The 72,089-nt window shown below is 35.3% G+C and overlaps 4 protein-coding genes across 6 annotated transcripts; 3 read left to right on the forward strand and 1 right to left on the reverse strand.

Annotated features, from left to right (window-relative positions):
• The first annotated feature begins 2,801 nt into the window (after positions 1-2,801).
• LOC111373635 lies at positions 2,802-6,232 on the forward strand. Its single transcript, XM_022996193.1, has 2 exons — positions 2,802-3,098; positions 4,649-6,232. The coding sequence occupies exons 1-2, from the start codon at positions 3,006-3,008 to the stop codon at positions 5,981-5,983; spliced, it is 1,428 nt and encodes a 475-aa protein (XP_022851961.1). The 5' UTR covers positions 2,802-3,005; the 3' UTR covers positions 5,984-6,232.
• Positions 6,233-37,959: 31,727 nt separating this feature from the next.
• Positions 37,960-42,012, forward strand: LOC111373636 (silicon efflux transporter LSI2-like). Of its 3 annotated transcripts, XR_002698971.1 has the most exons (5): positions 37,960-38,106; positions 38,965-40,265; positions 40,501-40,690; positions 41,357-41,529; positions 41,621-42,012. XR_002698971.1 is itself a non-coding variant. In XM_022996194.1 (4 exons), exons 2-4 carry the CDS (start codon positions 39,036-39,038, stop codon positions 41,881-41,883), a joined length of 1,683 nt encoding a protein of 560 aa, XP_022851962.1. In that variant the 5' UTR covers positions 37,960-38,106; positions 38,965-39,035; the 3' UTR covers positions 41,884-42,012. The 3 variants fall into 3 exon arrangements, 2 of the variants coding, with proteins under 2 accessions (XP_022851962.1, XP_022851963.1); XM_022996194.1 differs by lacking the exon at positions 41,357-41,529; XM_022996195.1 differs by lacking the exons at positions 37,960-38,106; positions 41,357-41,529 and adding an exon at positions 38,117-38,785.
• A 1,935-nt stretch (positions 42,013-43,947) lies between these two features.
• LOC111373621 (silicon efflux transporter LSI2-like) lies at positions 43,948-45,436 on the forward strand. The gene is made up of 2 exons (XM_022996174.1): positions 43,948-44,261; positions 45,192-45,436. Exons 1-2 carry the CDS (start codon positions 44,105-44,107, stop codon positions 45,434-45,436), a joined length of 402 nt encoding a protein of 133 aa, XP_022851942.1. The 5' UTR covers positions 43,948-44,104.
• A 162-nt stretch (positions 45,437-45,598) lies between these two features.
• Positions 45,599-48,829, reverse strand: LOC111373638 (protein DETOXIFICATION 35-like). Its single transcript, XM_022996198.1, has 3 exons — positions 48,359-48,829; positions 46,052-46,677; positions 45,599-45,681 (listed from the first exon to the last, which is right to left on the reverse strand). The coding sequence occupies exons 1-3, from the start codon at positions 48,638-48,640 to the stop codon at positions 45,621-45,623; spliced, it is 969 nt and encodes a 322-aa protein (XP_022851966.1). The 5' UTR covers positions 48,641-48,829; the 3' UTR covers positions 45,599-45,620.
• Positions 48,830-72,089: the final 23,260 nt, after the last annotated feature.

Below are 72,089 nucleotides of genomic sequence, written 5' to 3' on the forward strand. Positions count from 1 at the left end.
TGATGGCTCTCCATAACACATGCAAGATAAAATCAAACACAAAAGTCTTTGTGATTGACAGCCACCCTCACTTCACACACTATAATATACTTACAAAATGCACACATATGGAAAGAGGAATATACCCATGCGAATTAGAAACTTTTTACGCCAGGTTTGACAAAGTTATAAATCAATTTACGAAGAGAAATAGTAGAGACTAGAGAATTTCACAAAATGTATGGATAATATAATAAGTGATTATGAATGTATAGTTGATATTAATATTCATCTTTCACTGAATTTATCCAAACAAAGTTTAAATATTTTTTCAAGTTGGTTAAGCACGCCTTTTTTCTCTGTATATCTTAATATTGACAACTTATTAACAGCACATTATGTAGAGCCTATTTGGGAGTGATTTTGAGAATTGATTTTTTGATCGTTAGGAGAAAAGTGGAGTCCACTTGTGAGAGAAGAAGTCAAATATGACGGCTTGAATAATGAAATAACGGTTAAAAAATCAAAATTTTAAGCCAAAAAATACTCTCAAATAGGTTGGTAATATCTATTGGGTGACATGATGTGCATACGGTTCTATATTATATGAAATGACATGTGCTTATGGTGTTGTCTTGATGCGTCTACATTGATGCCATAAAAAATCTCAAGACGTATTAAGTTGCTAACATTATGTAAAAGCATTCAAAAGCAACAAAAAAACCACTGCCATTGCTTATAATTGGTATTGAGCTCGATTTTCGACTGAACAACGTAGCCAACAAATTATGACTTCACTCCCGTACTCTGTGCTTGTACAAAAATTAGGTGGATGGTACCTTCTCCCATTGTTAGAAAGACGGCCGAGAGCACTTCGATGATCAATCAATCAACTTATATTTTTTGGTATGGAATTGAGAATGATCAAGATGCACAAGAAATGTGTGCGATGATCAAGTTTGAAGAGAGAATATCATACAAAGTTACTATTGAGCCCTTGTTTGAGCCACATTATTTTCATAAGAATGAATTTTTGAATAGTGTATTGATAGAAAATGAATGAGTGGTTAAAAAATAAGAAATATTTTGGATTTACTGTAGTATTATTTTATTGAAGAATGTGTGGTTAAAATAATATCAAATCACTGTTTAAGGATGTATTTTTTTTAAAGAATGTGAGTCAAACATGGGCTAAATGTATAAACTTGTATTGTTTGTGATTGATACAAAGTGTGAGATTTTATAGTAGAAGAGAATATGTGGCACTGTCAGATGGATAACACGTAGCCTTATTCAAGGGCTCACTAGTCAACTATCAACCTCATAGGCGCCACCCATGTTTTCTTAGGTTGAGGTGGCCTTTAATGATTCTGAAAAATGGTCATCCTATATTTTAGCCCTTGTTTGAGTCACATCATTGAAATGAAAATATATTTTTGAATAGTGTATTGATGAGAAATGTATGGTTAAGAAATTAGGAAAAGTTTTGGATTTATGTATAATATTATTTTATTGAAGAATGTGTGGTTGAGATGATGTCAAATCACTATTGAAGAATGTATTTTTTTTTAAATGTGGTTCAAACGGGACTTTAAGCATGTGTTTTGAAAAGTAGCTAGAAAAGTTGATTGAAAAGCATTTGTTGTAGAGATATCAAATCAATCAAAGATACAAAAGATGTCTTAGCGAAGCGATGCTATGAAAGATGCTTTATAAAATGAAGGCTCATTGCTTTGAAAATGTGCTACAGCAGTTCGTGGAGCATCTACTCGACCGTGGAGGTTCAACCTCATATATCGCTTTTGTTGTGGTGCTTGTTCACTTCGGCTTCCTTTGTTGATGGTCTCAATTGGACCAAGTAATCAAGGAGATATGGACCATTGATTAGGTGAAGTTTCATCATTTCTTAATTTGACTGTCACGTGAGTAGTCTCGTAGGATGAAACGTAAATAGTGATTTTCTCGAAAAGATTATGCTACACGTACACTAAGATGTCCATAAAGACATTATGAGTACCGCATCATGTATAAGTAACATATTCCTTCTTAAATGGTGTATAAAGATATACTTCTCAAAAAATTACTTTTTTATAATTTCTTAAACTTTGTCAAAATAAACTATAATTTGAGCCACATTCTCTTAAACTCATTTTTCTTCAAATTCATTTCAATTACACATTCTTCCAAATAAATAATTTTGCATATAAATTCAAAAAAATTCTTATTTTTTAACTACATATTCTCTAAAAAATTATTATTACAAAACTTATTTTTCATAACAAAATGGAGCTCAAATAGGGCTCAGTAACTTATCGGGAATCCTTAAATTAGCCACCAAGCAGTAGCACGAATGTCGCGTGAGAGAAGTAAATTTCTGCGGCAGTTCAGATAACCGTAAAAGTACTCTACTTTAATGCGCACCTTCAACAACCTGGCGACAGTTTTGCCATTATTAGTAGCTAATTCTATCCTGCGCCGTATCCTAACAAAATAATAATAATAATAATAATAAAGAAACAGCGGATGTCACCTTAGTAAATCTGGACCAAGTGGAGGGTAATGTTGTCAATTCAATCAAGATTAAGTCACACACTGATGCACAACACGAAACTAACCCCTCAACTCCTTAGCCCTGTCGTCTTCTCTTAAAACAAATTTTTTTAGCTTTTTTAGAAAATAAAATATTTTACACTTAGACTCAAAATTTTCTCACTTTTTAATCATATAATATCCAAAAAAAATTGCTAATTAAAATATTATTTTTTTCTCTATAATGACCATGAGACTTATTTTCTAGCGAATAGAGGGGTACCAAATAAATATTACAATACAAGTTTCATTTATAAAGGCTCCATTTCTTGGTTTCTTTGTGTGTAATTGCCAGCCTCTTGAAAATCTCAAGTGATTCCTTCATAGACTTGAGACGGACGCAACCGGAAAGTATATCACTCGTGAAACGGACAGCCGGCGGTTCGCCAGAGAAAGATAAAAATTTGTACTTTTTTTTGCACAGTAAAGATTCCACCATGAGCAGTGTACATAACAGCGTGGAGACTGTAAATGCTGCAGCAACTGCCATAGTCACTGCTGAGACCAGAGTCCAACCATCTACAGTACAGGTATATACATACATAAAATCTTGTTTCCCTTGAATATGAAAAGGGCTCGACTTGATACAGTACCAGAGTCCAAAAAGTTTTTCTCATGTTGAAAAGAATTTTATGTGTTGTGTTTCTGGGTACCTGGTTGCTTTGTTTATTGCAATTCATTGAATAAAAATACTGGGTATTGTAAATTTTCTTGATTTATGGACATTAAATGCGTTTGAATTAGAAGAAAAAGTGAAAAGAAAAAGGGGAAAAAGAACAAAGCTTTATTTTTTTATGAATTATTTTAGTATTACGCTACAGCTAAAAGATTGAGTTGTTGACATGTTTAGTCTGGACAAATAGCTTATTAGGCAATAATTGAAAGGTACTTTTATGAGAAAGTGATGAGATTATTTTGAGCAAAATTATTTTAATTTGAAAATCAAGTTAATCAAAGCGAGTGTTAAAAGAATGGCTTTTGAACTCCAATGGTTTTTCCATGTTTTTGATTCCAATGATTGGGTTCATCTGTCTAGTTTCATTAGAAAAATCAGAATGCAGATTTTGCTTCCACACTCTACAGTTGGGGGAAACCCTGTTTTTGTGATAGAAAAACACAATAAAATCTGGTTTATTATAGTGTCCATTTGTGTCTAATATGAGGACCAACATAGACTTGGTACTTTAGAGTCGTTTTGTCAACAACGGGCATTAATGAAATTATCCTTGTTCACGAACTTTTTGGAGCAATGGGAGACTTAAGGGCAACACCTTTTTGTTGATTTATTGGAGTAGAAGATATGAAGTTTATATAAGTTTTTCTTCCACGGACAAGAGAGGAAAGTGAGCACCATAGCGTTTATTTGAAGTTTGTCTTCCACGGAAGAGAGAAAAGTAGCCACCATAGCGAAGTAACCTTTCTTCATTTGATATGGAACTGAGCATTAGGGATCCCAAAAGACTTATTTATGCCTACTGTATGCAAAATCTTGCCCACATATATAGACTGATGTATTTTAGATTTTAAAACAAATAGGGTGCTCTGCTCTTAAACAGCAAGGTCTCTTCACATTCCAGATGATCTCAATTGTTCATTGCCTAAATAAGCATCATCTAACGGTGAGGCAGGAAACGCAAATTGTCAAATGGTAAAGCTGTTCAAGTGCGATTCCTAGCACATCATGTTATGATGAGTTTAAGCTTTTTGCAAATATCAGTCTCTTTTAGAAACTAACCTAAAAAGCAAATAAACACGCTGTATATTTCTAATGTATTGCGAGAAAAGAGGGAGCTGGGCTTGTGTATAATCTTGAATGAGTAGGGGTGAGTTAGAATGTGTACTCTTGTTTGCAGGTGAAAGTTTTAAACTTGGATTATAATGTTGAGATATGCAGCATGAATTTTGGTTTTGCATCCTATGATTTAACATCTTAAATCAATTCAATGAGTTGAGATATTCCTATACTTGTTATCATGATTTTCCTTTTAGAGACATTTAAAACTATGGACAATGCTTGCCGTGGCCATCCTTTTAATGGAACTAATTTATTATTTTTTTGTTTTTTCTTCATTTGCTACAGAAGAGAAGATGGGGAAGCTTCTGGAGTCTATACTGGTGTTTTGGCTCTCACAAACACAGCAAACGAATTGGTCATGCTGTCCTTGTTCCTGAACCGTCTGCACCTGCATCCATTGCCGATAATCTTAACCATTCCGCCACCATATTGTTTCCCTTCATAGCCCCTCCCTCGTCTCCTACGTATTTTCTGCAATCGGATCCTCCCTCTGCAACGCAATCACCTTCCGGTTTACTTTCCCTTACATCACTTTCCATTAATGCACTCTCTCCGGGTGGGACTGCATCCATTTTTACAGTTGGACCCTATGCTCACGAGACTCAATTAGTTTCGCCTCCAGTATTTTCTACTTTCACCACTGAACCATCAACTGCTTCTTTCACTCCCCCTCCGGAACCAGTTCAAATGACAACACCTTCTTCACCAGAAGTGCCATTTGCTCAACTTTTGACATCATCATTGGCACGGGATCGGAGAAACAGTTGGACAAACTTGAAATTCTCATTATCACAGTACGAGTTCAAGCCTTATCAATACCCTGGAAGCCCTGGTGGTCATAGTAAAACACCGGGCTCTGCCTTTTCTACTTCGGGAACTTCTTCACCATTTCCTGATAAATATCCTGTTATTGAGTTCCGCATTGGGGAAGTTCCTAAATTTCTTGGCTACGAACACATCTCCAATCGTAAATGGGGTTCAAGAGTGGGTTCTGGATCGTTGACACCAATTGGTTGGGGTTCAAGGCTAGGCTCTGGAACTTTGACGCCAAATGGTGGGATTTCGAGATTAGGTTCCGGAACTTTGACGCCTAATGGCGGAGAACCACCCTCTAGGGACAGTTACCTTCTCGAGAGCCAAATTTCTGAAGTCGCATCTCTTTCCAATTCAGATAGTGGATCTCAAAATGAGGAAGTCGTAGTTGATCATAGAGTTTCATTTGAACTGACTGGTGAAGATATTCCAACTTGCGTGGTAAAGGAGTCGCTTGCATCATTCGAAAGTGCATCAGAAACTCTATGGGATAAAGTAGCTGAAGGCAACACTCGGAGAGATTTGACATTAGAGGAAGGAGACATTTCCAGTGAACTTTATGCAAGGAAAATTGTAAACGAATATTCTGGGAAGGCTTTACATGGGAAGAGAGATAAATTTGATCAAAAGCATCGTACAATCTCACTAGGTTCGAGCAAAGATTTCAATTTCGACAATACAAAAGGAGAGATCTTAGACAAGTCGACTATCAACTGTGAGTGGTGGACGAACGACAAAGATGCCAGGAAGGAATTAAGTAAAAACAGCTGGACTTTTTTCCCAGTGCTTCAGCCCAGGGTTAGCTGATGCTAACAATAGACGAGCTCTGTTTTGTCATCACCATATAAAGATTAAGGATTCAATTTGCAGAACTTGGTACTCTTACAGGTGCAAACTTAGAATGCAGTTCCAAGATTAAAGATTTTACAAGCCTGTGTCAATTGTATCGAAATGGATCCACACTTCAACTCAAAAAATTGAACAGGTACTTCTGACTTCCGCGATGTGGGGAAATATTTCTCGGTTATTCTAATTTAAGAATGTCTTTTGAGATTTTCCCTTAAATATTTTTTTTTTCTCTAGACAGTTGGGTTAAGTATATTTGTGTAAAAATGTTTTGAGTACATTAGTGTCTACTGTTGGATATTGGTTAAATAAATCAAGAATTGAAAAATCAATTAAAGTGACTTCGTATCGACTTCGGCCAAATACTCAAAAGCTCGACTCAATCCGTTTAAGCAAAATTGTTTGCCACTTCGCCGTTTCGGGGCGCACAAACGGGGATCGATCTTTTCATAAATGAGAAATAAAGAAAAAGGACGAAAATCAGTGAATAGACACCTTTTCATAAAGGTGCATTGTTTGGAAAGGGTGCATGGTTTGGCCTCAACCATTTCGTCCATACCCTTTCATGGTCTATAAATAGGACCATTTGGGTGTCCTATTCCACACAATTTGATATGCAAAACGTCTCTCATCCTCTTTTCTGTCCAAAATCAAAATCATTTCATTTATTTTGATTTTCTTTCATTTCATCCTTGGAGTACATAAGCCTAAATTTGGTTCGTTGTACTTGTGTTTTGAAGTGCTACAAACACAAGTGTAGTCGTTGTATCTTGGGAGTCGATTGCCGAAATCCGTAGGCACCGTTGCGGGGCAAATTCGACTTAAGGACAAAGAGTCCAACTCTTGCCTCGACTTTGTCACCATCATTATACTTATTTCAGCGTCACTATTCACAAAAATCATCCAACATCCACTTGTATTGACAAAATAAGTTTTTTGTTCTTTCTTAATCTCTCTGCTAGGATGATGATCATCTGTTCAATATAATGCTATCTAGGGCGGAGCCCGGGAATGAATGTTGCTGGGGGTCAAATTTTTCATTTAAATTTGTGTTCAACGAGATCTTATAGATAAAATACATCTAAAACAATCTATAGAGTAAAATCTACATCTAATGTGATAGTAAAATCTCGTTTGATGTAGAATATCATACAATTACCAAGAAAATCATCATTCATTTTGTTATGAATTGCCATCTGCAAATGATTCATTTTCTTCCATTTTGAAAAATGCATAAAAAACCAGTATGCTTAAATATCCCTACAATCAAAAAATAAAACTTTCTTATTGTTCCCCATTTTTACTTGTCTTCTTTAATGAGGGTTACATCCTCATATTCTTTATTAAATTTGAAGATAAATGCAGATGAATTAGTGAGATGAATTCTAAAAGACAAATATTATAAAGAAAAGAAATACAATTAAAAGAATTAATTGGAAAAAGGATAATCATTATTAAAATTGTAAAATGATTGAATTTTGGGGGTTAGTTTTTAGAATGGCTGGAAAATTGATCCTATTTTCCACAATGGCATTTTCTGTTGGAAGTACTATTTTACCCTTACTAAAATTATTTGTAAGATATATCTTATATCTTTAAGGATTTATCAATCAGAACCTATATCTATATTTTTCAATCTTTCAAACACCTTTAAATATTCTTTGTATTTTAGTAGTTCTTCAAAGATCCTAGGCTGACATTTCTTGGTTATATATCCTCGAACTAATCCGTCTGAAATTTCTTCTTGTATATCTCTATATTTAGTTATAACATTTTCTACCTTTCTTATCTCTTTACTAGTTCCTACAGAATCAAACCTTATATTATTCTTACAATTATAATCTATTTCTCTATATATTTTTTCGATTTTTTCTTTACCAACAGGAAATATATCTTCAAATTTTTCAGCTAATTTAAATAAAAACGAAACATCTTTTTTATCTAAAAATAATATGAGATTATTATCATTATTAGAAATAGATGTGGATGCATGTGAATTGTTCATCAGAATTATCAAATCATAAGCATGTAAAAACAATTAAATAACTTACAGTAATCAAATGGAAGTAAACAGACTTTCCTTCCAGTATGCTCTTATAGATGCTTTGTATGTACTTAATCAATCTTCTGAATCAAGTAAATGTTTAAAATGTTTTTGAAATCATTTGGGTTCACAACTGTTTCCGCAAAAGGCTTTTCAATTAAGGTTGCATTTCTCACTCTAGAGAACTAGTCTTGTTTCCACAGACGTTATCTTACAGTATCTAGAGTCTCTGTTTTCACCTCTATCCAAACTCTTTTCAGAATCAAGTTCCTACTTGGAACGAAACTTTAAAAGATAACTCACACACAAGGTGCTACAATTTTGTTAGAAAACTGCCTTTTTCCCCTAAACAATTCATCAAAGACGGGTACTTTGGCATAGCTAACATCCATTCAAAATCAATGTTTTGAAAATCTTTTAAAATCTCTATCTGTACTGCCGAGGAATCATGAGAAATTTAACGAAATCCTTTTATGAAAGCTTTGTTGAACATAACAAACTTTACTTTGATATTTATAAACTGAAATTGTGCATGCTTACAATCTATATTTACATACATTTGGTACTCACCTTATGAAGTTTAGAACTCTATAAGTGATTACCTTATTACACGCTTTTCTATTTTCAAGCTATCTAATATTTTTCTGAATACAAGTGGTGTATACAGATTACAAAAGATATATCTCTAAGATGTGTTTTTTCAGAGTGTTTAAGAGATAGGTTGTTTCGAGATATATTCCTTCTTCCTCTTTGTCTCCTTTTATAGAAGCCTTTGAGAATTAAAAATATTAATTTGTATAGTTTTCTTTATCGTTTTGAACTTACTAATGGACATATTTGTTCTGCTCGATCGCGCTTGTTTGAATTCGATTATAATCATATTATAATTTGAAGTTTAAAATCAGACTTTGATTTTAACCACACACTTCGCGAGACTCAAAATTACTATTCACTTATCTACTATATATTTCTATCACATTATAATTTCAATAACCTATAAACATATCTAAACAAACACAAATAAATATCATGCTTTAATCACTTTTTCAAGTCTTGTCCAATTCAAAATATCAAGACGTGTGTACAGTATTTTTTATCAACGTTCGCAATTTAATCAAAATATATAAAATACTACGACTGAAAATATTTTGACTATAGTTTCATCGATGATCAATATTGGTCAGTCGCACAAAGTTAAAATTTTTCCTTGGGCTGTAAAATCTACCTTTCGTGCATGTACATGCGTATACACACGTGCAGACATTTATAACTATTGTTAAACACATTTAAGTACACCAGCTTATCTATAGATGAAATTTAGTGCTTGTTTAGTATCATTTAAAATTTTAAATTATTTGCTATAGTATGATTCTCCACCACACATTCACACAATAAAATATTCTACACACGAATCAATGAAGTTTTCTTATTTTTTAACTACACATTCTCCAAATAATACTATTCTAAACTCTTTAATTTCCCAAATAATGAGTAATAAACAGGGACTTGAAACAATATCAAGGTAGACAACGATCTTTAATTTTATAATACTTGTGTACATAAAAGGCATTCTCTTTCATTATATGTATAGGATGCTACACAGAGATGGTTGTGATATCGTTGTCAAAGTGGGAAAGGATAATGTTTAGGGGGAACCAATCGTGCAAAAGTAGCTCAAATTAAAGGGAAGAATTCAGAAGAATGTCAATGTCTATCACACGAGGGCTACCAGCCTACGTATAACCCATCAAACACAAGTGGCTGATGGCTCTCCATGATACATGCAAGATAAAATCAAACACAAAAGTCTTTGTGATTGACAGCCACCCCACTTCACACACTATAATATACTTACAAAATGCACACATATGGAATATGGAAAGAGGAATATACCCATGCTAATTAGAAACTTTTAACGCCAGGTTTGACAAAGTTATAAATCAATTTATGAAGAAAAATAGTAGAGACTAGAGAATTTCACAAAATGTATGGATAATATAATAAGTGATTATGAATGTATAGTTGATATTAATATTCATCTTTCACTGAATTTATCCAAACAAAGTTTAAATATTTTTTCAAGTTGGTTAAGCAGGCCTTTTTTCTCCGTGTATCTTAATATTGACAACTTATTACCAACACATTATGTAGAGCCTGTTTGGGAGTGATTTTGAGAATTGATTTTTTGACCGTTAGGAGAAAAGTGGGATCCACTTGGAAGAAGTCAAATATGACGACTTAAATAATGAAATAACAGTTAATAAATCAATTTTGAGCCAAGAAATCACTCTCAAACAGGCTGGTAATATCTATTGGGTGACATGATGTGCATACGGTGCTATATTATATGAAATGACATGTGCTTATGGTGTTGTCTTGATGCGTCTACATTGATGCCATAAAAAATCTCCAGACGTATTAAGTTGCTAACATTATGTAAAAGCATTCAAAAGCAACAAAAAAACCACTACCATTGCTTATAATTGGTATTGAGCTCGATTTTCGACTGAACAACGTAGCCAACAAATTATGACTTCACTCTCGTACTCCATGCTTGTACAAAAATTAGGTGCATGGTACCTTCTCCAATTGTGAGAAAGACGGTCGAGAGCACTTCAATGATCAAATCAATCAACTTATATTTTTTGGTATGGAATTGAGAATGATCAAGATGCACCAGAAATGTGTATGATAATCAAGTTTGAAGAGAGAATATCAGACAAAGTTACTATTGAGCCCTTGTTTGAGCCACATTATTTTCATAAGAAATAATTTTTGAATAGTGTATTGATGAAGAATGAGTGGTTAAAAAATTATAGTATTATTTTATTGAAAAATGTGTGATTAAAATGATATTAAATCACTGTTTAAAAATGTATTTTTTTGAAAGAATGTGGGTCAAACATGGGCTAAATGTATAAACTTGTATTGTTTGTGATTGATACAAAGTGTGAGATTTTATACTAGAAGAGAATAGGTGGCACTGTCAGATGGATAACACGTAGCCTTATTCAACGGCTCACTAGTCAACTGTCAACCTCATAGGCGTCACCCATGTTTTCTTAGGTTGAGGTGGCTTTGAATGATTCTGAAAAATGGTCATCCTATATTTTAGCCCTTGTTTGAGTCATATCATTGGAATGAAAATGTATTTTTGAATAGTGTATTGATGGGAAATGTATGGTTAAGAAATTAGAAAAAGTTTTGGATTTGTGTATAATATTATTTCATTAAAAGATGTGTGGTTGAGATGATATCAAATCACTGTTGAAAAATATATATTTTTTAAAAATGTGGTTCAAACAGGGCTTTAAGCATGCGTTTTGAAAAGTAGCTAGAAAAGTTGATTGAAAGCATTTGTTGTAGAGATATCAAATCAATCAGAGATATAGAAGATCTCTTAAGCGAAGGGATGCTATGAAAGATGCCTTATAAAATGAAGGCTCATTGCTTTGAAAATGTGCTACAGCAGTTCATGGAGCATCTACTCGACCGTGGAGGTTCAACCTCATATATCGCTTTTGTTGTGGTGCTTGTTCACTTCGGCTTCCTTTGTTGATGGTCTCAATTGGACCAAGTAATCAAGGAGATATGGACCATTGATTAGGTGAAGTTTTATCATTTCTTAATTTGACCGTCACATGACTAGTCTCGTAGGATGAAACGTAAATAGTGATTTTCTCGAAAGGATTATGCTACACGTATATTAAGATGTCCATAAAGATGTTATGAATACCGCATCATGTACAAGTAGCATATTCCTTCTTGAAGGGTGTATAAAGATATACTTCTCAAAAAATTACTTTTTTATAATTTCTTAAACTTCGTCAAAATAAACTATAATTTGAGCCTCATTCTCTTAAACTCATTTTTCTTCAAATTCATTTCAATTACACATTCTTCCAAATAAATAATTTTACATATAAATTCAAAAAAAATCTTATTTTTTAACTACATATTCTCTAAAAAAAATATTATTACAAAACTTATTTTTCATAACAAAATGGAGCTCAAATAGGGCTAAGTAACTTATCGGGAATCCCTTAAATTAGCCACCAAGCAATAGCACGAATGTCGCGTGAGAGAAGTAAATTTCTGCGGCAGTTCAGATAACCGTAAAAGTACTCTACTTTAATGCGCACCTTCAACAACCTGGCGACAGTTTTGCCATTATTAGTAGCTAATTCTAACCTGCGCCGTATCCTAACAAAAAAAAGTAATAATAATAATAAAGAAACAGCGGATGTCACATTAGTAAATCTGGGCCAAGTGGAGGGTAATGTTGTCAATTCAATCAAGATTAAGTCACACACTGATGCACAACACGAAACTAACTAAAACAAATTTTTTTAGCTTTTTTACAAAATAAAAATATTTTACGCTTAGACTCAAAATTTTCTCACTTTTTAATCATATAATATCCAAAAAAATTGCTAATTAAAATATTATTTTTTCTCTATAATGACCATAAGACTTTATTTTCTAGCGAATAGAGGGGTACCAAATAAATATTCCAATACAAGTTTCATTTATAAAGGCTCCATTTCTTGGTTTCTTTGTGTGTAATTGCCAGCCTCTTGAAAATCTCAAGTGATTCCTTCATAGACTTGAGACGGACGCAACCGGAAAGTATATCACTCGTGAAACGGACAGCCGGCGGTTCGCCAGAGAAAGATAAAAATTTGTACTTTTTTTTGCACAGTAAAGATTCCACCATGAGCAGTGTACATAACAGCGTGGAGACTGTAAATGCTGCAGCAACTGCCATAGTCACTGCTGAGACCAGAGTCCAACCTTCTACAGTACAGGTATATACATACATAAAATCTTGTTTCCCTTGAATATGAAAAGGGCTCGACTTGATACAGTACCAGAGTCCAAAAAGTTTTTCTCATGTTGAAAAGAATTTATGTGTTGTGTTTCTGGGTACCTGGTTGCTTTGTTTATTGCAATTCATTGAATAAAAATACTGGGTATTGTAAATTTTCTTGATTTATGGACATTAAATGCGTTTGAATTAGAAGAAAAAGTGAAAAGAAAAAGGGGAAAAAGAACAAAGCTTTATTTTTTTTATGAATTATTTTAGTATTACGCTACAGCTAAAAGATTGAGTTGTTGACATGTTTAGTCTGGACAAATAGCTTATTAGGCAATAATTGAAAGGTACTTTTATGAGAAAGTGATGAGATTATTTTGAGCAAAATTATTTTAATTTGAAAATCAAGTTAATCAAAGCGAGTGTTAAAAGAATGGCTTTTGAACTCCAATGGTTTTTCCATGTTTTTGATTCCAATGATTGGGTTCATCTGTCTAGTTTCATTAGAAAAATCAGAATGCAGATTTTGCTTCCACACTCTACAGTTGGGGGAAACCCTGTTTTTGTGATAGAAATACACAATAAAATCTGGTTTATTATAGTGTCCATTTGTGTCTAATATGAGGACCAACATAGACTTAGTACTTTAGAGTCGTTTTGTCAACAACGGGCATTAATGAAATTATTCTTGTTCACGAACTTTTTGGAGCAATGGGAGACTTAAGGGCAGCACCTTTTTGTTGATTTATTGGAGTAGAAGATATGAAGTTTATATAAGTTTTTCTTCCACGGACAAGAGAGGAAAGTGAGCACCATAGCGTTTATTTGAAGTTTGTCTTCCACGGAAGAGAGAAAAGTAGCCACCATAGCGAAGTAACCTTTCTTCATTTGATATGGAACTGAGCATTAGGGATCCCAAAAGACTTATTTATGCCTACTGTATGCAAAATCTTGCCCACATAAATAGACTGATGTATTTTAGATTTTAAAACAAATAGGGTGCTCTGCTCTTAAACAGCAAGGTCTCTTCACATTCCAGATGATCTCAATTGTTCATTGCCTAAATAAGCATCATCTAACGGTGAGGCAGGAAATGCAAATTGTCAAATGGTAAAGCTGTTCAAGTGCGATTCCTAGCACATCATGTTATGATGAGTTTAAGCTTTTTGCAAATATCAGTCTCTTTTAGAAACTAACCTAAAAAGCAAATAAACACGCTGTATATTTCTAATGTATTGCGAGAAAAGAGGGAGCTGGGCTTGTGTATAATCTTGAATGAGTAGGGGTGAGTTAGAATGTGTACTCTTGTTTGCAGGTGAAAGTTTTAAACTTGGATTATAATGTTGAGATATGCAGCATGAATTTTGGTTTTGCATCCTATGATTTAACATCTTAAATCAATTCAATGAGTTGACATATTCCTATACTTGTTATCATGATTTTCCTTTTAGAGACATTTAAAACTATGGACAATGCTTGCCGTGGCCATCCTTTTAATGGAACTAATTTATTAATTTTTTGTTTTTTCTTCATTTGCTACAGAAGAGAAGATGGGGAAGCTTCTGGAGTCTATCGTGTTTTGGCTCTCACAAACACAGCAAACGAATTGGTCATGCTGTCCTTGTTCCTGAACCGTCTGCACCTGCATCCATTGCCGNTGCATGTTCAAATATCTCTTTGTACCCTTTTGCTCTTCTGTAGGGCATCATATTTAGAATATCTTGATATCCATTTTTAACAATCTTTTGATTGGTTGGTAAAAAATGTTGATTTGTAAGTCCCATTTTTATTACATGGAACGATGGATGCATATATTCAAGAACGAGATCCCATTCCATGGTTGCTGAATGGAATCTGATATATATATTTGTCGTCTTGACGACTTCAGTATATCTTTTAACAGCTTTCCTGATATTGGTTGGAAGTTGAGTTATCTCTTTGAGATCTTTGCTAGGATATATCCAAAGTATATTTCCTATCTCAAAACAATTTCGAACCCAATTGGTTGGTGCTCCTGGATAAAAATTTATCTTGTTGTATTTTGAATAGTGGAGAGTCTTAATCTACTTTCCAATCTCCAGATACCAATCTGATAAAATATTGAAAATAACAATAAAGAGTGTTACTTCTTCATGGTTATCCTTTCTGGGAATTTTTGCTTCATGGCATATCTTGACAATATCTTTTGGATCTATCCTTTCAATAGAAAGTTTAGATTGAGTTTGACTCTGTGAAGAGCTACCTTCTCTTTTGATATCTTGAATATCTTTATTACCAATAATAGGTTCAAGTTTTCCCTGTGAAGGGGTTCCTATTACCTTCTTTTCTTTCCCTTTATTCTCGGGAAGAGCGCTAGTATTCACAAATCCCTGCGAAGGGATACTAGACTTGGTATAAGTAACTTCTGCCTCAAGGGCTATATTTTTGCCTCGAAGGCTATCTTGGATATTTTGAATTTGTGTTTCCAAATAGGAAACTTTTATCTCAAGTATTTGGACTTTCGTCCTTAATTATTCTAGCTCCATCACTGCTAAGATAATCAGGAAGAAAGTTAGTTTCTCCTTTTATGTATTCAATATCAAATTTGAAATATGAGAACCAAATTTGTATCCTAATAATATATCTATTGGTAATAGATGGATCAACATTATTTTTCAAAAAGGCTTTAACTTGAGTATTATCAGTTCTGATCAAGAACTTCTTTGGTAGTAAATAATCTTCATATTTTTGAACTCCTCTTTTTACAGCAATGAGTTCTTTCCTGTTTGTTTCATATCTTATTTCAATTTCTTTGAATGTTCCTGATGTATAACCTGCAAGTATCTCAAGACAAGAACAATCTTTTTCACATTTATATTTTTTATTATTCTTTTTCACCTTTAACACTGCTTCCCAGTAATAATCTGAAGTATCAATTTTAAGGACAAAGAAATCTTCTTCTTGTGGTATTACAAGTTTGGGCAATACCTTTAACTCTTCTTTTACTTTCCTTATATTTTCGCAATCTTGTTTTTCTCAAGACCACATAATATTTTTTCTTAATTTTGAAAGAAAATAATTTTTCAATTTAGCACAATTTTCAATGAATCTTTCAGCATAATTCAATATAATAAGGAAGTTTTGTAATTGTTTTTTATCTTTGATTTCTTCAGAAAATTCTTGAAGTTTTTCTCCAATATGAGATTTCAATTGCAATTATCCTTTTTTTATAAATAATCCTAAAAATTCAATTTCTGTTTTAGCTATCTCAGCTTTCTTTTGAGAAAGTGTAATATCATGTTTTTTCATAATATAACAAAATTTCTCAAGATGTTCAATATGTTCATCAATATCATTTGAATGAATAAATAAATCATCCACATATGCAATACAGAAATGAGTAATTGGTTTGATTACCTCATTCATTCTTCTTTGAAATATTTATGGTGCATTTTTCAACCAAAATGGCATTACATTCCATTCGTATTGTCCTAAAGGATTGTGGGTACTAAATGCAGTTAGTGGTTTACTTTTTTCTGTAAGCATGATTTGTCAAAACCCTGACTTACAATCAAATTTTGAAAATATCCTTTTGTTCTGTACTTGTTTAATAAGAATATCCTTATTTGGCAAGTAATATCTATCAAATTTAGTAACTTCATTTAATTTTTTGTAATTTATCACCATTCTGGTTTTTCCTCTTTTTATCTCACTATGTTTTCTTACTATAAAGGCTGGGCTGCTATGTGGGCTTTTACTAGGCCTAATTAATTTGGCTTCTAGCAATTCTTTTATCTGGTCTTTAAATTCCTTTTGATCATCAACACTATATTTCATCGATTTGACTCTAACAATAGTGTCTGGATTGGTTAATTCTATTTTGCTTTTACTTTGTCTGTATTCCATTTTTCTAATGGATTTTCAGAATATGTTTCAAAAATTTCTTTTTTCAGTTTTTCAATCCTATTTTCTGTTGTCATTTTTAAGACTGTAACTGGTTTAAATTTTTCTGTACTCCAACATCCACCACGCTGGGTTGAGGAACTCTGATGGTTTATATTGGTATATGCTATTGTAACAGCTTTATTTATTTTTGGTGTAAATATTTTATGTGCACAAGGTGTTGTGAACATATATTTATCAATATATTGTGTGCATGGTGCATATTTTAATAGAAAATTTTGTCCTAATAAAATATCACATCCAATTGTAGTTGACATATATATTGTATCAACAAATACTTCTCTAAAGGAAATTAGAAAAGGTACTTGCTTAGAATATTTGTTGTATATTACCTTATTTCCACCTGCTGTTGTAGCGGTGACTATCTTCTTTGAATTGTATATCCAGTATTCAGATGGTAGTACATTTGGTAAGTATAAGCTTATTGTATTTTCTGCATCTAAGTAAGCATGAAATTTAATTTTACAATAACTTTTTATATTAAGTGTAATTTCAATATATGGACTCATGGGGTTAATACTTATTACTCTTTCCATGATAACAATAATTTCATATTTTCATCTATTCTTGATATGATGATTGGATTATCATCAACTGTTATCTTTAAATATCATTGGCAGATTTTATAAGGACTATATTTCTCAAGAAAGTTCATTCCTAGTAGAATATGTGAACGATCTACTCCATATAATTCATCTTTATATAGAATTATTTCTTTATTATATTCTTTCTGATCCTCTCCTATAAGTATAATAGGGAACTTAACATATTTTTTTATTTTAAGATTATTTCCTAAATAATTCTTAAATATATATGGTTTTGGTATTTCAAAGTCTATTAAATGATTAACAAATTTAGCATTTACATGACTTTTATATGCTCCAGTATCTATGAGGACAAGAAGATTCTTCTTAAATCCTTCTTGATTTATATATCTTGTCTTAATGAATATTGCGAATTTGATGGTTCAGCAATACTTAAATTCTTAAGTCTGCTTATCCTAGAGTCTTGTCTAGAAGGAAATCTTGCAATAAGATTATCTCCTTCTAAGCTAGCACTATTTCTTCTTATTAATTTTCCTTCGGAATTAATTTCTTTAGCTTGTTTATGGAAATCAAGTATTATTTGTTCTGGTATAGTGACTTTATGTTCTTGATATTTTCTAGGAGGTATATATTGTGCTAATTCCTCAAAATCTTTATGTATGATAATATTATCAGTTATTTTTCTTAAATTGTTATGATGGCTAGTACTAAAAGCAAAAATTGATTTTATGCTTATATTAATAGCCTTACTTCTTCGTAACATTTTCAAGTTTCCAATTCTATAATATAGATTGAAACTTTGGTCAATATTTTCATCATTTAATGATATTGCATAATTTGGTTTTACTGTAAATATTATCTTCTAATAGACTAAGTTTTCTACAGCTGTTCCTAATAGAGCATCTATAGGATCTTGTAAGATTCTGTTGTCCATACAATAAGTTTCAATTGGTATGTTCATGCCTTCTCTAAAGAATCATTTTACCATTATCTGGACTCCTCCTAATTCAATACATTTCAATTTATTTCTTACATTCTCTGAAATTTTGGATAATTTTTGTTTTACCCATTCTTTTGTAATTATAGGAATTCTTGCTTTCCCAATAATATCTTCTATATTGATAGACATTTCTTTATAATTCATACTTATAATTGTTTTATTTACTCTTGGTAATATTTTTAAGAATTCTTGATGGAATACATCTTTTTCTTGTAGATCTAATATTTTCTTAGTGATTCCTGCGTATTTTTTAATATCAAAGGTAATTTCTTGATTTATACCTGCAATAGAGTCTTCAACTTCTTCAGTTGTTTCTATTTCTATTTCTGATTGTTGTATCTCTTAATTATATATACTATCTCCTCATATTCTTCTTCTGATGAGGATGTATTTAATTCATAAATGCTACTGCATTCACTATTTAGATCTTCAAAATATTCAATTGGTTCTATGTCACTATCTTCTTGGAATTTTTCATAAATTTTAAGAGTTTTTATATTCTGTCTATCTTTCTTTTTAGGATATTGAGAGGCAGTGTGTCATTCTTCATTACAAATAAAATATCTATATTTTTTAATATTTCTTGATTTAAATTTCTTATTCCAATTTCTTTTCTTAAAATATTTTTTGTGTGGTTTAAAATTTCTTTTCCTGAATTTTTTATAGTTTTTGAATTTTCTTTTATATTTCTTATACGGTTTATATTTCTTCTTATGGCATCCAAATTGTTCAACTTGGCCATTATCTTTATAACAACATAATGAATTTTTTCTTATTTTATATGCTTTTTTATTTTCTAAAGCTTCTCTACACCATATACCTATCATTCTTTTTTGTAAATTCAATTATATTTCCAAGACTATCTATTTTTACTTCTTCATCTTCTCCTAGAGGTAATAATTTCTCATATTCTTTTAATAACTTAATTCCTCATGGGAATGGTAACTTAATAAAATAAGATCTTAATATGAGTTTATTTTCTTGATAATCTCCTTGATTTAATATATAGTATATTTCTTCAAATTTACAAGTATATCTTTCTAATTCACACATATCACATATCTTTAAATTTTTCATTGCTATTATTCATTGATTATATTTATCTTGTTTTTTTTCTTCATCATTAGAAGTATACCTATCACCTAAAAATTCCGTTCTTAAGATTTTTTCAAATCTTTTTAATATTTCTTGTATATTTTGTTCATTTAAAGTATTCCTATTATCAATACCTCAGTTCTACCTACTACATACTTTATCCTTCCTTTAATAATTTCTAGTAATTTTCTCCACCATTCAGAAACAATTCCTCTGAATGTATGTTCGATAAATCCAAAAACTGTATATGTTTCCCATTTATTAAATTGTATTGCTAAATCTGTATTTTTCATCCATGTTTCAATAGCTTTATTTTTATCTACACAGTCTAGATCTAACCATATTCCTGATGTATGGATTGGTTCATTATAAGATTTCATTGAGTTTATTTCTTTTATGGACTGTTTTCTTACATTTTCAGTGTATTTTTTCTGTGTTTTTCTATATTGGTAAATACCATCCTTATTAGGTATTGGGGTACCATAAGGATAATTTTGTTTTTCATCACTACTGAATTCTACTTTTATATTCTGACTTGAAGATGGATTAGTATTCATCTTTGTATTTTCCATTTTTTCATTAATTCTTCTAACTGTTTTTAATATTCTTCATACTCTTCACCTGTTGATTCTAAGAATTTTTGTTCTATTTCTTTTACATCTGTAATCATATATTATTTTTCTTCATGTTTTTTCCCTTTACTATTTTCTTTTTGTGTTATTCTAAAATCTTGAGGTGGATTAATTATAATCCTATCTTTTCTTTTAAGATTTTTATCTAATAGAGCATTTCCTACTTGTGGATTATGTTCTAGATTTTCTAATCTTTTATGTATATCCTCAAAACTTTCATTTGTGGTGTTTTTAAGTAAATAGGGATAACTAGGTTTTTTATGTTTTTCAATTTTTTTCAAAAATCCTTCAATTATATTTTCTTCATCTACTATATTCATCATAATTTTTGGTTCGTAACATGGCTCTGATACCATTTCGTCGGAGTGTGCAGCGGAGGGGTTAAGATTTTTGAGCCAATTAAAATCTTCATAAGTATTTAAAATATCACAATAGAATTTATAAAATTCACCATTTTTTATTAATACTTTTTCTTCAATAATTATATTTAGTTCTTTAATTCTTCTTCTCAAATTAATAATTAGTTTATATATATCATTTTCTATTTTGATTGTACTATTATCTATAGAAACATTTTTATTTTTTAATTTTGGATCTAAATATTCTATAAAGAATCCTTTCAAATCTTCTTGTAAATAATTTAATTCATTTTCTGTTGCGTTTTTTAGATCAATAAAATTTTGTATAATATTTGGGGTTAAATTTATTAAAGATTTTTATCTATATTTCTTTGAGAACCTAATTGAAAGTTTTTATACATTGTAGTGGCTTTGGTTGCAGTTTCACAATAAGGGGTATTATTGGAAAATTTATAGTTCAAAGGCTATTTTTCAAATGTTTATATTTTTTGGTCTAATCTTACAAAGCTCCCTTTTATTTAGGCTATCTAGAGGTATTTCCTCGAATTTTGGGCCAATTTAACTACCAAAAATCAAAATTGGAATGATTTGGATTGGACATTAAAATAAAGTTTAAATTACATCACACGACCCTTTTAAATAAAAATTTTAAATATAAAGATTACTAATTTTATTCCTAGTAATACTGGAAAATAATAGTATGTGTGATAATTTAAAAATCACATAATTCTTTAATATAATTTAATGTATCATCCTTGATTACTCCATATTAATAAATTTCCACCATCCTGGCACAAATTTATCTACATTCAATGCAGAGGAAATTTTTTATTTTTATCTAGTCATTTGCAAAAATGTCCAATTTGAAAAAATTTAGACCAAAATACCCTTATTAACAATTTTTAATTCACACTAAGACAAAAAAATGGACATTTTTGCAAAATTATTATTGGCGAATAAAATTTTGACACATAACCTGCCATATTTATTTCAAAAGTAGACATGTCAAATCACAATAAATGTTATATTTTTCGTTGACTCAAAAATGTCGAGAACGACATTTTCAAATGTAAAAAAATGTCATGTTCAAAATAAAATGTTATTCTAAACAAATGAAGCGATGTTCAAATGTCGAGAATGTCTCCGTGACACGGAGGCACTTGCCTACGTGTCACGGAGACGTGATTTTTTCATTTTTTTTTAATGAAACGGTATTCAAATGTCGAGAATGACATAAGTAATGTCAAGAATGTCTCCGTGACATGGAGGCAAATGTCGAGAATGTCTCCGTAACACGGAAACGTGATTTCTTCTTTTTTTTTTTAATGAAACAGTGTTCAAATGTCGAGAATGTCTTCGTGACATGGAGGCAAATGTCGAGAATGTCTTCGTACGGAGACGTGATTTTTTTTTTTTTAAAGTATCATATTTTTTGTTTTCACGTTATTTTTTTAAAGTATTATATATATATATATATATATATATATTTATTATTATTATTATTATTATTTTTTGTCGTCCGAATTTATTTTAATGTCACTTCTAATGGAAGCCACTTCTCAAAATTCGTGACAAATTGATAAAAAAAAATTAAATGTCCAGAACGACATTTAAAATGTCGAGAATACCATTTCAAAATGTAGCTTTTCATTAAGGACATAATAGATAAATTGACACTAAATTCAAATGAGTGGACATTTTTCAACTCATATCCTTAAAATTAGATATTCTTGAAAATGTCTCTTTAATCCACAATAATATCGCCCTGAGTTCAATTTATCCCCAATCTTTTAACCCAAATTTCGATTCCAAAAAACTTGGCTTCTATGCTGCTTCAATTTCTTCATTATTGTGCGAATCAAACACAGATTGTTGAGTAAAGGTCCTTTTTATCCATCAACATCATGGCTATATTATTGTGCGTGAAATGATTTTGGCCCCAACAATAAGCACTACCGCCATGACAAGAACCACTCTCCATCATCAACAACAAATAATGGGAAAACGCTCAAAATTCATCTCATACCTTGAAGTCCCCTCTTTGACTCCAAGGTGAAAATCCTTGGTGAAATCATATCTAATCTCGTATGCGAGTGTCGAGAAGTTGCTTGAAGATACTGGCATCCGGGTATAACAAGAAGACATAGAGGAGGTACTCAACTTTCATATGGGATCCCGGGCCTGACAGTGAAGTTTTCTGATGATTCGGGTTCCAGATGAATGATGAGCATAGTCCGTATGCTGGGAATTTGGTTGTGGATTTGTTGGACAAGAAGGGCCTGTTTGATGTAAGGTGGGATGCTATTAAGTGGAAATTACAAATTCTAATAGATTAAAAATCTCCATTTCATAAATGTTTAATATTTCACAAATCAGAATTTTTTTAATTAATTAATATATTTAAAAATTAATCTAATAAATAAAAATTTCATACTCTATTTATTTTTCCACTTTCATTTCCCCCTACCCCCAATTTTCTCTCTCACGTCTCTCTCTCTCTCAACACTGCCCGACGACCAGCGATGGCGAAGATGGTGGTTGTGAGGCTCACCGCCAGTCACTGTTGTCGCCCAATCCTATCACTCACCCCTCAATCCATTTCACCCTATAATGAGTGCAAATCGTCGACCAAAAGAAGCACAAATCACAGCGAACAGATCTACCCTTGCTGCGTCGACGATGCACCAGAGATTTTGGTTTTTTTTTTTTTTTTTTCTTTTTTTGTGGTGGTGGTGGTGGTGGTGGTGGTGATAGTGTTGTGTGGTAGCGGTTTTGTAGTAGTAGATGTGGTGGCGCAACTTTGTGAAACGTGATGATGGTGGATCAGGCAATGCAGTGATGTGAAGCGATAGTTGGTTCAGGTGGTGGTGGATCTGGCGACGGCGGTGTACGGTGATTAGTTGCGATGAAGATGGTGGATCTAGTGGTGGCAGATTTGGATGTTGTGGTGATGGTTGTGGATATGGCAGTTGTAGTGTGGTGGTGGTATAGATGGTTTGATGGCTGTGAGACATTGGTTTTGGCTGTTGGAGTGGCGGTTGTGATGACGATGGTGGTAACGGTGGCGATGCCGGTGGTATGGTGCTTGCGGGTTGCGATTGTGGTGGCAGTATAGTAAGAAAGTGTTTGTGACCTATTATTTAGGGGATCGTGACCAACTGTCCAACTGTCGAGAGTTGGTGGTGGTGGTTAGATGGTGGTCACAAGTGTTGGTGGTAGTTACAAATTATTTGATTGACTGTGACCATTAAATTGGTTAAACCAATAAACAATATGTGACCAATTAAAAATAAAAATTGTGACCAAGAAATAATGTGTGACATAAGAAATTGTTAATCTGTGATCGATAAATTGATAATTTGTGATCGCATAATAAGTCGTGACTTCAAAAGTCTGTGATTTGTGACCAATAAATAAATCGTGACTTATAATTTTTTTGATTTGTGACTGATGAACAAATTGTGACCTATAAAATTTTCGAATTGTTATCGTAAAATAATTTGTGACATAAAATTTTTGATTTGTGACCAAAAAAATAATAAATAAATAACTAAATCATTAATTGTGACCAAATTGTATTGATCAGTGACCTAAATATATTTAATCAATAAAATAATTAATTAATTAAATCATAAATAAAAATTAATAAAAATCTGTTTTTTAAAGTTTGAAACTTGTTTTCATAATTTTGAAATGCATGATAATTAAACTTTTACTTATAAAATTTTCCCTGCTATTAATCCCATGAGAAAAGGACTGGACTAGTTAAAATTGGGTTGTTGCCTGTTGGTGGGTTATGGATTTGGGCTGTTTCTTGTTGGTGGGTTTGAGTTATTTTCTTCACATTTTTGTCAATTTTTTATGAATATGGGCTTGGACAGCACTATCACTAAAGCCTGGCGCTGTCTTCCCCCACATCCGTTCCTGATGCTATCTAATTTATAAATATGACTCCCAATATCGTGCCTTGTAAAGTCTCGAAAATTTTATAGAATATAATTATATTATTCCAGATGCCATATTCTATATGTTGGAAAATTGGGGGATTAAAGTGATATATGTATTAATTCAAATTTATCTGGGCAAAATATTTAGATTTTGATATGGTGATGATAAATATATCAATATTGGGCTCGTTAGATAACTCGTATTTAATCATTTATTTTAGGCTCGAGAAAAAGTTAATTTGAATAAACGAAGCTTAAGTTATTGAAGTTTAAAGAATTTATCATTAATAGTATTTTATTTTTAAATTGACTATGGATTTTAAATGGTTTGGTACCCGCATGAGTATCTAAATGAATGCAAAGCATCCTTTCATTTGATTAGGATAAGGTCTTTTTGTAATTCAAATAAAGTTTTATACTCTTTTGTTTCATTAGATGACCACTTTCAATAAGATTTGTCATATGACATGGCGAAGTCATGAAATTTTTACCACAAAATCATTATACATACATGGCAGAGAACCAAATTTTGGCCACACATATATTCAAAGTAGAATTTGCACCCATTAATCATTATTTTAAGCGTACATATACGAGTGATTTGAGAAAAACGTTTTGACTTTCTTTCAAATTTGATTGATCAAGCGAGGTAGGATAACATGTGCCGTTGATTTTTATCCCGTTTAAATTATTTATTTCATGTTAAATTTTAAATTTTAAAATTTGGATTGTTCCACTTCCATCTCCTGTAGTGGAATATGAAAGTATGGTTTTATTTCATTAGTTGCTCTTGAACCGCGTGAAACCTAATCATACTACACGTTTGTCCCATTGACTTTGCATGGGTGGACATTTGGGTAGCCCACAGCCCCAATTTTACGAGCGACGGGTGAGATCACCTTCAGAGGGCGAATCACAATGAATTGGCACGGACTTTTGCTTGTTTTATGGTCTTAAAGAAGAAATAATTCTGTATTTTTTTATGGTTTGAATGAATTATTTTCTCATATCAATCTTGAGGTCATAAAACTGCCGAGTGAATGGTCGAATTCTCAATAAAAAGATTTCTCTCTCAGTGCCTAAACGCACTACGCTCCAAGAGTTCTCGGTGGAAATGCTAATGTCCCCATAACTAAAATGCATTGCGTTGTCTGGTTATACATGATGCAGAATGTATCTCTGAGGAAGCATTCTCTTGGAAGAATAAATTAAACCGAGTGACTATGGAGATGCCAGTTTGGCCCCATTCAACATTAGAGGCGTTGCCTTTGAGAGGGAACTTGTGCCTTAGAATATAATGCTTACCAGTTAATTAATTCGGAGTATTCTTGAAATTCTACCCTCTTCTCGAGTCTTTGAACTTTCTATTTAGAGTTAAACATGTACATCAATAATCTTTAACACCAATTAGAATAGCTTTTCAATGTTTGCCCAGTTTGATTTTGTTAAATATCAGGGTTTTAGTAGGATTTGATAAAACTTAATGAAATGTATGGTTAAAAATCTATAAAAATTGAAGATGAAATGAAGAAGTATGTGATTAAAATTAATTATTAACTTTAATTTTTATTTTATTTACTTCATATTTTCTTGTGTGGATCTACTTAGCAACTTTGTTAACTAGTGTAATCTCACGAAGAGACAGGGGCCAGCTCCATATTAGTATTTATTAATGTAAAATACATAAGCAAACGTTAATTAAGGACCCCCACTCCCATCCCCACGGACCATCTAACACTCTCCACTACCAAGCTCCAAAGCACACACTCATTGTTGGGAAAACACCTCCCAAAGATAGCCCAATGATCAAACAAAGTTGACAAAGTGAAAATTTCCAAAACACTTGAAGAACAAAAAAATGAGGAAGAAATGAATTTCAATGGAATATATGATAATCAATGTGTTTAGATTACTTGAACAAGCCTCAAGTTAATCCCCAAGAAAGAAAATAACTTAGAATTTGTACCCAAGATGAACAACCTTCAACTTGTAGAATTCTCACCAAGTTTTCTCTCTTCTTTCTCTCTAAAATTCGAACCTAGGTCTTGTGTTGAATGAAGGAAAGAAAGAATGGATATATATATATATATAGCCAATCGGGGCGCCTAGGCGCCATGATCCTGTATTGGTTCTGCATTCGGGGCGCCTAGGCGCCTGGACATGGCGCCTAGGCGCCCAGTTTCTGTTTGGAAACGTCCTTCGGGGCGCCTGGGCGCCCATAGATGGCGCCTAGGCGCCCATTCACTTTCTCCCTTTCTCTTCCTTTTCTTCCCAGCTTCTCTTCTTGCTTCTCTTCTTCTCACAATTCTCCACCTCGTATATCATTTGATAGACCTCAAATTTTGGACAAACACAAGAAGAAGAAGAAACAAGCACCAACTCGACTGCATCATTCAAACCATGATTGCCTACGTACCCATAACTCGGGATCAAACCTCCGTAGTTCACCTCCACCTTCATATAAACTCCACCTCATTTCATCCTCGCCCCGAAGGGCCATGCCCTCTCAGGCATATCAACACGGACTAATGTGAAGCAAGTCCAAGCAATGGTGAAACTTGCTACCCGTCACCACTTTGGTTAACATGTCAGCTGTGTTCTCATTTGTGTGTACCTTCGAGAGTGAAATATCACCTTCCTCTATAACATCACGCACAAAATGATACCTGACGTCAATATGCTTGGTTCGAGCATGATGAACCTGATTCTTAGCCAAGTGAATCGCACTCTGACTATCACACCACAAGTCCACACAATCCTGCTCAATCCTCAAATCATCTAGAAGACCCCATAACCACAATGCTTCCTTCACTCCCTCTGCCATGGCCATATACTCGGCCTCTGTGGTAGAAAGAGCAACTGTAGCCTGTAACATCGATCGCCAACTAACTGGGGCACCATGTATGCAAAACACATATCCAGTAGTAGATCGTCGTCTATCTAGATCACCTGCATAATCCGAGTCCACAAACCTACTTATATGACATGCATCTCCACCAAAACATAGACCCATATCCGCAGTACCTTTTAAGTATCTCAGGATCCACTTCACAGCTTCCCAGTGTGCCTTCCCCGGATTCGCCATGAATCTACTGACCACACTCACCGCCTGTGAAATATCTGGGCGTGTACACACCATGGCATACATCAAATTGCCAACTGCACTAGCATAAGGCACACGATCCATGCGTACCTTTTCTTCCGATGTAGTAGGAGACTGTTTACTAGAGAGCCTAAAATGTGGAGCCAATGGAGTCACCACCGACTTTGCACCTTGCAACCCGAACCTAGCAATAACCCGCTCAATGTAGCCTTTCTGACTCAAGAACATTCGCCGGTTCATCCTCTCTCTTCTGATCTCCATATCCAGTATTTTCCTGGCAGCCCCCATATCCTTCATCTCAAACTCTTTACCAAATTGAGATTTCAACTTATCTATCTCCACCTTGCTTTTCGAAGCGATAAGCATGTCATCCACATATAAAAGAAGATAGATATAGTTACCTCCCTGAAGTTTCCGAATATAAACACAACAGTCATACTCACTTCTGGAGAAACCATGCTTTAGCATGAAGGAGTCAAATCGCTTGTACCACTGCCGAGGAGATTGCTTCAATCCATATAATGATTTTCTCAAGTGACATACCTGACGTTCCTTATCCTCAACCTTGTAGCCCTCAGGTTGATACATATAGATCTCCTCATCCAAGTCCCCGTGCAAGAAGACGATTTTGACATCGAGTTGTTCCAGCTCAAGATCATGATGAGCAACAATACTCAATAGCACCCGAATGGAAGTGTGCTTGACCACAGGAGAAAAGATCTCATTGTAGTCAACTCCCTCTCTTTGTGCAAACCCCTTAGCCACTAACCTCGCTTTGAATCTTGTACCACCGAGCTTGGTAGGATCCTCCTTCTTTTTATACAACCACTTGCAACCAATAGCTTTCTTACCTATGGGCAATGGGACAACCTCCCATGTTTGGTTCTTGTGAAGTGATTCCATCTCTTCTTCCATTGCCGCCAACCAACTCTCGCTATTATTGTTTAAAATAGCTTCCTTGAAAGTGGTAGGCTCATCATCCTCCACCGAGAGTGCATACTCAACCAAATTTGTCTGCCCATAGTGCCTCAAAGGCTCGTCTGACCCCAACTTTAGAACTTGCTTGTAAGTACGGCGTGGCCTAGAGGAAGCCAAGTTATTTGCGAGCTGCTGCTGCTGCTGTGCCTGTACATTCTCTTGCTGAATCGCCTCTTGTTCAAGTGCATCATCACTCTCATCTTGAGTGTCTGTTTGATGCTCCTCTTGAACATGCCTAGAATCAGGTTGATCTCTAGGTTCTATGTCAACAACTTGAGACATTGTAGCCTCAACATCATCACCACCGGGCACTGTAGCTTTCAACGAAGCTACCATGGAGTTCTCATCAAAGGTAACATCTCTGCTGATTATGAACTTAGAATCCTCTAAACACCAAAGGCGATAGCCTTTAACACCTGCAGCATACCCCAAGAATATAGCCTTCTTGGCACTCGCATCAAGTTTTCCCTCGTTGACATGATAGTAGGCTGTGCATCCGAATGTTCTGAGTTTCTCATAATCTGCATGTTCTCCTGTCAATAGCCTATAAGGTACATCTCCATCTAACCTTGAATGTGGAGATCGGTTCACAATGTAGCAATCATTTGCAACCGATTCTGCCCACCATTCTCTGCCCAAACCAGCATAGGATCGCATACACATCGATTTCTTTCAAAATGTGCGATTCAGTCTTTCCGCGACCCCATTCTGTTGCGGTGTATTTCTTACCGTCCAGTGTCCCACAATGCCTTCCTTACCACAGAACTCCTTGAAAGCACCATCTGTATACTCAGTACCGTTATCAGATCTCAGTGTCTTCAATTTCTTTCCTGTTCTGTTTTCAACCATTGCTTTCCACTTCTTGAAGGTGTCGAATACCTCATTTTTATGCTTCAAAAAATAAATCCAAGCATATCTAGAATAATCATCAACAAATGTAACAAAATACCTGGAACCGCCTTTGAAAGTGACAGAAGTCGGACCCCATACATCCGTGTGCACATAATCAAGAATGCCTCTACTTCTATGTTTGCTTGGCTGGAACTGACTCGGTGTGCTTTACCGTACACGCAATGCTCGCAAAAGTTCATGCAAGGCTTCTTCAAGTTCTTTAGCAAGCCTTTCTTGACTAGCAAATCTAGCCTCTTTTCAGACATATGCCCAAGCCTCCTATGCCATAGCCGAGTGCACTCATATGGGTTTCCACCACTTCCACTTGTTCCAACTGCTACATCTTCAGTAACTGTAGTACCCTGAAGTGCATAGAGATTGCCTTCACGAATACCCTTCATTACAATCAAAGAACCACGAACAACCTTCTTTACTCCATTCCATGTTACAATCTTGCAACCACCGGAGTCTAAGGCGCCAACAGAGATAAGGTTCTTTCGCAAATCAGGAACATGTCTAACATCCATCAATGTTCTAACCACTCCATCATGCATCTTGATTCTAATTGAACCAAACCCCACCGTTTTACATGAATGGTTATTACCCATCAACACGGTTCCACCATCAGTGCTTCTATAGGTAGTAAACAACTTCCTATTTAGATACATATGTTAAGAGCATCCGGAGTCAAGAATCCCCTTACCGGAGGTCTCTTCATCACAAGAGATGGTGTAGCACTCATCGCTTTCCCCTCCTTCCGAGGCATAGCTTACCTCTTGCTTGACTTGCACCTTCCCACTGTTATTATTCTTATTATTCTTCTTCCAACCCTTTTTGTTTGGACAATTCGCCTTGAAATACCCAAGCTCGCCACATTTGAAACAAGACCTTTCCGCAAGAGGTCTAGAACTCGATCTAGATTTTTCTCCCTTGCCTTTTGGTCGCACATTACTTCTACCCCTTACAAACAATCCTTGAGCCTGCTCCTTGTTACCAATGGTAGACATGCCATTAGTTGCAATCTTTCGAAGATCATTCGCTAGAAGTGACGTTCTAGTGTCCTCCATCACAAGTTTATCACCCACAAGCATCAATGTTTGTACTAGGTTCTCGTAAGACTTTGGTAATGAAAGAAGTAGTAGAAGTGCTTGAGCCTCATCATCTACATCCACATCGATGTCCTTCAAGTCCGATATGATCCTATCAAACTTGTTGACGTACTCCCGGATTGGTGTACCTTCATCCATCTTGCAAGTATACAATTTGGACTTCAAGTAGATCCGATTTGTTAGAGTCTTCGTCATGAAGTTCGCCTCCAACTTTGTCCACACCTCCGCCACCGTTACCTCACTATCAACCAAGAAAGCAACATCTCTTTCAAGGCAAAGAATGATAGACGCTCGTGCCTTAAGATCTAGCTCTTCCCAATCCTCGTCCGACATATCAACGTGCTTCTTCTCCTTTCCCGCCAATGCCTTGTGCAACTTTTGAGAAATCAACAAATTTTTCATTTGCATTCTCCAATATGAAAAATCATTCTTCCCATTGAATTTTTCTATCTCATACTTCCCAATCTTCACCATTCCTCTAGTAGACATGATTTACTCACTTGTTTACCGAAAATAAACCACAAAAGTTCACTTGGAAATTTTCACAAACACCTTGTGCACAACAAAGTTCAAGCAACTCATCACAAAATCGAAGCTTAACCACCTTGATTTAGGATGTAGCTCTGATACCAAATTGTTGGGAAAACACCTCCCAAAGATAGCCCAATGATCAAACAAAGTTGACAAAGTGAAAATTTCCAAAACACTTGAAGAACAAGAAAATGAGGAAGAAATGAATTTCAATGGAATATATGATAATCAATGTATTTGGATTACTTGAACAAGCTTCAAGTTAATCCCCAAGAAAGAAAATAACTTAGAATTTGTACCCAAGATGAACAACCTTCAACTTGTAGAATTCTCACCAAGTTTTCTCTCTTCTTTCTCTCTAAAATTCGAACCTAGGTCTTGTGTTGAATGAAGGAAAGAAAGAATGGGCGCCATGATCCTGTATTGGTTCTGCATTCGTCCAGGCGCCTAGGCGCCCAGTTTCTGTTTGGAAACGTCCTTCGGGGCGCCTAGGCGCCCATGTGTGGCGCCTAGGCACCCAGTTTCTGCCGGGGAGGCAGAAACTGGGCGCCCATTCACTTTCTCCCTTTCTCTTCCCTTTCTTCCCAGCTTCTCTTCTTGCTTCTCTTCTTCTCACACCCATACATTACAACTCGCGATAAAATAACACAAGTTGCATCATCCAAATCTTAGTATGTGCCTATGTATCTTTTCTAATTCAAGCAAACATGTCTAATATTTATAACGCTCCACCTAGTTAAACAACGAGATATCATTGGCCAAACAATTAGTGCACCATCCTACGTGGTGCGACCGCCCCACCGAAATTTTAGATCGCTACAGATGTAACTTTTTTTGTAAACCACATGTTAATCCAATGGACTTTGTTAGGTATTGTAATCTCACAACTTGTAAATCAAATATTCATAATGCGGTTTTAGCTTCGATGCACAAAATTTTTTTAAAAAAATGTTGTGACGTTGCAATTTATTAAAGTGTCGCATATAATAGTAGTTATTGGATAGTTTATTTAGTTGTCACAATTCAACCCAAATAGTCAAGTTAGTTATAGTTGTGATGAAATCCAACATAATTTCAACGAGTGAAGGTGCATATTTTTGTTACCTAAAATGAATGTCTGGAGGGAGTTTTATTTGTGGAGTCACAAGTTCGTTAGCGTTTTGCAAAGTCGGAGAAATGTTGTCAATTGTTTCGTCTTAAATGTCTGACACGCTTTAGTAATGTAGTATGCATCAAACATAAATCCCCTCAGGTTGTGCTGTCCTACTTACTGAGTTTATCTAGTTTGTGCATACGGATACAAGTAATTTGAACTTTCTTGTTTCACTTGGGAGTCTAGTTTATCTGTCTTGGCTGAAGTTTTTCCATCTCTCATGCTCATCTTTCATAACATGAGTTGTAACTTTTCAACTTAATAGGCAACAAATGATTGACCGATTTTCGAGGGATTACGAGCTTTACATTTCCATGGTGTTTGGGTTTGAATAGAACCTGGAGTTTGATGCGCCTATTAGAAATCTTTCGTGTTTTTGCCCTTTTTTCTCCATGTTAACGTAGTAGGAAACTTGCTCTTCCCTTCTTAGGATCCGGGCCCAGAACCCATTATGTGCCATAAAGAAAGCGAGTCGTGCCCATATTTGATTGGAAAGCCTAGTGGAATATCAAATACTAGTCAAATCAATAATGAGAGGAATGGTCCAATCTGTCATTTTTGGTAAAATGGTTGGACCAGGAAAAATGGTAGACGCATGCTTTGGCCTCTCCTCACAACGCTGGACCACGTGATTAAACAATTGGGAGGAAAAAGTGGCACCACCCCTAATGCGAAAGTCTCATTCACTCTTTTTCAGGAAAGTTTAAACATACGTGAAAGTTATTCAGCCAAGCTACAAGTAAAAGTTGTGTACAGAAATAAACGCATGCAGGTGTGCGTGGATTATTTTTTGTAATATTTTAATTCACATGGAGGTGGGCCCATGTGAGTATTTGTAAGGTTTCTGTGGATCATTTTTTCCATACAACTGAATTTTTCCAAACTTATTTTTAATTTTTTTAGTCAAATATGATTTTGAATTTACTTTTTCAGAATGTAAATCTTAAAGAAACGAATATAAGTGAGAGTTACTTTTTTAACATATCAGTTCAACATAAAAGATTTTTTAGTTTCACCCTGTTATGATAGGATAGTTCCGATTAATAATAAAGCAAAAAGAAAAGTTATAATTTTATTACATCATTCACTTCTAAGGAGTGCTACATAATATAATAGATTAATTGCTGAAAAATAGTCAACAATGACTGTTTTCGGAGTCCAATAATTGAAATCGGGTACTTCATTTTTGGCCTTACAATTATTTTGTGGCATAAAAAAACCCTGATCTATTAGTCGAAGGTTCGATTTTTAATCCTTTTAAAATCTTTTATTGTTATGTTATTTTCTAATAAATAGTGGAGGTGCTTGTCCAACCTCAATCGTGGGTATCTATTATTATAAAGTACATGACTACATGACTAAATCAAAATCAACACAAACTACTGGAATGACATCCTTAAGCTTTGTTTGTCAAATCATTCTATCACATTATTTTTTTTACAGTATTTATTTTTAATCACACATTTTTTATTAAAATAATATTATACATAAATTTAAAACTTTTCTTTCTATTTTAACTATACATTTTAACATCAATCACTATTCCATACATCATTCTTTGAAATTAAAGGCACGCAAACAGGCCCTAAGTATTGGGAAACAGTAATTAGGGAACACTTGCACCTAGGTCCTTAATTTATGCGACGAAGTGAACATTTAGGTCCTTGGCCGTTCAATTGTAGCATCTAAGCCCTTGTTTGATTTAGATAAAATAATTAATTTTAATCATACTTTTTTCATAGAACCCATAAATTTTTTAACAGCATATGCCATTAATTTTTATCAAAATTTACTAAATACCTTATTTTTATTTAAATCAAACTGGAGGTAAATTTTCAACCGTTAAAGACGTGAACGGTTCATATTTAATAAAAAACTTGTATTTACGTAAAATATAAATTATAAAGAACAAGAAAACAAACAGCGAGAAGGAAAAAGAAATAATAATAAAAAAAAAACCACTGTCAACCACCTTGTTACCGGCTACCACCATCACCACCACTACTCCCACCCAAATCCCAACCTCGACACTAACCCTTTGCTCTTTGTGTGCTTGCATGTACAACTCTACATGTGTGCTAGTAGCTCTGTGTTGCGCTCCCAGAGCACATCTCCAAGTGGTAAAAGGGGAGGGTGGAGAAATCCAACTTTACTTGAGGCTGCTGCGTCAAGGGTTCGAATCCTGAAATATGGATTTGGCTCTTGGGTAAGTGCAAGTGTACAAACAGCCTTCCACCCTGTACCCTTGGAGGCATAACCTGCAATTTACCTCCTTCATGATGCTTTAGGGCAGGCGTGGTGGGGGATCCTTAAGATTAGAGTTTAACCTTTTTTTTTTTAGTAGCTCTTCGTTGCACGATATATATAGTGAACCCGAAAGATCGACTCCATCTTTCCAATATTGTATAGATGCAATAAATATAACTACAAGGTCTATTGACAACTCAATTATGCACGATGACTATGACAAGTTGCGATGGATAAGGTTAGTGGTAGTGGGACGTGGACAAGTACTCACATGGAATAATGCTATTTAGCCCAATTGAACTTATAATCACAGTCTATGTATTTTTAGGTAATAGGTTAAACGACATTTCCATTTAATTATACTTATCATTTAACATCACATTAACGTCACATAATCTAAAGTTATAACTACAATGAAACTAAATAGAATTAATCATTTACCTGTAGACACACAGGCAAAGAGACGAAGAAAAGGTATAGTTGAGGATTTTCTTTTGATTTTTTTCCCCTTTTCGTTCTCTTATTTCTTTTTCTTTCTATTTTTTCATTTAAATAAGGTTTTAGTTTGATTTTCTAATGGTTAACGAATAATTTCCACTCGCTAGAAATCCATATGCTGCAACGGTGAAAAGTTGGAGACTCAAAAATATGAATAAAAGGTTGAAGAGTCGAAGACCTAAATGTTATTTTATTTTGTAAAGATTGAGCCTGATGTAATTGCTAATAATCTACGAGCAATAAATAAGGCGATAAAACTTGTTAAAAAGGTTGAAGAGTCGAAGACCTAAATGTTATTTTATTTTGTAAAGATCGAGCCCGATGTAATTGTTAATAATCTATGAATAAAAGGTTGAAGAGTCGAAGACCTAAATGTTATTTTATTTTGTAAAGATTGAGCCCGATGTAATTGCTAATAATCTAATAATCTACGAGCAATAAACAAGGCGATAAAACTTGTTAAAACGGTTGAAGAGTCGAAGACCTAAATGTTATTTTATTTTGTAAAGATCGAGCCCGATGTAATTGCTAATAATCTATGAATAAAAGGTTGAAGAGTCGAAGACCTAAATGTTATTTTATTTTGTAAAAATTGAGTCCGATGTAATTGCTAATAATCTACGAGCAATAAACAAGGCGATAAAACTTGTTAAAAAGGTTGAAGAGTTGAAGACCTAAATGTTATTTTATTTTGTAAAAATTGAGCCCGATGTAATTGCTAATAATCTATGAATTAAAGGTTGAAGAGTCGAAGACCTAAATGTTATTTTATTTTGTAAAGATTGAACCCAATGTAATTGCTAATAACCTACGAGCAATAAACAAGGCGATAAAACTTGTTAAAAACATAAGACAATGAAAAAATTATTGAACTAAACAATCATGAATAAAAAATAATATTTATTTTCTTCAACTCCCTCTGATCGTCTCTGCCCAGCAGATGCCGTCTACAACAAATATTAAAATAGATTACCTTGCCTGGCGTATCTTGGAAAGTTTGTTACGGAAGCAAACTCAATCACGGAAACTCGTATTAATTACGCTCTATATCTATCCTATTAAAATATTAATATTTTAAAAAATCGTTACTTTCATCCACATCAAATTATAATATTGTTCTTATTAAATTCGTTTATTTAAACACCATAGATCCACACAAATTTATATATTCATTTCACCCTGAATATATCCCTAATACAAGGAGTTCAACCGACCAATTACTAGATCTATTTTCATCCGCTGAAGGCAAAAAGTTATTTGCTCAGTTCACCTTCCATTCATTAATTGTTATTAATAATTTTTTATTATCACGCGATTTTATCATATCGTAGACAATTTCAGATTATGAACTACATTACTTAACCCTGTTACTCATAAACATTTCGGATGATAAACATTCTGGGTAGGAAACAAGAAAATCAATAGAGTCAGGCGAAAGCTTTGATGGGGATAAAAAGTTACCGGGCGGTGGCAAGGGACTCGAGGCCATTCTTGGAGGACTAGAGGAACTTTGGGATCAATCACACAGTACACTGAAGAATATTACATCTAAACCAGTTTTTAGCAAAGCTAAGGTCGTGATTGGTTTGCATTTTCATTTTCAAAACGATTTGTAGTTTTTTTTTTTTTCCGAAAATGGCCCCCTTTTTTGCGTTTTGAACATTTTTGATATTTATAACTGAAAACGCTAAAAACGATAAAAAGTCGTTTTGCGTTTTCAGTTATAAATTTTAACTCGTTTTTGAAAAGGCGTTTTCGAAACGACGGACTAAATGCGATTTTCGCGTTTTCGAAAACGAAAAATGGGTCGAAAACGACAAACCAACCACGGCCTAAATAGCCGAATCAAGCATGGGGTATTAGAAGCTCAAGAAATAGTTGATCAGATTATGCAATATAATACAATCGTGTGGAAGGAAAATCTTTCTTGAATAATGCTCGACTTTTAACTCTTTCTGCTCGGGTCTTCTTCTTTAATTCCCCTTTTTTGTTATAACTTTTAAGTTACATATCTTTCTTGAATAATTTATTCACTGTAAAAAGATTGGATTATTTTTATTGAGAAAATTTTCCTTTCAATGTTCTGATTTTATAATCTGTCTATCATGTAATCTATATATATATACACTTTAATATATCTCCACGCTACCCTAAATCCCCAAACTCCAAAACCCAATGCGAGTGTAACAAAAAGGAATAAATTAAAAATGATGAAATTTGAATTTAAAAGATGCTTGTCATGAAATAAGCCAAATACAAATCAAGAATCCTTCACATACTAAATTCATCAAATTCACCATAAAACGCAGTTCTTACTTTTTCAAAATTTCTTATGTATTACTATGACTGTATTTTTTTCCATTGTTGTTTTGATTTTAATTGAAAATAATTTTTATAATTATTAGGATTTTAGTTAAACACAAATTCTAAAAAGTATATAAAAATGCTCAAAAGAATTTAAAACCATACATTTTTATTTAATTTTATATATGTCTATTTAAGAGCATGTTCGAGCTTCATTTATTTATTTAGTTTTTCTTGGAAATAATGCATTTTGGAATAATATTTGATGGAAAATGTATATTTAAAAAATAAGAAAAATATTTGAATTTGGGTGTAATAATATTTTATTATAGAATGTATGGTTGAAAATAAGAGAGAAAACAATATATTTTGAAAATAATAGATACCAAATAAAATCTATGGCACCGTTTGATAGGCACCAATTTTTTAGGGAAAATGAAATTAGAATGCCAATTTTCAACTTTTGTGTGTTTAATAGTGTTTTATTTTCCATGGAAATTAAATTTTTGGAATTCTTGGGAGTTGTAATTTTATAGCCTTTTCGTTTTCGAAAATTCGTTTTCGAAAACGGGAAAGAGAACACGTTTTCACCATTTTGAAAAATCGAAAACAGAAAACGGCCCGAAAAAGGTAAAGAGAACAGGGTCTAAATTTTCTGAAATTCGTTTTCTTTCCATCCAAATTTTATCTTTAAAAATATAATATAATTACCTTGTAGATATATAATTAGATGTAAATAGCAGCTCCCAAAAAATGTTGAATCTGATAAGACAGAAATACCAAATCAGTGAGCAGAATTGCAAACAAAATGGGAAATGCCTTTTGCCGATAGAAAGAGAGGAGCCCTTTTGAATCATATATAAGGCTGAAGTGCCTTTTCACAGATTCAGGCGAGCTATCCATTTCATGAAATTTTCTGCGTTGTATTTAACACAAAACTGAATTTCTGGTTGCAATTCTTGAATTTTGTTTCTCTTATATTAATATATGCAGTTTGTGTTTTTAAGGTTATCCTTTTATATTATCAGATATTTCTGACAGAAAAAATTCTGCAGATGTGATAGTTTGTGCTTTGTTGAGGTCTGAAAATGAAGAATGGTGTATGGGTCTTGAATGTTTGTTTGATTAATATTATTTAAAAGTAGTTTAGTATCCATAAAACAGCGCAGAAAACACTAGAAGAATCTTCTCAATGCAGCCTTTGGAATTGCTTTTTGATTTTGCAAGTTTGTTATTACTGGTAGTTTCCACAATGGATCTGGCTAATGTGTACACGGTAGAATTTTCGACGAGAGAATGAACTAAAACAGAGAAAATTTTTCTGGGATGTTGATGTTAGAAATCCTTGGAGATTCATTCTCTTCACAAAAAACAGGAGGTAGAACCACTAAAGATTACTTTCTGTTATGTTGGCTCACTCAAGAAAAGGCAAATCCCTTAAATTACACCATAGTTCCTCGACTGTTGGTCCTCCCATTATTCCTACTGTATGAAAGGATATTAGGGTGCCGGTTTTTGGTGTGAGAAATACCTTGTACTTGGGAAAATTTGCAGCATCTGAGTAACATGGTAAGAATATGTTTGTGTGCTTGTTTTTTATTTTCTCTCTGTTTATTTTCGCCCTTGAAAGAAGGGATTGTAGCTTAGTCCTTAACAGTTGATTGGGGCATAATTTCATTGTATGTGCTAAAGGCAAGCTTAATTTTCACAAGTTCTGATATAAAATAATTTTTTTTTTTATTTCACAGAATCTGCTGCTGAGGTTCTGAAATCTTGCAAAAAAAGTGAAAGGTTTGGGATTTCATTTAGTTGTGTAAACATGGCTATGGCTCCTATTGTAAAAGTGGTTCTCGGCTCAATTGCCTTTGCCATATTCTGGGTTTTGGCAGTTTTCCCAGCTGTTCCACTCATGCCCATTGGGAGGACAGCTGGGTCTCTCCTTGGGGCAATGCTTATGGTCATTTTTCGAGTCATAACACCAGATCAAGCATATGCGGCTATTGACCTTCCAATCCTAGGTCTTCTTTTTGGGACAATGGTAGTCAGTGTCTATCTTGAAAGAGCGGATATGTTTGTGTACTTGGGTAAATTGCTCTCCTGGAAAAGCAAGGGAGCAAAGGACTTGCTTTGTCGAATCTGCCTGATTTCTGCCATTTCCAGCGCCTTTTTTACTAATGACACATCTTGTGTTGTTTTGACTGAATTCGTGCTCAAAATTGCTCGGCAGCAGAATCTCCCTCCTCACCCATTCCTATTAGCCCTTGCGTCGAGTGCAAATATCGGGTCATCGGCAACCCCTATCGGCAATCCTCAAAACTTAGTTATAGCTGTTCAGAGTAAGATTTCTTTTGGGAATTTTTTATTTGGTATTTTCCCGGCAATGTTTGTAGGAGTTATTGTCAATGCTTTGATCCTGCTCTGTATGTATTGGAAGTTGTTATCTGTTCATAAGGATGAAGAAGATGCCACTATGGAAGTCGTCACTGAAGAAGACGTAACCTCACATCGTTTTTCTCCTGCAAAGTTGTCTCACCTCACATCTTCAAATTCTCAAGAATGGAATTCTGAACTGGAATCTATAAATATTTACAGCTCTTCAAATCCCATTGGTCCTACAAATCATAGTGAGACTATTAGAAACCGAGGGACTTTGATTGAGAGTGATAATATTCATGTCTCTCCAAATGTAAATAGTTATACGAGTCAGGTTGAGACACTCGGGAATGGTGGCAATCCCACTGAAAGTGAAATTCATAAGGTTCCGAGTTTGCAATCTGAATCCGTTAGGCATTCAAATTCTTCGAAAGAAACTGCAGATGATGGATCCATGTCTTCAAAATGTATTCCATCTTTGAACGGTAGTGAACACCAAAACTCTGCATCACCAAAAAAGTGGAAAAGAATTTTGTTGAAGACGTGTGTTTATCTTGTTACCATAGGAATGCTAGTTGCTTTGCTGCTCGGTCTAAATATGTCCTGGACTGCAATTACAGCTGCACTTGCCCTAGTTCTTCTTGATTTTAAAGATGCAGGACCGTGTTTAGAAAAGGTGAAACCAATTTAATAATTTCTCTTGTTAAGTGGATAAGATGGACTGGACAATATTTGGAAAAAAAAAAAAAAAAGGAGATAAAATATCGTCTATTAAAAAAATAAAAATTGTCCTGTACAATCTTAATAATTCATGCCAAACTTGCATTGGCAGTATATTAATGAGATTAGGCATCATATTCTGACAAGGCTATTAATGCTTCTTCTTCGTTTTTTTTGCCTAAATCATCCAGGTATCCTATTTGCTCTTGATATTCTTTTGCGGAATGTTTATTACAGTCGATGGCTTCAACAAAACCGGAATTCCAAGCAACCTGTGGGATTTCATGGAGCCTTATGCAAAAATAGATCATATCAGGGGAATGGCAGTTTTAGCTGCTGTCATAATTGTGCTCTCAAATTTGGCATCAAATGTACCTACAGGTATGTCGAATGTACCTGACTTTGAATATGAGATAATAATTTGTCGTCACTTGACCGAATGAGAAGAAAAGGAGACAGCCGATTCAATTTTATGTCGAACACTCAAACATGAAAATCTTCTAGGATAGATTACATGTTTAAATGATTCAAGTGACATTGGACCAAGCGTGGGAAAATATGTTAGCCCGTTGCTACTCGAGGTAAATTAATGTAAAAGATTTTCATATTTGGAAGCTGTAATTAAAAGCTTACTTTCCCCAGTTTTAATGATGGCGTAGCCTTCCCTAGGATTAGAAACCACGCAAGGCAGGCAATGCCATGCACCCCTTCCGTAGGCTAAGAACAATTGATTAGATTGGACATACGTTACAAAGTAGGAAATTGGAAAGATTAACACTTCAAAGCATAAGGCTATCTCCCAACATTTGCTCCCTGTGACGTAAATGAAGCGAGTCCATAAGGAATTCATAGTAGAAAGGGGCGCGCTTTAGTTGCACAAGGGAATTCAAATCGGAAGTTGATCCCAAAATATTTCTCATAATCACATACTACTCCAATCGAATCTGTTTGTACATTACAAAAGCCACAATTAAAAATACTAAATACTTCATGTCACGGCATTCATTTCTTCAATCTTAATGAAATATGCTACTTGGAAACTTGCAGAAGCAATATATGTACCCTGTATATAGTGGTGTAAAAGTGAGGCCAGGCTTTGCATTGTGGCTAGCAGGTTCCCCACAGGTCAAATAAATATATATATAAATTCAAAACAATCATAAGGCTCGACTCGTTGGGATTGCAGATATGGCCACGGAGAAATGTAGTGGTCCGTGCTGGTCTGTACTGGCCTTTCTAACCCCGGTTTGACCTAATTGACACTACTTGTATAATCAAGTGAATATAACTGTGAGTTGCTTTCACTTTCAGTTCTACTGCTTGGAGCACGAGTGGCAGCTTCTGCTGCAGTAATATCGCCTGCCAGTGAGAAGAAAGCATGGCTTGTCTTAGCTTGGGTGAGCACGGTTGCAGGGAATCTCTCTCTTTTGGGATCAGCTGCCAACTTAATAGTGTGTGAACAGGCCCGTCAAGCTCACCATGGCTACAATTTAAAATTTTGGAGTCACCTCAAATTTGGAGTTCCCTCTACTATTATTGTAACAGCTATTGGTTTGACTTTGATAAGAGCATGACACCTTGTGATCAATCTGAGGTTCTCTAGTAAATTCAATTATGCTGATACAAGGATTCTGATGAACAAGAATAATTTAGATTTTTCGCAAAATCATTTAAAACTGAGAAACTACATGTTATCTTCTTTAGATTATGATTCAACAACGAGTTTGAGCTGGTGATCGATTTGGGCATGGGCTGAATTGGATTTAACTTTTTAAGTGGAATTAGTTCGTTCTTCATCTATTGTGGGAATCAAATCCAAATTGGACCAATATCGATTGGCATTAAGAGAACCTTAATGAACCAAACTTGAATTCCACAGCTATAGGATGCACTACAAACGATTAAATCAACACGAAGATGAATCAGTGCTATAAACGTGGATTTAATCTGTAGTGTACATAGCATATACATGATTTACATTTCTTGAAATACATGCATCTATCTATAACATAAAAACAGAATTAGTTCTATATATCTTACTGTATTTCCTCACATTGAAATATGTTGAAATGAAGCAATTTTATATATAGCCTTTTTTTGTTTCCCATTATCTAGCCATTAAAATGAAAAATATGACCGTTATCTATCATATCAAGCTACCATTTTTGAATTTTTATTTCTTGTATGGCGTCCGTAACGGCTATATTTTTCATTCTCGTTCTTACATTAATAAAAAACAAACGGGGCCATATATATATAGTAGTTAAAACACACGAGTAAAATTCCAAAAATAAGTTCCAGAATTTCAGACTATAAATATAATTCTACATGATCATGATTCCATAGCATTACTTCAATAAAGAAGAGAGCTCAAATTTAAGTTTTTTTGTTCCTTAGGGGTTGCATTAGTAAAGCTCAAAATTTCCCAATCGAACAATAAACTACATTCAGCAGATTAAACCTTAAAGAAGACAAAGCAGGGAAAAGCTGAATTAGTACAGTGAAAATAAGCTGAATATCTAGTCCCCTTCCTTCCATTGCACGTTTGAGTAGATTAGATGACACTAGATGATGTTCATAATACTCTTCGTTGTGATCTAATACTGAATAGCAATCGCACATTTACTATCTTCCATTTTGAAGTGAAAGTTGGTAGATCATATCAGGGGAATGGCAGTTTTAGCTGCTGTCATAATTGTGCTCTCAAATTTGGCATCAAATGTACCTACAGGTATGTCGAATGTACCTGACTTTGAATATGAGATAATAATTTGTCGTCACTTGACCGAATGAGAAGAAAAGGAGACAGCCGATTCAATTTTATGTCGAACACTCAAACATGAAAATCTTCTAGGATAGATTACATGTTTAAATGATTCAAGTGACATTGGACCAAGCGTATTGCCAAGTGGGAAAATATGTTAGCCCGTTGCTACTCGAGGTAAGTTAATGTAAAAGATTTTCATATTTGGAAGCTGTAATTAAAAGCTTACTTTCCCCAGTTTTAATGATGGCGTTATAGTTTCACGATATGATTCCAACATGATAATAACTCTTGTAAAGATAATTTTCACAATCAATAATGAAATCAAGAAATGCAGACTAATGAAGTTCAAGGGGAAGCAGAGCAATGATATATATATTTTGCTGCATTGCAGCATTGATCTCTCGAAAGCAGATAAAGCCATGACACAAGGCCTTAACGTCGTGTACATATTTAGTCTCAAAAGACTGGACAATATAATGAATAAGATTTAGACTTTTTTTCTTTTTTCAAAATTATCCAGTCCCGTGTAGTACTCCATGTTAAACATATAGTAATGGCTAGATGGTTAAGGATAAAGAACAACCTCCTTGTTCCAGTTAGTTTTGTAAAGAACTAACAAGAGTAGCAATGTCTGCAAAGCTGTTCCGGCTATCATGCCACCCCAAAGTCCCTACAATAGTAAAATTATAAGCATATGAAAATTAAAATAATTTGACTTTGAGTAATATTAAAGCATATAAAGGAAATTTAACTATAAGCATTAACAACTAGACGGGTCTTAAGAAAAACGATAGGTAACAAATTATCTTTACGACTTTCAGTTAAATCAACAGAAAGAATTTAATTGTGAATATATTAAAAAAATAAAAATTGTCCTGTACAATCTTAATAATTCATGCCAAACTTGCATTGGCAGTATATTAATGAGATTAGGCATCATATTCTGACAAGGCTATTAATGCTTCTTCTTCGTTTTTTTTGCCTAAATCATCCAGGTATCCTATTTGCTCTTGATATTCTTTTGCGGAATGTTTATTACAGTCGATGGCTTCAACAAAACCGGAATTCCAAGCAACCTGTGGGATTTCATGGAGCCTTATGCAAAAATAGATCATATCAGGGGAATGGCAGTTTTAGCTGCTGTCATAATTGTGCTCTCAAATTTGGCATCAAATGTACCTACAGGTATGTCGAATGTACCTGACTTTGAATATGAGATAATAATTTGTCGTCACTTGACCGAATGAGAAGAAAAGGAGACAGCGGATTCAATTTTTTGTCGAACACTCAAACATGAAAATCTTCTAGGATAGATTACATGTTTAAATGATTCAAGTGACATTGGACCAAGCGTGGGAAAATATGTTAGCCCGTTGCTACTCGAGGTAAATTAATGTAAAAGATTTTCATATTTGGAAGCTGTAATTAAAAGCTTACTTTCCCCAGTTTTAATGATGGCGTAGCCTTCCCTAGGATTAGAAACCACGCAAGGCAGGCAATGCCATGCACCCCTTCCGTAGGCTAAGAACAATTGATTAGATTGGACATACGTTACAAAGTAGGAAATTGGAAAGATTAACACTTCAAAGCATAAGGCTATCTCCCAACATTTGCTCCCTGTGACGTAAATGAAGCGAGTCCATAAGGAATTCATAGTAGAAAGGGGCGCGCTTTAGTTGCACAAGGGAATTCAAATCGGAAGTTGATCCCAAAATATTTCTCATAATCACATACTACTCCAATCGAATCTGTTTGTACATTACAAAAGCCACAATTAAAAATACTAAATACTTCATGTCACGGCATTCATTTCTTCAATCTTAATGAAATATGCTACTTGGAAACTTGCAGAAGCAATATATGTACCCTGTATATAGTGGTGTAAAAGTGAGGCCAGGCTTTGCATTGTGGCTAGCAGGTTCCCCACAGGTCAAATAAATATATAAATAAATTCAAAACAATCATAAGGCTCGACTCGTTGGGATTGCAGATATGGCCACGGAGAAATGTAGTGGTCCGTGCTGGTCTGTACTGGCCTTTCTAACCCCGGTTTGACCTAATTGACACTACTTGTATAATCAAGTGAATATAACTGTGAGTTGCTTTCACTTTCAGTTCTACTGCTTGGAGCACGAGTGGCAGCTTCTGCTGCAGTAATATCGCCTGCCAGTGAGAAGAAAGCATGGCTTGTCTTAGCTTGGGTGAGCACGGTTGCAGGGAATCTCTCTCTTTTGGGATCAGCTGCCAACTTAATAGTGTGTGAACAGGCCCGTCAAGCTCACCATGGCTACAATTTAAAATTTTGGAGTCACCTCAAATTTGGAGTTCCCTACAACATCAGAGGAAACGAAACAAGATAAACAGGACTCAAGAATATAAACATATTGTCTCCAGCTGTCAAATCTCAAGTTTATAGGGAATGAGGCTTAGTTCTTCTTGTTTTGTACGTTATTTTCACCATTCACGTCTCTATCTGTTATCTCAAAATTCAACATACTTGGACAGAGGAAAAAAATATAAATTATCTATAAGATGTGAGTCCTTTTACCTTATAGCAGCATTGATTCCAATGAAAATCATGGCTTCCCACCCATTGACGTTCATGCTGAAAGATAAACCATCAAAAATTTGTGAAAATTTTTAAGACAACTAGAAAACTCATGTTCATAACATAGAGATCAAAAAATGATTGTTGCTCATGACAAGCTCAAGTTTGCATATTTAGTCTGATCTGTTCGTTTAGCATTCTTCTTCATTTAACGATTCATGGTGTTTTGATCACTTTAGAAAGCTGACAACTAGACGTGTGCTTCCTCGGACATGCAATGCATCAAGGTTGATGAACAATCAGAATGCTAAATATAATAGCATTCAAAATGCTGAAAACCAAATTTATATAAGGAAAAAAAGAAAAAGTGAATTCTAACAACTTAAATATTTGGACGAGAGTTAAAACACAAGGCATTAACACTCACCAAATTGAAAGGGCACCAACTGCAGTTACCGCGTTGTCAAGATGTCCGGTGAGGATAATAATGCTCATCATATACCAGATCTCGAGGCAAAGCATAACAGCAGAAGCAAGAGAGAGCCTAACGAATGCCCATATCTCCTTAAAGGCGGACCCTGAAAATCCCTTCCAACCATCCTTGCACCAACCAATGACATAGACAAACTGCGCAATCGCAGTGCCCCAACTCGTAAGATCATACGCTGTGGCTGCACCCGACGCTCCCCATCCAAATACATAAACAAAAAGCCAACAGATGAAAACCTGCAAGACTATTGCAAGGAAAGCGATCCATGCAAGCACAGAAACTTTGCTCTGAGCTTGAAGAAACTTCTGAGTCGGAAATGTGACAGAAAGCGAGAACAGCTGAGGAACGATCATCAGTGTGTATACTCCAGACAGATTCGCAATTTCATCACTTTGTCCGAGGACCTTGAGGATTGGGGTTGCAAATATGTAGAGTGGCAAAAGGATGCAGCAAGTGGCAAACAGGATTATCATTGAGCGTTGCATGTAAACACCAAGCATATGAACTTGTCCTGCACCAAATGCCTGCCCACATAGTGTCTCAAGGGCACTTCCCATGCCAAGCTACACGTTGCAAACTAATATCAGACTCCGTCTATTTGATCAATATATGCAGCATATATCTCAATGACATGTTTGGTACACGCTTGAAAAGAAAACACTATCCAGAATTCTTGTCCATAATTTGTGTACCAAACGTGTCATAATATCTTAAACGCGATCAATTGGAGCGTCAGTATAGCAAACAAAGGCTTGGGCATTCAAGCCTATATATAAGAAAATTGACATGGCTTTGAGGACAAAACTAAATTTGGTCAATGACTGGAGGAAAGCACAAAGAATTAAATAATTCTCATTTTTGTATTTTCAAGCTCAAACCACATTTACAGCTCTTATCGGGGGACTAGAAGCAGATTTTGGAGCCCTAATCATGTTGATTAAGCTTAAAAAGTTACAAGTAAACAAGTCTTTAATTATATAGTTTTTAACCTTTTATTATTGGTGAAATTTAAAAATAAATTACTTATTTTCACAATAAGATAAGAGTTATTTTTTAAAAGGAGTAAGTTATCCCTAATTAAAAATTACTGAGAAGTAACTTAATGTTTTGTTTAAACTAAGCTAAACATGCTCAAAGATTCATAGCTCGTGATTGGATGTGGATTTTTGATAACTTCTTCAACAAAAGGTTGTAAAACATGTCTCTTATTTTGGCAGTATGACTCCATAATCATCGAAGAAGTGACATTTCAAAATATTGTTTTACAAGAATCCACTCAAAAAAAACTCGATCAAACATGTTCACAGTGTCCCGTAAAGTACCTTATGTACAAGAAATTAATTCCATGACAGCCTTGTGATGACCCACATAACATGAAGGATGACAGAAGCACATGAGGTTATTTAATTATTTTCACAGCTAGAGCGTTGGACCATAATATCCCCATTTGTACACACAACGTTTGATACGGATACTTTAAAATCATTTTTTCCCAAATTCATTTTCAACTTCGATCTTTCACTAAATAATGATTTTTTCTTACTTTTTAACTAGACATTCTCCTAAAAAATTCACTTTACACAAAATTTATGTCAAACGTCAACTAAATCTATAACAATCATGATATATATATAAATCATATTGTACATCAAGTTTGACATTATTTGACATATTTTTATACATTGATTTTAAGATGATACCACATGTACAAACTTTTTTTACAAACTCCCTTACTTATTACTCACAATAGGGGTGGAAATCACAAGCCGATATTTTTTAAATTCACGTGGGGTCCGTTAATTTTGTGAGAATGAGTACACCATTTTGTTAAAAAGATTTTGTACAAATATCTTTATCCTTGATTTTAACTACATTTTTCCCAATCAACGGCTAGATTTTCGATACATAGGCGGAATGTCAAAGATGGTGTCAACCATAAGTGTACAAGAAACATAATTCATAAATCAATGCACAATTCTTAGATTTCAAAGCAAAAATTCAAAAAAATAAAATTAAGCACACTATATATTACCAAAATTAAAACAAATCAAGCCTCCAAATCATCTACAGAAAAAGGGGAAAAAATCCAATAATTTCTTGGTCTCTTAACAATCTACCCTCTCAAGTACCAATATACACTTTCGGCCACCGCCATCAAAAAGTTCATAACTTTGTGACTTAATCATTGGAAAATAATATTCTTTGTATAACTCATAACCTGCCAAACAATAATTAAATACTAACCATGAATCCGAAAGAGAAGGTGGAAATGACTGAGGTAGCAATAGAAAAAGCAGAAAGCTCAATATCTCCAAGATGGCCAACAAACATGGAGGTAACAGAATTGGTTCCAAATTGGCAAAGAATTTGAAAGGCTATGGGACCTCCAATTCTCCACAGATTGAGTGACTCTATACGGAAAATCTTCCACCATGCCTTCAGCCCTTTAACCGGTCGGTAGTCTCCGTCGTCTCCAATCAATTGGAGATCGCCAGAGTCGTTCCGGTCGAGCAGCGGCGCCTCCATTCAATAAAGACGAAGTAGGTAAAAGAATGCAAGATTAATGACGGAGTGAATATCTCACTCTATAAATGTAGATATATAACTGTGTATGTATAGGTGGTTTAATAAGTCTTGCGAAGCTCATGCAAGAGAGTGTAACCATAAAACAAAAATTCGGGTAAGTTGTACCAACCCGTAGGATGCAACCCCCATTTTTCAACTGCCTCATCTTGAACTTGGGGTTGGTAGAATGGGTGGTTAAGGAAGGGGCGTACCTCATATTTTCATTCACATCATAGGATGCATTTAAACATTTTTCCCCCATTCATAAGATTTTTGTAAAATTATATTTATTGATTTAAAATTCAATAAATAAACGGCAAAGAAAATGTTATATTTACAATATTTATATAATATCAAATAACAAGGCAAAAGTGTGTCAAACGATCAATTAAGTGTTGGAAATTGGTTAAGTAAAAATTGAAATTGGAAAGTGTGACTAACGTGTCAATTTCGGCCGAATATTCGGACATGATCCAATGGTCAAATTACAAAAGTAAAAGGCCAACTTGATCTACTCATCGAGTAGATGATCATAGTATATTTGGACATTAGAAACCAATTCCAGGTGAATGAGAAATTGTGATCCAAAGATTGGAGGAAAATACGATGGAAAAGGGCTAAAATACATTGATTCTCGATGTTCGCTCGAGTGAAATTCAAGCGAAAAGCAAGCGAAGTATGTTCTGCTCGGATTTTTGAAGCGCTGCTCGAGCGAGAAGCTAGCGAAGATGAAATGTTGCAACTATTCGAAAGATTGCATGATTTGACCCACACCACTTCATCCACACCCCTTCCTCCTCTATAAATAGGACCCCTTGGACGTCCTAAGGGTACACCAACTCATATTTTGCATTGAGCACTCTTCTTCTCTTACAAAATCTCTCTTCCTTTTTCTTGCATAAAATCCTTTTGTAGAGGGGAAAATTCCGTCGGTTCGCCGGTTCTTGTAGTGTGAAGTGCTGCTACCACAAGATTAAACATCCATTGTATCTTGGGAGACAAGTGCCGTTAACCATGAGCACCATAGCGAGGCAATATTGTCTTACAAAGAAAGTGCCATCACTTGCCTCGAATTTTATTTCATTTCTTTTTCTTCTCCTTTTCTTGTTTCATTTTGATACCTTGATGTGGTTTTGTACTATACTTTCAAGTTTACATATCGATAATTTGATCATGTTCCTGCGGGTTAAACATTAATTTATTTTGATACAAGCATCAACAACCATCATACCGCTCACATAAACCCCAGAACCAACAATCTTAAGACAATATTTGTCGGTAGTTGTTTTAGTTTTGTTTTGGTGTAACCCATATTTTGTTCTTCATTTTGGAATAGTCTTTGTGCACTGTTTCTTTCCCTTACTTTGCGTTATAATAATCTTCTGTTTTTGTAACAAAAATGAATACTGTAGAGACTTCAAGTCAAAACGGTACAAACATGGTTACGCCTATGGCTATAAACACTTCAATCCTGCATGGTGAAAAATCGAAAAAATTTAGTGGCGTGAATTTTAAGAGATGGCAACAAAAGATGTTATTCTATCTCAATACCCTCAATTTGGTAAAGTTCTTAAAAGAGACCGCGCCATCCGTACAAGAGGGAGAAAATAATCGAGAGTTGATTATTGCGTTGGATGCATGGAAGCACTCGGACTTTCTATACAAAAACTACATTTTGAATGTGTTGGACAATACACTATATGAGGTGTATAGTTCTAAAAACTCGGCCAAGGAATTGTGGGATTCTTTGAAAAATAAATACAAGACTGAGGATGCCAGAACCAAGAAGTTCATTGTGGGCAAGTTTTTAGACTACAAAATGGTAGATACCAAAACTGTGATAAGCCAAGTGCAAGAAATTCAAGTACTCTTGCACAACATACTTGCCGAAAAGATGGAACTAAGTGAATCCTTTCAAGTGGTTGCCATCATCGAGAAACTCCCTCCTATGTGGAGAGATTTCAAGAACTATCTCAAACACAAACATAAATAGATGAATTTGGCAGAATTGATTGTCCGCTTGAGAATTGAAGAAGACAATAGGAAAAATGAAAGGAAACCTATTGACCAACTTGGAGCAAACTTTGTTGAAACAGAACAAAGGCTTTTGAACAAGAAATGAAAGATCTCAAACGATGCACCGCTTAGAGATAACTCCAAGAAAGCAAAAAAATCCAAAGGGAAATGCTATAATTGTGGAAAGGCTGGACAACGTTCAAATGAATGTTGAAAGCCTAGGAAACCTGCTCAAGCCATCATGATCGAGAAGGACAACCTTTCCGAAGGAATGCAGGAGATGAGTCTATTTGCAGTTGTGTCCGAATGCAACATGGCTGGAAACACAAGGGAATGATGGATAGATATCGGTGTAACCCGTCATGTGTGTACTGATAGGGCAATGTTTTCCAATTATCAAGAACTGAAAAGGGAACAACTATTCATGGGGTACACTGCAAGTTCCAAGATTGAAGGATAAGGCAAAGTCACTTTAAAGATGACATCTGGAAAAGAGCTAGTCTTCAACAACGTCCTACATGTGCCAGATATTCGAAAAAATCTTGTGTCTGGATCTCTTTTTAGTAAAAATGGTTTCAGACTTGTATTTGTATTCGATAAATTTGTACTGTCTAAGAATGAGATGTATGTAGGAAAAGAATACATGTGTGACGGAATGTTCAAGATGAACGTTCTAACTATTGTACCGAAACAAGGCATTATGAATAAAGTAACAAATTCTGTTTACTTGCTTGAGATGAACGTTCTAACTGTTGTACCGAAACAAGGCATTATGAATAAAGTAACAATTCTGTTTACTTGCTTGAGTCTTGTTTATGGCATAATCGATTAGGACATGTGAATTATAATTCATTGCACAAATTTATGAATCAAAGTTTAATTCCGGCGCTTGAAATTGATTCTAATCACAAATGTGAAATATGTGTTGAAACAAAATTGGCTAAAACACCGTTTCATTCAATTCAAAGGAACACGGTACCTCTAGAATTAATCCATAGTGATTTATGTGATTTGAAATTCGTTCAACCTAGAGGCGATAAGAAATACTTTGTACCTTTTATCGATGATTGTACAAAGTATTGTTATGTCTTTCTTTTAAGAAGCAAAGACGAAACCTTAAATGTATTTAAACAATATAAGGCTAAAGTTGAAACGTAACTTGACAAATGAATTAAAAATATTCGTAGTGATCGACGAGGTGAATATGGGGCACCATTTGAAGAATTCTGTTCCGAACATGGAATTATTCATCAAATAATGGCTCCATACTCTCCTCAATCGAATGGAATTGCCGAAGGTAAAAATCAAACTCTTAAAAAGATGATGAATGCGATGTTAATAAGTTTGGGTTTACCTCATAACTTGTGGGTGGAGGCTATCTTAACGAAAAATAGTCTTCTCAATCGGATACCGCTTAAAAAAATGGAAGAGACACCATATGAGTTATGGAAATGTCATTCTCCTTCCTACCAACATTTAAAAGTATGGGGGTGTTTGGAAAAGGTTGAAGTACCCAAGCTTAAACAAATTAAAATTAATTCCAAAACGATCGATTGCATATTTATTGGATATGCCAATAATAGTAGTGCATATCATTTTTTAGTACAAAAATTTGATATTCAAGATGTACACGAGGGTACCATAATTGAATCAAGGAATGCAGTATTCTTTGAAAACATATTTCCTTACAAAGATAGGGAAACGTCAAGTTCAAATAAGAGAACTTATGAATCTGCAAATGGATCTTCAAATGATGAAGAACCAAGGCGCAGTAAAAGGGTTAGAACATCCACATCAATTGATCAGGATTTTCTAACTTATATGGTAGAAAATGATCCAAGGACTTACGATGAAGCGATGTCTAATCTGGAAGCACCGTATTGGAAGGAAGCTATCAATAGCGAGATAGATTCCATAATGCAAAACATACTTGGGAATTGGTAGATTTACCTCCCGAAAATAAGCTTTTAGAGTGTAAATGGATATTCAAAAAGAAATTGAAATCGGATGGATCCATTGAACAATATAAGGCTAGATTGGTTGTCAAAAGATATAGGCAAAAAGAAGGATTTGACTTCTTTGATATCTACTCACCCGTAACGAGAATCACCTCGATAAGGTTGCTAATTGCAATTGTGGCAATACATAACCTTGAGATTCATCAAATGGATGTAAAAACGGCATTCCTAAATGGTGAGTTAGAAGAGGCGATATATATGAAACAACCTAAAGGGCTCGTATCTCCAAACGAAAGCCATAAAGTATGTAAACTTGTTAAGTCCTTATATGGCTTAAAACAAGCTCCTAAGCAATGGTACCAAAAGTTTGACAAAACAATGCTGTCAAATGGATTTAAAATAAATGAATGTGACTAGTGTGTATATTTGAAGAATACACCGAATGCCTATGTGATAATATGTCTATATGTAGACGATATGTTGATAATGGGTAATAGTCACGAAATGTTGACAAACACCAAGAAAATGCTAACAAGGCACTTTGACATAAAAGACATGGGTGTGGCAGATGTAATACTAAGGATAAAGATCTCTAGAACATCAGAAGGAATCGTACTTTCCCAATCTCATTACCTTGAGAAAATACTTAAGAAATTTGAAGTATTTGAGAAAAGTCCAGCAAAGACTCCTATTGACACAAATCTACACTTGGTCAAAAATAAGGGAGAATGCGTGTCACAACTAAGATATTCACAAATAATTGGCAGTCTAATGTATGTTACAAATTGCACTCGACTGGACGTTGCGTTTACGATGAATAACCTTAGTAGATTCACAAGTAATCCAAGCCATGATCATTGGGTGGCATTGATAAGGGTCCTTAGATACTTGAAGTATACCATGACCTATGATTACATTTCACAAAATATCCTGTGGTATTTGAAGGATATTGTAACGCGAATTGGATATCCGATATGAAGGATTCTAAATCCACAAGTGGCTATGTGTTTACACTTGGTGGAACTGCTATCTCATGGAAATCTTCAAAGCAAATGTGTATAGCTCGATCAACTATGGAATCAGAGTTTATTGCTTTGGACAAAGCTGGTACCTGCCATAAGCATACACTGTGATAATCAATCGGCTATTGAAAGGGCTAAAAGCAGCATGTACAATGGTAAGTTTAGGCATATATGTCGGAGACATAATACCATTAAGCAACTGATCTCAATGGGCGTCATCTCCATAGATTATGTGAAATTAAAGGAGAATGTTGTGGATCCGCTTACGAAAGGTTTGCCAAGAGATCAAATACGTTGTCTATTAAGAAGAATGAGATTAAAGCCTACTACGTTAGAGTCCTTGTAATGGTAACCCTGCCTTGTTGACTGGAGATCTGAAAATCTTAGTTCAAAGGGACAACTAAGTTATGAGGATTCCATGAATCACTTAGGAAATAATTTCCTAACTCATTCCTATGATACCAAAGTGCTTTCTGTAAAATTGGAAGAGGTTAAGATAATCTTTTAATAATTCCTATATCTTGATTTAGTCAAGTGGAGTTGGACAGAATACTCTTAATAGGAGGTCACCTATGAGAGTGTGAAGTGAGGCCGTTCAATGAGAATTATTCAAGGCTTAAATTCTCTAAAACACTTGCAGAACCAAGAGGGGTTCAGGGCCAAAATGAACCAAGTCATGAGAACCAAGAATGGAATTAGGGAAAACATTTTGTGAGTATTGTTGTCTTGGCTTACACTAACAGCTGGTCGGTTCAAGACATCACGTTCACCAACTAGCCAAGTAAGCTCGATAATATTTCGCTAGGAAAGGTTCAAAGTCGGAAGCTACCTTGCCCGATGCAATATTTTTCCGCTCTGTCTTTCTCTACAATTGCATGTATCGTGTCTCATATCATTTGCATACTTGAATTTCCATTCATGTGGGGGATTGTTGGAAATTGGTTTCCAAATTAACATGAAAGATCGGAAATTGGTTAAGTAAAAATTGAAATCAAAAAGTGTGACTAACGTGTCAACTTCGGCCGAATATTCGGACTTGATCCAATGGTCAAATTACAAAAGTAAAAAGGCTAGATGATCGTAGTATATTTGGATATTAGAAACCAATTTCGGGTGAATGAGAAATTGCAGTCCAAAAATTGGAGGAAACTGCGGTGGAAAAGGGCTAAAATACATTGTCGCTCGATGTTCGGTCGAGCGACAGCGTCGCCGTCGCTTGAGCGAAAAGTGAGCAAGTATGTTCTGCTCGGATTTTTGAAGCACTGCTCGAGCGAAAAGCTAGTGAAGATGGAATGTTGCAACTATTTGAAAAATTGCACGATTTGGCCCACACCATTTCATCCACACCCCTTCCTCCTCTATAATAGGACGCCTTGGATGTCCCTAAGGGTACACCAACTTATCTTTGCATTGAGCACTCTTCTTCTATTACAAAATCTCTCTCTATTTTTCTTGCATAAAATCCCTTTGTAGAGGAGGAAATTTCGTCGGTTCGCCGGTTCTTGTGGTGTGAAGTGCTGCTACCACAAGATTAAACATTCATTGTATCTTGGGAGACAAGTGCCGTCACTTGCCTCGAATTTCATTTCTTTTTCTTCTCCTTTTCTTGTTTCATTTTGATACCTTGATTTTGTGGTTTTGTACTACACTTTCAAGTTCACATATCGATAGTTTAATCACGCACCTACGGGTTAAACATTAATTTGTTTTGATACAAACATCGACAATCATCATACCGCTCACATAAACCCCAGAACCAACATTAAGTAGTAGCCGTCTTGCAGTTTTAAAGGATAAAATATTAATCAAATTTGTATAGTCAAATACCGTTCCCATCCATATGTTCTTGTATTTTGATTATTCTTACCGAGCTAGTGAATATGAAGTCTTTCCTTCTCTGGGCTACTGGATTAGGGGAAAGCATAGACCTATCTCGATTGATTTACCAACGGGTGCTCTTTTTCGAAGATGACTTTAGGAGGACCCCTCGTCAAAGTTTATTATCTCTACTGAGCTTGATGGGTCGGAAGGAGTCAAAAGAGGCAATGCTCCAACACACTCAAAAAAACCAAGGACAAATATATAAAGGAACTATACAGGAAAGACATTGAATCGCTAAAAAGTCTGATTTTTTAAAGGATTCACTACTTTTTGACTCTGTAGCTTAGAAAGAAATTTAATTTCTTTTGCTAACTTCCTACCTCTGACGAAATCTTATAGCAATCAAATTACTGCTTCGTTGGGAAGATACAAGACATTGCTGCACTCATTCATTAGTGTTTGGCGTACCTGCAAGATAGAGCTATGATTGTCGTGAACAACCTTCTTGTTCTTTCAATGCATTTTGCAAATCATAATAAAAGTTAGGATCTTATTCTTTTACCTCGGACCAATGATTTGAACTTGAGTATAAAAGAAAAGCCTACTGAAAATTCTCATTTTCGTAACTTTGAGATAAATAATAATTCCCCATGCACATATATTATGAAAATTTTATGGAAAAGGGCATAAATTACATTTTGTTAAAAAAATAGTCATTCTTGCATAACTTAGCAAAAGTTATAATATTAAGCCCTTGTTTGAGCCCTATTTTATTAAAAAGGCTCATTTTTTTCAAAACTCATTTTCAACAACATATTTTTCAATAAAATAATTTTACACGTAAATTAAAATTTTTCTTAATGTTTAACCGCATATTCTCCAAAAAGGCTTTTAAAATATATTTTCTTTTTTCAAAATGGGACTCAAACAGTGGCTTTGAATAAACTCATAGTTTAAGGGGACTTTTGAAAATGTCACGAGTCCATTCCCACCTACATTGATGTGATTATAACTAATGATGAATATCATTATTTGTTCACAAATAACACTATTGCCTTCGAAATCATACCATGGAAACTCCTATTTCATAAATTAAAAATCTTTTATGGAGATTACACCCTACTTCCCACCCTACCCTACCCCTCCCCTACCCAACATTTAATTATCCCCATTCAATTAATAGTATCCCCAACCCCACCAAATTGAAAATATCCTCCAACCCCACGCGGACCCCACCAAGAACCCCATCCCACCCCACTTGTAAAATGTCTTTAGAAATTGAAAACACATTCTGAAGATTACACCACACCCACGAACCACCCCTATCCCACCCCACCCTCAAAAAGTTCCAAGTCACTGTAAGTAATCAAATCATTGACCTTTGTTATTTATGATTAATTGTGATCAAATTTGTCTTCCGTATGACTAATTGTGATCATGTCAATTTTAATTGCATCGATACGTTAACAAGTCACAATTAACAAATAATTAGTCACAACCAATCGTATTAAACACATATTCGATCACATATGGCCACCACAAACAAATTTACACACATCATAGACCAACACCACAATCCACCACTAGTCATCACCATCTTACCTCCAATGCACCACTAATACTACCTTTAACTCAAATTCATGACCATGAATACTATCTTCATTGACCTGTGTTATCTGTGAGTAATGATCAATTTTTTCTTCAGTATGACTATCAGTGACCGGGTCAAACTAATTTTTGATTGTACGTAACCAAGTCATAAACAGTTACAGTTAACATAGATTTGATCATAGACAATCACAATAAAGATAGACTTGATCATACTCGATTTTTGTCACAACTACCACTCTGATACCACCACCACTCTCAACAACGTCAAGAACCAAACGCGCACAACCTCACCACAACCATATGAACCACCAACAACAAAACCATCACTGCCTACACCACAATCAACGAACCGAAGATCAAAAAATCATAGCCACCAACAGATATATAGAAAAGTTTGTTTCTAGTCTTAACCTTAATATTGTGTAGCTTCATTGGATCAAGTGTGCAAAATTACGTTTGTGAGCTTTTGGCATTAACCTAGTGAATTAGCAGAAATGAATGCCAGAATTCTCAATGAGATAATGACCATAACTGCTATTACCACAATAATCTCACTACCGCCATGAACACCCCCGAAAATCTATAGATTGGAAATGAATCATCACACCTAAAAATCAAGTATGACTGTAATGCTGAAGCAGAACCTACGCACAGCCACACAACTGTCCATAGACTAACCGCCATTGCAAGCACCATCACATTAGCGACCACAGCGAAGCTATGTGCCACCACTCGCAGCAATAGCGACATCTTATTGTGCCGTTGTGAGAGGAAAAGATATAGAGAAGAGAAAGACTGAGAAATTTTAGGGTTTGAAAATTAATTGGGTTTGGAATGAATTGAAGTGGGGTCGGATGGGGTGCGGTGGGGGTTGAATATGTAGATTAAGCTTAATTAAATTTCTATTAATTACAATTAATAGTCTTATTTACTACCTGGAGTCTAAATTTTAAACTTTACTCCCTTATTTATGAAAATTAATATTTAATTGCATGGTTCCATGTAATTTTCTCTGAAAATAAACCTTTTTAAAAAGTAGCTTAAACATTTATCGGTTAGTTATTAATATTAGATCATGTCGTTTTATCTTGAAACATCAACTTTATTTAGAGGATTGATACAAACCTTAGTTTATCGTCAGTACATTTAGTACGAGATTTACCCCTAACATACAATACTAAGCTCATGTTTGGACTTTGGTGTAGATTAAAATCAATTTTTTAATAAATTGTGATTAAAGTTGATGAAATGTATAATTGAAAATATGTAAATTTTGTTTTATTTAATATTATGTAGTTCATTTTACTAAATACTTTACCAAAAGTTGTATAAAAAGGTGATATCACATTTGGTGGTTCTCTCATGTTCTAACAAAATTCACTTTCCACGTCCTTTTCTATATACGCGTTAAATGTCTTCTTGTGTAATTAACAAAGTAAAATTGAACCGAAAAATGAGATATTAAGGGTGTGTTTGGTGTACTGTATAGGACTATTTTCAATTTTCAGTTTTGCAAACTGTTGAAGACATGATTGGTCTATTATTTCTAAAAATACATTTTGGAAAACGATGTTAAATTTGTAACAGAAAATTCAAAATTCAATTTTGACAATTTTGGTATTTCAATGAAAATTTGGAAAACACTCAAAACAAGGAAAACAAGCCTTCAAATAAAATTTTAAAAAATATAAATAAAAAAATCTAAACATTAAAAACTATGAAAAATAAATTATGAAAAATTAAAATTAAAAAGTACAAAAAAATAAATTTCTAAAAATTTGTTAAAAAATAAAAATGATAGAAAATCAAAATAGTCCAATCTTTACCTAAAAATTCTAAAAAAATATTGTTGACACACGAACTCCGATCTCATAATAAGTCATTCGCAGGCCCCACCTCAGGCATATGTGAGTTCGATCATGAAATTCAGTTCAACATACTACCGCCATAATCTTAAGAGACATCATGATTACCCCATGTCACATCGCCTTCTCAATCAACTACAGTTGTAGAGGGTGATGTCATCACTACCCAAAACCATCAATCCGAGGCCCCGAACCTTCAAATCACTTGCAAGTCATCATTACTTGAGAAAACATTGACACATGACCATTGGCCTCATCAACCAATGACAGGAGAGTTCATTGACTCGACTTTCGAGATCGATCCTATTCCTGATTTGATTGATTTCATGTAATTTCGGTTGTACTCATGTATAAATAGCAGAGAAATGGTTTTCTTAAGGACAGGTGAACTCTCAAGAAAACATATTACACAATTTAATCTTTTACAAATATATTTTGTCCTTTTCCATAATAGAGGTAAATTGCCCTTTTTCTTAAAGTTGACTCAAGGTTAATCTTTACAAATTTTGACGTTAATAGTTTGGCGCTAGAAGGAGAGCCCCCGTATTGTGAAAAATAGTCCCATCCTCCCTACTAAAACACGAGTCATGAGTTGTAAATCTAGTACCAGAAATCAATCTCATACTCACCCCTCTGAGACCAATACTCCGGCCAGTTCTCCAAGACGGCAAGATCAAAATCGAACAAACGACCTGTAAATGATCGCTATGAGGGAAGCCCTGGAGAAGTTGAAAAATTGAGTTGTTCGATTGAAACAAAACTAAGCCCACTTGTCTCCACCAAACACCGAGATGGATTCCCCAGTGAGGACAAAGGCTAGACGTCCCCCACCAAGAGGACCTTTCACTTCTCAAGAGGAGAATCCTCCAGAAGTCTAACTAATAAAGTCAGGAGCTAGGTCCTTGCAACGGAGCCTACTGCTAGGAGAACTGGTCGTGTGTTTGATAGGTTGGGAACTCAGTACTCGCTAACCCCTATGCGAAGTCATGCTGAACCCGACCAAAAACTTCAACTGGAGTAAGCAGAGCCCAAAATGAGCGCCCTAAAAAGATGCATTGCTGACCTGGAGGCAAAAAAAAAGGCGGTACCCAAGACTACCTCACCAAGTGGCATTCCCCCTTCACTGAAGATCGAACCATTGCCTGAAAAATTGAAGATTCCCCAGATGACCGTATACAAAGGAGAAGGGAATCTCCTTAGCCAGTTTGATAAGTACATCTCGTGGATGGAGTTACTAGGGGCAAGTGATGCCATCAAGTGCCAAGCTTTCCTCCTAACCTTGGGAGATAAAGCTCAAAGGTGGTTCAAGAGATTGCATCAGAGGTCGATAAAAAATTGGAGCGACCTGACGATAGCATTCCTGGCCCAGTTCATGGGTTCCCAAGCCAGGACTACTCCCAAGGAGTGGCTGGTGAGCATCAAACAGGGAAAAGTGAATCCCTCAAAAGTTATCTAAGCAGATTCAATAAGCAATCCATGGAAGTGGAAAAGATATTTGATGACGCCGTACTCGCTGGGTTGAGGCCCAGAACGAGATTTTGGTGTTCAGTACATGAAGACGGACCTAGAACTTACCACGAGCTCCTGAACCGAGCGGAGAAATATATAAGTGCTGAGGAGGCAACCTCTGATCAAGAGGAAGCTAGATGTGATCCTGACCTTAGCAATACGGTGAAAAAGAAAAGGCCAGATAGGAATCCTCAGCCTAAAAGAAGGAAGGATAAGAGAGAGATCGTCCTAAGACTCAACCGTACAGGTTTTGAGAGTATCACCCACTGAAAGCCACCTTAGAGGAAGTATTCATGCAAGCGGGCAAGAAAGAAGCATTTCACAAGCCGGTGGCCCAGAAGAACGGGCCGGGGGGACATCACCAAGGGCGATACTACCGATATCATAGGATGGCAGGACATGACATCGACAGTTGTCGGGAGTTGAAAGAAGAAGTTGAGTCCTTGATACGTAGAGGGCAGCTGCAAGAGTTTGTTGCCAAACCAAAAGAGGTAGACCGACCTCAACCACAACAGCCTCCGTAGCAAAGGCCTGCCGCACGAACTCAGCAGGCAGTTCCTAATCGTAATTCGCCCCCACGAGCTGAGATTAGATGATGGTAGGAGAAAATTAGTATATTGAAGGGTCCAGAAGGGCAAGACACAGACAAGCCCAGGATGCATGAATCCTGCCGAACTATAAAGAACGAACTCTACAGATTGGTATAGATCCTGAATGGTTCTGGTTCATGGAGGAAGATTCCCAATGGATCCTCCAGGATCAGAGTGATGCCCTAGTAATCACCATACCAATGACCGGGTTGAAAGTGCATAGGACGCTGGTAGATAACGGGAGCTCGGTCAATATACTGCACTAAGATAGTTGGAAATATCAGAGTGCTATCTTCAGCCATACCCAAGAAAACTGCAGGAGTTCTCAGGAGATTCTATTGAGGCCTGAGGTCAGATTGTCCTCATTGCAGAGTTAGGCGAAACCCCTCGCCAAAGAAGGATTCTAACTGATTTTGTGATAGTCGACCTGCCCTCCAATTACAATGCCATATTGGAGCGGCCTATATTGCACGAGCTGAAGACCACCACGTCAATTTATCATTATTGTATGAAGTTTTCCACTCCCTACGAGACTGGATTTGTGCTAGGAGACTAAGCTAAAGCTAGGACGTGCAATATGAACCTGCCCAAATCAACATGCTAAGAGACAGCCCAAATGACCGAACTGGGAAAGCTAGATTAATGAGGCCCATTGTTGCAAATCTCTCTAAGATTGGCATAACAGAGAAGCATCTCAAGAGACCAACAGATGACCAACTGTCCTTTGACAGAAAAGAGGCTGACCCATGCCCTTACCCTAGGTCTTGGTAATCTCAATACCTTTGGTAGGGGTAACCATCCCAAAGGTCCTGATCAACTCAAGAAGTGCTATCAACATTCTCTTCAGCAACACTCTCAAATGGATGGGCATACCTACCAACTTCCTATGACCATACTCTAATATGGTCTTTGGACTAAGTGGAGCCCTGACCACGGCTAATTGGTTAATCAAGCTCACCGTTGAGGTCGGATCGGCACCTCGCGAAATCAGAATAAATTTTGGGTTTGTGGTATTCGACACTCCATCGTCATATGACGCTATTATGGGACAGTCCTTGATATTCAGTTTGAGAGTAGCAGTATCCCTATACCATTATTCAATCAAATTTCCCACGCCTCATGGTGTAGGCGAAGTCAAAGGAAACAAGAAACTTGTCAAAAGATGTCAATTGAAAGCTTATACCAACCATCAACGCATTTTCCCAAGAGTGTATATGGCCCGCACATGGGAACCTAAACTCGATTCACTAGACCCGTACACCATGATCGAAGGAGGAGAACCCGTGGAAGAATTGGAGGAAGTACAAGTTTTTGCTGACGACCCATCAAAAAAACTCAAGATAAGAAACAAGCTACGGCCTTTGTTCTGAAGTGAAATTGTGAATTTCCTCATACAGAACCTTGACGTCTTTGCTTGGGACCATGAAGACATGAAACTAATCAACCCCACAATTGCTTGCCCCGGGCTGCATGTTGACCCCGCAGTTTGGCCAAGGCAGGAAAAACGCTGTCCTCTAAACACGGACAAATATGAAGTATTTAACAAGGAGATGCAAAAGCTACTACTCAAATGGATTCACATGAGAGGCAAAATATTCCAAGTGGATCACAAACCCGGTTCTAGTAAAGAAACACAATAGAGACTGGAGGGTGTGCATAGATTTCACGACCTCAACAAACCATACCCTAAAGATAGCTTCTATCTGCCAAGAATAGATCAAATGGTAGATGTCACTGTTGGACATGAACTACTCAGCTTTATGGACGCGTACTCCGGATACAATCAGATACCGATGTATGCCCAGATTAGGAGCATGCATTGTTTGTCACTGACCGAGGTCTTTATTGCTACAGGGTAATGTTGTTCGGTCTCAAAAATGCTAGAGCCACTTATTAGTGGCTTGTAAATTCTATGTTTTCCCAACAGATCGAAAAAATCATGGAAGTCTATGTTGACGACATGTTAGTCAAAAGCACCTGTGCCAAAGACCATTGCCAGCATCTTTTAGAATTGTTTGATATTCTAAGAAAATATAGAATGAAGCTGAACCCAAGAAAATGCGCCTTTGGAATTAGCACGGGAAAATTCCTTAGCTACATGGTGAACAACTAGGGAATCGAGGCGAATCCGGAAAAGATACAAGCTATCATCAACATAAAAGCCCCAACTAGGCCAAAGGAAGTGTAGAGTTTGAAGGAGAGATCGTCGTCCTTAGTCTATTCGTATCAAAGTCTACAGATCGATGCAAACCTTTCTTCAATACTTTACGGGGAGGAAAAAAGTTTGAATGGACCTTGGAATGCCAGGATGCTTTCGACGAACTAAAGAAACAGCTAGCTCAACCCTCTGTGCTTTCAAAGTCGAAGGGAAGCTACTTCTTGAGACTATTCTTAGCCATTACAGAACACGCTATCAGTGCCATCCTAATTCAGGAGGAAGACAGAACACAATACCCCGTCTACTACATAAACAAGGCACTCCATGATGTCGAGCTCTGTTACTCTCCACTGGAAAAACTAGCATATGCGTTGGTTGTGGCAGCCCGGAAACTAAGACCCTACTTCTTGGAGCACTCCGTAGAGATCCTCACCAATTCACCATTAAGGTAGACGTTACAGAAGCTAGATACATCTGGAAGAATGGTCAGATAGGCAGTAGAGCTTGGATAATTCGACATAAGATGCAGGCCCCGCACCTTTATTAAAGGTCAAGCCTTCGCAGACTTCGTTGTGGAATTCAACAATGAACCTTTTAAGGAATCACCACCAGAGGCACATTGGGAACTTTTCATTGACAGTTCGTCAATCAGAGACTAGTCGGGACAGGAATTGTCTTAATTAGTCCGAACCGACGACTATTTTGTGAAGCCCTACCTTTTGACTTTTTAAGGCTACGAATAATGAAGCCGAGTAAAAAGCTCTCATTGTCGGAATAAGGATGGCAGTTGGGTTAGGGATCCCCAGCTTGATCCTGCACAGTAACTCCTAACTGGTGGGCAACCAGACCAACGGAATGTATCAGGCCAAAGAAGAAAGGATGGATGGTTACGTTCAAGTTATCAGAAGAGAAATCAAAAATTTCAAAACTATTCAAATCAAACAGATTCCCCAATCCCAGAACAACCATGCCGATGCTTTAGCTCGTTTAGCTACCAGTGAAGGGATCGAAAGATTTGATAGCATATTTGTGGGAAGAATAACACGACTTGCCACAAAACTAGCCGAGGTGACTCTCATGATGATAGACCATAAGCCAACCCGGATAGATAAAATTATCCCGCATCTTAAAACAGAAGAATGCCCTAAACATCTAATCGAAGCAAAAAGGCTTAGAACTAGGTCAGCCAGATATACCCTGATGGATGATTTTCTCTACAAAAGGGGATACTCTACCCCTTTGCTGAGGTGCTCGAATGAAGAAGAAACACAGTATGCCCTGCGAGACGTAAACGAGAGGATGTGTGGAAACCATTCTAACAGACAATCCTTAGGCCACAAAATCATATGCCAAGGATATTTGTGGCCTACAATAAGGCGAGACGCCCTGAACTTTGTAAAGAAATGTAATAAATGCTAGTGTCTCGCCCCTATCATCAGAATGCCGCCGTGCAAGTTGAACCCAGTAGTCGCTCCTGGCCCTTTGCAAAGTGGGGGGTCGACCTGATTGGACCTATGCCCACGGTGAAAGGTGGAGTTAAGTTCACTATCGTAGCAGTGGATTATTTCATCAAATATGCCGAGGCGGAACCACTTGCCAAAATCACCGAACAAAAAACAATCAATTTCATATAGAAGCATATCATATGCAGATTTAGTATACCTCACTAGATCATCACTTACAACGAAAAACAGTTTGACAACGCTTGTCTTTCAGATTTTTGTGAAGAGTTCGATACTAAGAAACACTTCTCTATACCAAACCACCCGCAAGCCAACGACCAAGTTAAGGCCATTAACAAAATCATCAAGCACACATTGAAGGCAAAACTTGATGCTCTCAAAGGAGGATGGGTTGAAGAACTCCCTAGTGTTCTATGGTCATACCACACCACCACGAGGACCAGTACGAGTGAAACATCGTTCTCCCTGGCCTTTGGTGTGGAAGCTGTGATTTTGATAGAGGTTGGCATCCCATCATTTCACACGGCTGCCTACAACGAAGAGGAGAACCAGATGGCTCTTCGTATAGAACTCGACCTTGTGAAAGAGAAGATGAAGATGTCAAACTCAGGAACGTTGTGTACAAGCAGCGTAATGCCAGATATTACAATAAAAAAGTACGAAAATGAGAATTCTAAGTAGGATCCTTAGTCTAAAGAAAGGTATTCCTCACCACGAGGGAGGCCGAAGATGGATCTCTAAGGCCCAACTGGGAGAGTCTCTACCTGGTACTAAAGATCCTGCCAAAAAGAGCATATGAATTGGAAGACCTGGGGGAGTAGGCCTCTACCCCACCCCTGGAATGCCGAACACCTAAGGCAATCCTACCAATGAGTAAGAAAAATCCTTTCTAATATGTAAACCCTCCCCTAACATCGATCGTATTAATAAAAAGGGGTTCGCTACTTTTTTTCCCTGCAGACGACCTGATTAATGGTAGACGAAATTCCTCCTAAGGAATTACTCAAAGCCTTGCTCCATACGGAGGCTAAGCTAAGGTCGCAAGTACTGCGACACTTGGACGAAATTTCTTTTAAGGAATTACTCAAAGCCCTGCACCATACGCAGGCTAAGCTAAAGTCGCAAGTGCTGCACTTAGACGAAATTCCTGCTAAGGAATTACTCAAAGCCCTGCTCCATACGCAGGCCGAGCTAAGGTCACGAGTGCTGTGAGACTTAGACAAAATTTCTTCTAAGGAATTCCTCAAAACCCTACTCCTTATGCAAGTCGAGCTAAGGTCAAAATTTCTTCTAAGAAATCTTTCGAAGCCTTGTTACTATGCAGGCCAATCTAAGTTTGTTTGTGTTACGATGCTTGGATGGACAAAATTTCTTCCAAGGAATTTCCCAAATCCTTATTCCCTATACGGGCCAATTAACAATCGTAAATGCCCTTGAACCTTGCTTCAAAGGCAAGACGACCTAGGAACACATGCTACAACCTTTGAGAAATTGACCTCAAGTGTAGAGGTCACACGCATTGCCAAAAACACATAATAAAAGATGAATTCATTCACATTTGACAAAAACAATCGCCAATATGTTTGAAGAACATTGCAAAAAACTACTGAACTATTAGGAAATTGACACAAATGAGGGAAGTTCAAAACAATGTTCGTAATAGAGCTAAGGGGCAGAGGGTCCTGTGGGGCTAGAGCCTCATCTTCAACGTCTTCATCAGCAGGAGAAATTCAAACTCCCACTGCCTCCGACAGCCTCTGTAGCTCTTTCTTCTGCTCGCCCAAGGATTCCTCCAAGAAGTCAACGTCAAACTCTGGCCTCTCTGTATGAATGTGCTTTACGAGCTTCTTAAGAGCGACCACATAGGCGTCGTGGGCTAGGGCGTCAAATTCAGGAGAAGCTCTCCAAAGCTCAACGACCTTAATCATCCTGGCCTCTGCTTCCTCCATTCTCTTAATGGCCTCATCGGCTCTCTTTCCCGCCTCCTCAGCACGGGCTCTCTCCTTTTGAGCTCGAACATGCTCATCATCAGCCATCTTTTTCTCCGCAACAGCTCGCTGGTAGGCCTTATCTCCCCATGCTTTCAGAGCCTCATTATCATCCATCAGTCTGAGTTCAGATGCTGATTTTGCCTCCAGCTCTATGCCCATCTTGTTTAAATGATCTACATATTCTTTCTCCTTCTACCCAAACGTAACCTTCTCTACCTCCATGCTCTCATAAAGGCTCATAGCTTGGTTTTTCATCTCAAGCATTTTGTCCAGCTCGACCTTTACCTGGTCCAGTATAAAAAAAAAAAAAAGAGAGAGGACAACAGAGTTTAATAGGTAAAATTCAATGATGGCACACAAAAATTTCACAAATAGATACATACTGATAAGTGTATTTTATACACTTATTCAAGGATTTAAAATGATGATATTTAGTTGCTTCTCAGATAAATTTTGGTCTAAATTGTTGCATTTAATGTTAAATAGACAAAATTCAATGATAGTACAAGACAATGAAGGAAATAAGCAGAAGTTGACAAAATTGGAGAAAATGGCTAAGTTGTAAAATATTCAAAGTTCGGGGACTAAAGTGCAAGTACTCAAAAGTTGTGTCGGATCTCATGATAAATATTCAAGAGCACTCGGAGTTAATTGGATAAAGAAAGACGTCAAAGAGATTAAATATAATCAAAATATGATCACACATCAAGTTCTAACAGAAAAAATGTTATGCATCATTTTTAGCGTCATATTGGGACTCGATTTTGACATAGAAAATGACTGAATTTGAAAATAATATGAAGGAAAGTTGTATCCCTTTGAGTTAGCTTTCCAATGCATCTTGAATCGTTTCAATGGGACATCGAGAAAGAAAGTTATGATAAAAATACTAAACTATGTGTTGTCTATTAGGAAGGTGGCGCCCCATCTGGGCATCGGCTATGGTGCCACTTCAGGGAGTTGAGGCGCCTCCTGGGTGCATCTAGGGCACATGGCCCGTTTTGAAGTCCATAAAACCCTACTTTCTACACACAGGAGGAGGCACATATAAATACAAATTTCTCACACTTTTGAAGGGGATTTACACATTGAGAGACAAGAGAACATAATTGGAGAATCAAAAGAAGAATTTAAAGGAGTAGAACATCAAGCAATCTAAGGTTTAACGCATTGATTGGAAGAGGAAGAGGATCCTTGTGCAAGATTGGTTTCTTATTCCATATTCTTATTCAAAATCCGGTGATGTCTTCCATAATAACTTCTTGTTTTTCTTTTATTACTATGAGTAACTAAATCTAATTTTAGGGCAAACAATGTAAACTATTTGGGACCTTTTATTTCTTTTATTTGAGATTCTTATTCGTTATGATTATATGTGTAGATTTTAATTATGTTCTCAATGCTTTAAATTTTCTGGTCAATTATTTAATGATTTCGTGAACAATAACTGCGTAGAGATGCGAATTCTTGTTTAGACCACATATTAAAATATGGTGAATTAATATAATGTGTAGATATACATTATAATTATTAGTGCGTTTAACTAAGTTTGATTCGCATAGAGATATGGAATTAAAGTAGTAAAAATTGGCGCAATGAGAACTCGAGATTGGTAAATTGAATATAATAGAAAAATTCGATCGAACACTACTTTAGATTTTATGAATCTCGATATTAAAAGTAAAGGTGACCAATAGGTGAAGTTATTCCACCTTAACATCCATTTATTGTTTGAATTTCAAATCACTTTTTGTTGCATCCATTCATATTTTAAGTAGTTTGATCAAAAATCATAATAGATTATCATTTTTGTTTATTTTCATCAAATAGTGGTTAGAGAAAACTGAATTAAGTGCTAAAGTATAGTCCTCGATGGAACGATAATCCGGACTTATAGGTCCACTTTACTACTTATTACGATACGTATATTTGCGGGATAAAATTGACAACACATACAATATGTGGACACGTGAAGCTCATATTCATATACATACTAACACACAATTTAACATGTTATGTACCCATACAAGCCTATATATACCTCCCTATGCAATTACACAGAGTCACATATCTATATATATAAAAATATACAATACACACACACATGGATGACACCTATTGTCTAAATCAATTACTGACAACACACAAATAGATCTAGACATTGATTTAGGTACATATGTATGTATAGACATAGAGGTGTCAATGGGTCGAACCAGCTCATAAAAGCACGAGCTCGGGCTCGTCACGAGCCGAGCCTGGCTCACGAGCAGACGTCGTTTTTTCCTTCTTTTTTTTAAACAAATAGGTAAATTGAAAAATAAAAAAGTAATTTTAATTTTTAAATCGTGAATTATAAATTATATATAAAAAACTAGGTAAAAAATTTAAACCCTCTTCTTTTATCAAGGCTTGGGACTGGCTACTTAAATTTAGAATAGGCGGAGTTAAAAATTGTGTTGTTTATTTGTTTGTTTGTGTACAATTTTTAAAGAAAATTTAAAATAATATTAAAAATTATTTTTTCAAGCAACGCTGCGCATCCCCTTGCATATAATTTTCGAAGTAAATCCCTTCTAAAAATTGAAAGGGTAATCAAATGCTCTTTCAATTGTCAGAAGTCTTCACTTCGAAAATTATATAGAAGTCTTTCACTTCGAAAATTATATATAATCTTCGAAGTGAAAGACTTCTGACAATTGAAAGGGCAATCATTTGATTACCCTTTCAATTTTTAGAATGAATTTACTTTGAAAATTATATGCAAAGGTACGCACAGTGTTGTTCGATAAAAGAATTTAAAATGTAGATATATAGTAGTAATAGTATCGGGTACAAACAAAAATTTAATTAAATTGGTGGAAAGAAAAAAAAAATTTTGCTTTTTTTTTTTTTAACTAAAAGAGATAGAAAAAAAATAAAAATGAAATCTTTATTTTTTTTATTTTTATTTTTAAAATATATAAAATATAAACCTCCTCCTTTATCCGGGCTTGGGATTAGCTACTTAAATTTTCAGTAGGCGGAGTTAAAAATTGTACACAAATAATTTTTTGTAGCGTGTACAATTTTAAAAAAAAAATTAAAAGTAACGATAAGAAAAGAAAAGTTTCATCAATATAATTAAATCAAATATCATTTACTTGACGACATGCAATTTCGGTATATTTATCTTGTAGTCGAAAATGAGCATCCTGCCAATCCTTAATGCACATTAACGCTTCTAAAATATCTTCTTTCAATTGGCTCCTGACCTCGCTCAAAACTCTTTTACCTGCACTAAAAACAGACTCCGAAGCAACAGTGCTAACCGGAGGTGTTAGCAGATCTTTTGCAATCGCAGATATAACTAGCCAACGTCGTTTATACTTTCGCCAAAATTCAATTATTTCTTCTGAACTTTTTTTAATTGTTTTATCTGTTGGCATATTCTGGTTGAAATAATCAATTAATTCAGCAGGCAATGTATTATGACTTAAGCCCGTAGATGTTTGATGAGAATGAGATACAGATGGTGATGGCATAGTGGTGGTAGTAGATGAACACATTGCAGATGAATCATATCTATAAGAATTAATACCTTGAAATAAAATAAATATTTCTGCATCTTCTTCAATTTCGGCGGAAGGAGTAGGTGCAGATGGACCAAACTAATATTGGTATCCATTCGGTTCGCATATAATTCATACATTTCACATAATGTTTGCTCTAAATTTCTATATGTGATAGGTGTATCAAATATTAAGGCGTTTGAAATTTGATCAATTATATATTTAGTTCCCGATAAATTATATCGGGGGTCCATCACGCATACTAAAGGAAATAACATAGGCAAATCTTCCCAATATTTTCTAAAATTTAATTCCATAGCAATTATAATTTCACTAAAATCAGGATCGTTTCTGTATTTATGAAATGTTCTTGCAATTATATAAAGACGTTCAAGCATCATACAAGTGGTGGGATAGTAAACACCCAATAAAATCTTAGTGGTTTCATAAAAAGACGTCAAAAATATTTTAACTTTCAAAGCTATTTGCCAATCACGTTCAGTCAACATACCCTCGTCATCACTTCTAACATGTCTATTGTTATAAAAGTCAGTTATTAAATGTTCAAAACCTTCACACGACTTTAATAACAAGTAAGTAGAGTTCCACCTATAACCTACGTCGCTAACAAATGTTTTAGCATTTTGCACTCCTATTTCGGCACAATAATCCTCAAATGCTTGTTTCCTACTTGGGGAGATTGTGATATATATTAGTGCGTTCCTAATATTTGGAAGTTCATCATTTATATGTTTTAAACCATCTTGGATAATTAAATTCAAAATATGACATACACAACGAATATGAAACAAATACCCACCAAAATCAGGTTGCAGTACCCTATGCAATTTATCGGCAACTACTTTATTCGCAAAATAATATTCTATGGAATAGAAGTTCCACATCGTTGTGACTCTTAGACAATAGTCCTATCACTAGCATTATCGAAAGTAAATGAACGAATTTTACCTTCGCAATGATATTCTCTAACAATACTAATAATAATTTTAAATATATTATTAGTGTTGTGAGGAAATTCAATAATTCTAAAAGTAATAATTTTTTTATACATGCACCAAAGTGGGTCTATATAATGTGCAGTTACAGCTATATATACTCTTTTATTAATCCCTTCCCATATATCCGAAGTTAAAGTTATGACACCCCTATATTTTTGTAAATCCATAATTAATTGTTGTTTTGTTGAAGTAAAATATTGTATTGTATCGGAACGAAGAGTGTTTCGACTTACCCCAACGTACCTTGGCTGCAGATATTCTTTCACATACGAGACGTAGTGTTGGTTGTCAATTAATACCAAAGGCAACTCAGCACTAGCAACAAGCTTCACCATTCTAGTTCGAGCTTTCTCCTCTAAATACACCCATGTGGATAGGGGTGCAGCAGAATCACCGGCGTCTGGACTGCCAAATTGTAATTGTGTTTGACAATCTGGAATAAGTCTGTGTTTGGCTGCACATACTTTGTAATGACGGTTGAGATGGGTGGTACCAATTCCTCTTTACCATACCAATCTTTGTTGACAGTATTTACATACTGCTTTGGATTCTGAGACTCCATCGACAATTTTTCCCGTTGAAATCAACTTAAAGTGATCACAACATTTTGCTTGTTTTTTCCCCTTTCACTTTCCCCTCGCATCAGGAATGTTTAATTCAGCCTCTTCTTCCTGATCGTGTTCCGCTTCGGGAACGTCAACATCATCCAAATTAATTGGATAATTTGGATTGCCGCTTACATGATGATGAAGATCCAAATCTGGAATATCTTCAAGCAGGGATACGTCATTTAGACCTTCAAATTGATTCTGAAATTGACTTTGCGGTGTCATAGGCGA

The sequence above is a fragment of the Olea europaea genome, unplaced genomic scaffold (genome assembly GCF_002742605.1).
Source record: "Olea europaea var. sylvestris unplaced genomic scaffold, O_europaea_v1 scaffold1148, whole genome shotgun sequence".
NCBI lineage: Eukaryota > Viridiplantae > Streptophyta > Magnoliopsida > Lamiales > Oleaceae > Olea > Olea europaea.

Coding starts and splice junctions, on each gene's coding strand:
- LOC111373638 (XM_022996198.1), bottom strand. CDS start 48,640: ATGGAGGCGCCGCTGCTCGACCGGAACGACTCTGGCGATCTCCAATTG. Junction 46,678..48,358: donor CCTTCTCTTTCGGATTCATG/GTTAGTATTTAA, acceptor TGCAACGTGTAG/CTTGGCATGGGAAGTGCCCT. Junction 45,682..46,051: donor GTTGGTGCCCTTTCAATTTG/GTGAGTGTTAAT, acceptor TTTATCTTTCAG/CATGAACGTCAATGGGTGGG.
- LOC111373635 (XM_022996193.1), top strand. CDS start 3,006: ATGAGCAGTGTACATAACAGCGTGGAGACTGTAAATGCTGCAGCAACT. Junction 3,099..4,648: donor TCCAACCATCTACAGTACAG/GTATATACATAC, acceptor CATTTGCTACAG/AAGAGAAGATGGGGAAGCTT.
- LOC111373621 (XM_022996174.1), top strand. CDS start 44,105: ATGTTTATTACAGTCGATGGCTTCAACAAAACCGGAATTCCAAGCAAC. Junction 44,262..45,191: donor GGCATCAAATGTACCTACAG/GTATGTCGAATG, acceptor TTTCACTTTCAG/TTCTACTGCTTGGAGCACGA.
- LOC111373636 (XM_022996194.1), top strand. CDS start 39,036: ATGGCTATGGCTCCTATTGTAAAAGTGGTTCTCGGCTCAATTGCCTTT. Junction 40,266..40,500: donor CAGGACCGTGTTTAGAAAAG/GTGAAACCAATT, acceptor TAAATCATCCAG/GTATCCTATTTGCTCTTGAT. Junction 40,691..41,620: donor GGCATCAAATGTACCTACAG/GTATGTCGAATG, acceptor TTTCACTTTCAG/TTCTACTGCTTGGAGCACGA.